Source organism: Colletes latitarsis, unplaced genomic scaffold (genome assembly GCF_051014445.1).
Source record: "Colletes latitarsis isolate SP2378_abdomen unplaced genomic scaffold, iyColLati1 scaffold0006, whole genome shotgun sequence".
NCBI classification, from domain to species: Eukaryota; Metazoa; Arthropoda; class Insecta; order Hymenoptera; family Colletidae; genus Colletes; species Colletes latitarsis.
Window position 1 is genome coordinate 19,204,564 of NW_027488366.1, and position 72,089 is coordinate 19,276,652.

Below are 72,089 nucleotides of genomic sequence, written 5' to 3' on the forward strand. Positions count from 1 at the left end.
CAGGTGTAATCGACTGTTTCAGTGTGGTGTCACACTACTACGTGACCCAAACCAGAAAAAACCCATGATCTGTTCAACAAGTATGTGAAAAACGCGAAAGTATGAGCCTGATGAGGGCAAATCCCAGACCTATCCCAGACCTAACTTGCGTTATCCTCTAAAATATTGATCGAAACCAGGTTTAATTGACCGTTTCAGTGTGGTACCACATTACTACGTGATCCAAACCAGTAAAAACCCAGGATCAGTTCAACAAGTATGTGAAGAATGCGAAAGTATGAGACTGATGAGTGAAAATCCCAGGACTTACCTAGACCTAACTTGCGTTGTCCTCTATAATATTGATGGAAATCAGGTTTCATTGACTGTTTCAGTGTGGTACTACATTACTACGTGATGCAATCCAGAAAAAGCCCAGGATCTAGCCATCAAGTATGAGAAATATGCGAAAGAATGAGCCTGATGAGAGCAAATCCCAGACCTAACCTAGACCTAACTTGCGTTATCCTCTAAAATATTGATGGAAACCAGGTTTGATTGACTGTTTCAGCGTGGTACCACATTACTACGTGATACAATCCAGAAACAGCCCAGGATCTAGCCATGAAGTATGAGAAATATGCGAAAGTATGAGACTGATGAGTGAAAATCCCAGGCCTTACCTAGACCTAACTTGCGTTGTCCTCTATAATATTGATGGAAACCAGGTTTCATTGACTGTTTCAGTGTGGTACTACATTACTACGTGATGCAATCCAGAAAAAGGCCAGGATCTAGCCATCAAGTATGTGAAAAACGCGAAACTGTGAGCCTGATGAGGGCAAATCTTAGACCTAACCCAGACCTAAGATGCGTTATCCACTAAAATATTTATCCAGACCAGGTATCATTGAATGTTTCAGTGTGGTACCACTTTACTACGTGATCCACTCCAGAACTAGCCCAGGATCTAGCCATGAAGTATGAGAAATATGCGAAAGTAAGAGCCTGATGAGGGCAAATCCTAGACCTATCCCAGACCTAACTTGCGTTATCCTCTAAAATATTGATGGAAACCAGGTTTGATTGACTGTTTCAGCGTGGTACCACATTACTACGTGATACAATCCAGAAACAGCCCAGGATCTAGCCATGAAGTATGAGAAATATGCGAAAGTATGAGCCTGATGAGGGCAAATCCTAGACCTAACCCAGACCTAACATGCGTTATCCTCTAAAATATTTATCAAGACCAGGTTTAATTGATTGTTTCAGTGTGGTCCCACATTACTACGTGATCCAAACCAGAAAAAACCCAGGATCTGTTCAACATGTATGAGAAATATGCGAAAGAATGAGCCTGATGAGAGCAAATCCCAGACCTAACCTAGACCTAACATGAATTATTCTCTAAAATATTGATCGAAACCAGGTTTCATTGACTGTTTCACTGTGGTACTACATTACAACGTGATGCAATCCAGAAAGAGCCCAGGATCTGGCCATCAAGTATGAGAAATATGCGAAAGAATCAGCCTGATGAGAGCGAATCCCAGACCTAACCTAGACCTAACATGCGTTATCCTCTAAAATATTGAGCGAAACCTGGTTCAATCGACTGTTTCATTGTGGTACCACATTACTACGTGTTCCAAACCAGAAAAAACCCAGGATCTGTTCAACGAGTATGTGAGGTGTACGAAAGGATGAGTCTGATGAGTGCAAATCCCAGACCTATCCTTTTCCTAACATGCGTTATCCTCTATAATATTTATCAAGACCAGGTTTAATTGATTGTTTCAGTGTGGACCCACATTACTACGTGATCCAAACCAGAAAAAACTCAGGATCCGTTCAACAAGTATGTGAAGAATGCGAAAGTATGTGTCTGATGAGTGAAAATTCCAGACCTAACCTAGACCTAACATGCGTTATCCTCTAAAACATTGATCTAAACCAGGTTTAATGGAATGTTTCAGTGTGGTACGACACTACTACGTGATCCAAACCAGAAAAAACCCAGCATCTGTTCAACAAGTATGTGAAAAACGCGAAAGTATGAGCCTGATCAGGGCAAGTCCCAGACCTATCCCAGACCTAACTTGCGTTGTCCTCTAAGATATTGATGGAAACCAGGTTTAATTGACTGTTTCAGTGTTGTACTTCATTACTACGTGATGCAATCCTGAAAAAGCCCAGGATCTAGCCATCAAGTATGAGAAATATGCGAAAGAATGAGCCTGATGAGAGCAAACCTAGACCTAACCCAAACCTAACATGCGTTATCCTCTAAAATATTGATCCAAACCAGGTTTAATGGACAGCTCCAGTGTGATACCACTTTACTACGTGATCCAAAGCAGAAAAACCCTCGATCAGGTCAACATGTATGTTAAAACTGCGAAAGTATGAGTCTGATGAGAGAAAATCCCAGACCTAACCTAGACCTAACATGCGTTGTCCTCTAAAATATTGATGGAAAGCAGGATTAATTGACTGTTTCAGTGTTGTACTTCATTACTACGTGATGGAATCCAGAAAAAGCCCAGGATCTAGCCATCAAGTATGAGAAATATGCGAAAGAATGAGCCTGATGAGAGCAAATCCCAGACCTAACCTAGACCTAACATGAATTATTCTCTAAAATATTGATCGAAACCAGGTTTAATTGACTGTTTCAGTGTGATCCCACATTACTACGTGATCCAAACCAGAAAAAACCCATGATCCGTTCAACAAGTATGTGAAGAATGCGAAAGTATGAGTCTGATGAGTGAAAATCCCAGACCTATCCCAGACCTAACTTGCGTTATCCTCTAAAATTTTGATCGAAACCAGGTTTAATCGACTGTTTCAGTGTGGTACCACATTACTACGTGATCCAAACCAGAAAAAACCCAGGATCCGTTCAACAAGTATGTGAAGAATGCGAAAGTATGAGTCTGATGAGTGAAAATCCCAGACCTAACCTAGACCTAACATGCGTTATCCCCTAAAATATTGATCCAAACCAGGTTTAATGGACTGTTTCAGTGTGGTACCACACTACTACGTGATCCAAACCAGAAAAAACCCAGGATCTGTTTAACAAGTATGTGAAAAACGCGAAAGTATGAGCCTGATGAGGGCAAATCCCAGACATATCCCAGACCTAACTTGCGTTGTCCTCTAAGATATTGATGGAAACCAGGTTTAATTGACTGTTTCAGTGTTGTACTTCATTACTACGTGATGGAATCCAGAAAAAGCCCAGGATCTAGCCATCAAGTATGAGAAATATGCGAAAGAATGAGCCTGATGAGAGCAAATCCCAGACCTAACCTAGACCTAACATGAATTATTCTCTAAAATATTGATCGAAACCAGGTTTAATTGACTGTTTCAGTGTGATCCCACATTACTACGTGATCCAAACCAGAAAAAACCCATGATCCGTTCAACAAGTATGTGAAGAATGCGAAAGTATGAGTCTGATGAGTGAAAATCCCAGACCTAACCTAGACCTAGCATGCGTTATCCTCAAAAATATTGATCGAAACCTGGTTTAATCGACTGTTTCAGTGTGGTACCACATTACTATGTGATCCAAACCAGAAAATAACCCAGGATCTAGCCATTAAGTCTGAGAAATATGCGAAAGAATGAGCCTGATGAGAGCAAATCCCAGACCTAACCTAGACCTAACATGAATTATTCTCTAAAATATTGATCGAGACCAGGTTTAATCGACTGTTTCAGTGTGGTACCACATTACTACGTGATCCAAACCAGAAAAAACCGAGGATCAGTTCAACAAGTATGTGAAAAACGCGAAACTGTGAGCCTGATGAGGGCAAATCTTAGACCTAACCCAGACCTAAGATGCGTTATTCTCTAAAATATTTATCCAGACCAGGTTTCATTGAATGTTTCAGTGTGGTACCACTTTACTACGTGATCCAATCCAGAAATAGCCCAGGATCTAGCCATGAAGTACGAGAAATATGCGAAAGAATGAGCCTGATGAGAGCAAATCCCAGACCTAACCTAGACCTACCATGAATTATTCTCTAAAATATTGATCGAGACCAGGTTTAGTCGACTGTTTCAGTGTGGCACCACATTACTCCGTGATCCAAACCAGAAAAAACCCAGGATCCGTTGAACAAGTATGTGAAGCATGCGAAAGTATGAGTCTGATCAGTGAAAATCACAGGCCTTACCTAGACCTAGCTTGCGTTGTCCTCTAAAATATTGATGGAAACCAGGTTTCATTGACTGTTTCAGTGTGGTACTACATTACTACGTGATGCAATCCAGAAAAAGCCCAGGATCTAGCCATCAAGTATGAGAAATATGCGAAAGAATGAGCCTAATGAGAGCAAATCCCAGACCTAACCTAGACCTAACATGAATTATTCACTAAAATATTGATCGAGACTAGGTTTAATCGACTGTTTCAGTGTGGTACCACATTACTACGTGATCCAAACCAGTAAAAACCCAGGATCAGTTCAACAAGTATGTGAAGAATGCGAAAGTATGAGACTGATGAGTGAAAATCCCAGGGCTAACCTAGACCTAACATGCGTTATCCTCTAAAATATTGATCGGAACCAGGTTTAATCGACTGTTTCAGTGTGGTACCACATTACTACGTGATCCAAACCAGAAAAAAACCCAGGATCAGTTCAACAAGTATGTGAAGAATGCGAAAGTATGAGTCTGATGAGTGAAAATCCCAGGGCTATCCTAGACCTAACATGCGTTATCCTCTAAAATATTGATCGAAACCAGGTGTAATCGACTGTTTCAGTGTGGTGTCACACTACTACGTGACCCAAACCAGAAAAAACCCATGATCTGTTCAACAAGTATCTGAAAAACGCGAAAGTATGAGCCTGATGAGGGCAAATCCCAGACCTATCCCAGACCTAACTTGCGTTATCCTCTAAAATATTGATCGAAACCAGGTTTAATTGACCGTTTCAGTGTGGTACCACATTACTACGTGATCCAAACCAGTAAAAACCCAGGATCAGTTCAACAAGTATGTGATGAATGCGAAAGTATGAGACTGATGAGTGAAAATCCCAGGACTTACCTAGACCTAACTTGCGTTCTCCTCTATAATATTGATGGAAATCAGGTTTCATTGACTGTTTCAGTGTGGTACTACATTACTACGTGATGCAATCCAGAAAAAGCCCAGGATCTAGCCATCAAGTATGAGAAATATGCGAAAGAATGAGCCTGATGAGAGCAAATCCCAGACCTAACCTAGACCTAACTTGCGTTATCCTCTAAAATATTGATGGAAACCAGGTTTGATTGACTGTTTCAGCGTGGTACCACATTACTACGTGATACAATCCAGAAACAGCCCAGGATCTAGCCATGAAATATGAGAAATATGCGAAAGTATGAGACTGATGAGTGAAAATCCCAGGCCTTACCTAGACCTAACTTGCGTTGTCCTCTATAATATTGATGGAAACCAGGTTTCATTGACTGTTTCAGTGTGGTACTACATTACTACGTGATGCAATCCAGAAAAAGGCCAGGATCTAGCCATCAAGTATGTGAAAAACGCGAAACTGTGAGCCTGATGAGGGCAAATCTTAGACCTAACCCAGACCTAAGATGCGTTATCCACTAAAATATTTATCCAGACCAGGTATCATTGAATGTTTCAGTGTGGTACCACTTTACTACGTGATCCACTCCAGAACTAGCCCAGGATCTAGCCATGAAGTATGAGAAATATGCGAAAGTAAGAGCCTGATGAGGGCAAATCCTAGACCTATCCCAGACCTAACTTGCGTTATCCTCTAAAATATTGATGGAAACCAGGTTTGATTGACTGTTTCAGCGTGGTACCACATTACTACGTGATACAATCCAGAAACAGCCCAGGATCTAGCCATGAAGTATGAGAAATATGCGAAAGTATGAGCCTGATGAGGGCAAATCCTAGACCTAACCCAGACCTAACATGCGTTATCCTCTAAAATATTTATCAAGACCAGGTTTAATTGATTGTTTCAGTGTGGTCCCACATTACTACGTGATCCAAACCAGAAAAAACCCAGGATCTGTTCAACATGTATGAGAAATATGCGAAAGAATGAGCCTGATGAGAGCAAATCCCAGACCTAACCTAGACCTAACATGAATTATTCTCTAAAATATTGATCGAAACCAGGTTTCATTGACTGTTTCACTGTGGTACTACATTACAACGTGATGCAATCCAGAAAGAGCCCAGGATCTGGCCATCAAGTATGAGAAATATGCGAAAGAATCAGCCTGATGAGAGCGAATCCCAGACCTAACCTAGACCTAACATGCGTTATCCTCTAAAATATTGAGCGAAACCTGGTTCAATCGACTGTTTCATTGTGGTACCACATTACTACGTGTTCCAAACCAGAAAAAACCCAGGATCTGTTCAACGAGTATGTGAGGTGTGCGAAAGGATGAGTCTGATGAGTGCAAATCCCAGACCTATCCTTTTCCTAACATGCGTTATCCTCTATAATATTTATGAAGACCAGGTTTAATTGATTGTTTCAGTGTGGACCCACATTACTACGTGATCCAAACCAGAAAAAACTCAGGATCCGTTCAACAAGTATGTGAAGAATGCGAAAGTATGTGTCTGATGAGTGAAAATTCCAGACCTAACCTAGACCTAACATGCGTTATCCTCTAAAACATTGATCTAAACCAGGTTTAATGGAATGTTTCAGTGTGGTACGACACTACTACGTGATCCAAACCAGAAAAAACCCAGCATCTGTTCAACAAGTATGTGAAAAACGCGAAAGTATGAGCCTGATCAGGGCAAGTCCCAGACCTATCCCAGACCTAACTTGCGTTGTCCTCTAAGATATTGATGGAAACCAGGTTTAATTGACTGTTTCAGTGTTGTACTTCATTACTACGTGATGCAATCCTGAAAAAGCCCAGGATCTAGCCATCAAGTATGAGAAATATGCGAAAGAATGAGCCTGATGAGAGCAAACCTAGACCTAACCCAAACCTAACATGCGTTATCCTCTCAAATATTGATCCAAACCAGGTTTAATGGACAGCTCCAGTGTGATACCACTTTACTACGTGATCCAAAGCAGAAAAACCCTCGATCAGGTCAACATGTATGTTAAAACTGCGAAAGTATGAGTCTGATGAGAGAAAATCCCAGACCTAACCTAGACCTAACATGCGTTGTCCTCTAAAATATTGATGGAAAGCAGGATTAATTGACTGTTTCAGTGTTGTACTTCATTACTACGTGATGGAATCCAGAAAAAGCCCAGGATCTAGCCATCAAGTATGAGAAATATGCGAAAGAATGAGCCTGATGAGAGCAAATCCCAGACCTAACCTAGACCTAACATGAATTATTCTCTAAAATATTGATCGAAACCAGGTTTAATTGACTGTTTCAGTGTGATCCCACATTACTACGTGATCCAAACCAGAAAAAACCCATGATCCGTTCAACAAGTATGTGAAGAATGCGAAAGTATGAGTCTGATGAGTGAAAATCCCAGACCTATCCCAGACCTAACTTGCGTTATCCTCTAAAATTTTGATCGAAACCAGGTTTAATCGACTGTTTCAGTGTGGTACCACATTACTACGTGATCCAAACCAGAAAAAACCCAGGATCCGTTCAACAAGTATGTGAAGAATGCGAAAGTATGAGTCTGATGAGTGAAAATCCCAGACCTAACCTAGACCTAACATGCGTTATCCCCTAAAATATTGATCCAAACCAGGTTTAATGGACTGTTTCAGTGTGGTACCACACTACTACGTGATCCAAACCAGAAAAAACCCAGGATCTGTTTAACAAGTATGTGAAAAACGCGAAAGTATGAGCCTGATGAGGGCAAATCCCAGACATATCCCAGACCTAACTTGCGTTGTCCTCTAAGATATTGATGGAAACCAGGTTTAATTGACTGTTTCAGTGTTGTACTTCATTACTACGTGACGCAATCCAGAAAAAGCCCAGGATCTAGCCATCAAGTATGAGAAATATGCGAAAGAATGAGCCTGATGAGAGCAAATCCCAGACCTATCCCAGACCTAACTTGCGTTATCCTCTAAAATATTGATCGAAACCAGGTTTAATTGACCGTTTCAGTTTGGTACCACATTACTACGTGATCCAAACCAGAAAAAACCCAGGATCCGTTCAACAGGTATGTGAAGGATGCGAAAGTATGAGTCTGATGAGTGAAAATCCCAGGGCTAACCTAGACCTAACATGCGTTATCCTCTAAAATATTGATCGGAACCAGGTTTAATCGACTGTTTCAGTGTGGTACCACATTACTACGTGATCCAAACCAGTAAAAACCCAGGATCAGTTCAACAAGTATGTGAAGAATGCGAAAGTATGAGACTGATGAGTGAAAATCCCAGGCCTTACCTAGACCTAACTTGCGTTGTCCTCTATAATATTGATGGAAACCAGGTTTCATTGACTGTTTCAGTGTGGTACTACATTACTACGTGATGCAATCCAGAAAAATCCCAGGATCTAGCCATCAAGTATGAGAAATATGCGAAAGAATGAGCCTGATGAGAGCAAATCCCAGACCTAACCTAGACCTAACATGCGTTATCCTCTAAAATATTCAGCGAAACCAGGTTTAATGGACTGTTTCAGTGTGGTACCACACTACTTCGTGATCCAAACCAGAAAAAACCCAGGATCTGTTCAACAAGTATGTGAAAAACGCGAAACTGTGAGTCTGATGAGGGCAATCTTAGACCTAACCCAGACCTAAGATGCGTTATCCACTAAAATATTTATCCAGACCAGGTATCATTGAATGTTTCAGTGTGGTACCACTTTACTACGTGATCCACTCCAGAACTAGCCCAGGATCTAGCCATGAAGTATGAGAAATATGCGAAAGTAAGAGCCTGATGAGGGCAAATCCTAGACCTATCCCAGACCTAACTTGCGTTATCCTCTAAAATATTGATGGAAACCAGGTTTGATTGACTGTTTCAGCGTGGTACCACATTACTACGTGATACAATCCAGGAACAGCCCAGGATCTAGCCATCAAGTATGAGAAATATGCGAAAGAATCAGCCTGATGAGAGCGAATCCCAGACCTAACCTAGACCTAATATGCGTTATCCTCTAAAATATTGAGCGAAACCTGGTTTAATCGACTGTTTCATTGTGGTACCACATTACTACGTGTTCCAAACCAGAAAAAACCCTGGATCTGTTCAACGAGTATGTGAGGTGTGCGAAAGTATGAGTCTGATGAGTGCAAATCCCAGACCTATCCCAGAACTAACATGCGTTATCCTCTATAATATTTATCAAGACCAGGTTTAATTGATTGTTTCAGTGTGGACCCACATTACTACGTGATCCAAACCAGAAAAAACTCAGGATCCGTTCAACAAGTATGTGAAGAATGCGAAAGTATGAGTCTGATGCGTGAAAATCCCAGACCTAACCTAGACCTAACATGCGTTATCCTCTAAAATATTGATCCAAACCAGGTTTAATGGAATGTTTCAGTGTGGTACGACACTACTACGTGATCCAAACCAGAAAAAACCCAGGATCTGTTCAACAAGTATGTGAAAAACGCGAAAGTATGAGCCTGATGAGGGCAAGTCCCAGACCTATCCCAGACCTAACTTGCGTTGTCCTCTAAGATATTGATGGAAACCAGGTTTAATTGACTGTTTCAGTGTTGTACTTCATTACTACGTGATGCAATCCAGAAAAAGCCCAGGATCTAGCCATCAAGTATGAGAAATATGCGAAAGAATGAGCCTGATGAGAGCAAATCCCAGACCTAACCTAGACCTAACATGAATTATTCTCTAAAATATTAATCGAAACCAGGTTTAATGGACTGTTTCATTGTGGTACCACACTACTACGTGATCCAAACCAGAAAAAACCGAGGATCTGTTCAACAAGTATGTGAAAAACGCGAAAGTATGAGTCTGGTGAGGTCAAATACCAGACCTATCCCAGACTTAACTTGCGTTATCCTCTAAAATATTGATCGAAACCAGGTTTAATCGACTGTTTCAGTGTGGTACCACCTTACTACGTGAACCGAAACCAGAAAAAACCCAGGATCAGTTCAACAAGTATGTGAAAAACGCGAAAGTATGAGCCTGATGAGGGCGAATCCCAGGCCTGTCCCAGACCTAACTTGCGTTATCCTCTAAAATATTGATCGAAACCAGGTTTAATTGACTGTTTCAGCGTGGTACCACGGTACTACGTGATACAATCCTGAAACAGCCCAGGATCTAGCCATGAAGTATGAGAAATATGCGAAAGTATGAGCCTGACGAGGGCAAACCTAGACCTAACCCAAACCTAACATGCGTTATCCTCTAAAATATTGATCCAAACCAGGTTTAATGGACAGCTCCAGTGTGATACCACTTTACTACGTGATCCAAAGCAGAAAAACCCTCGATCAGGTCAACATGTATGTTAAAACTGCGAAAGTATGAGTCTGATGAGAGAAAATCCCAGACCTAACCTAGACCTAACATGCGTTGTCCTCTAAAATATTGATGGAAACCAGGATTAATTGACTGTTTCAGTGTTGTACTTCATTACTACGTGATGGAATCCAGAAAAAGCCCAGGATCTAGCCATCAAGTATGAGAAATATGCGAAAGAATGAGCCTGATGAGAGCAAATCCCAGACCTAACCTAGACCTAACATGAATTATTCTCTAAAATATTGATCGAAACCAGGTTTAATTGACTGTTTCAGTGTGATCCCACATTACTACGTGATCCAAACCAGTAAAAACCCAGGATCAGTTCAACAAGTATGTGAAGAATGCGAAAGTATGAGACTGATGAGTGAAAATCCCAGGCCTTACCTAGACCTAACTTGCGTTGTCCTCTATAATATTGATGGAAACCAGGTTTCATTGACTGTTTCAGTGTGGTACTACATTACTACGTGATGCAATCCAGAAAAATCCCAGGATCTAGCCATCAAGTATGAGAAATATGCGAAAGAATGAGCCTGATGAGAGCAAATCCCAGACCTAACCTAGACCTAACATGCGTTATCCTCTAAAATATTCAGCGAAACCAGGTTTAATGGACTGTTTCAGTGTGGTACCACACTACTTCGTGATCCAAACCAGAAAAAACCCAGGATCTGTTCAACAAGTATGTGAAAAACGCGAAAGTATGAGTCTGGTGAGGTCAAATACCAGACCTATCCCAGACTTAACTTGCGTTATCCTCTAAAATATTGATCGAAACCAGGTTTAATCGACTGTTTCAGTGTGGTACCACCTTACTACGTGAACCGAAACCAGAAAAAACCCAGGATCAGTTCAACAAGTATGTGAAAAACGCGAAAGTATGAGCCTGATGAGGGCGAATCCCAGGCCTGTCCCAGACCTAACTTGCGTTATCCTCTAAAATATTGATCGAAACCAGGTTTAATTGACTGTTTCAGCGTGGTACCACGGTACTACGTGATACAATCCTGAAACAGCCCAGGATCTAGCCATGAAGTATGAGAAATATGCGAAAGTATGAGCCTGACGAGGGCAAACCTAGACCTAACCCAAACCTAACATGCGTTATCCTCTAAAATATTGATCCAAACCAGGTTTAATGGACAGCTCCAGTGTGATACCACTTTACTACGTGATCCAAAGCAGAAAAACCCTCGATCAGGTCAACATGTATGTTAAAACTGCGAAAGTATGAGTCTGATGAGAGAAAATCCCAGACCTAACCTAGACCTAACATGCGTTGTCCTCTAAAATATTGATGGAAACCAGGATTAATTGACTGTTTCAGTGTTGTACTTCATTACTACGTGATGGAATCCAGAAAAAGCCCAGGATCTAGCCATCAAGTATGAGAAATATGCGAAAGAATGAGCCTGATGAGAGCAAATCCCAGACCTAACCTAGACCTAACATGCGTTATCCTCTAAAATATTGATCGGAACCAGGTTTAATCGACTGTTTCAGTGTGGTACCACATTACTACGTGATCCAAACCAGTAAAAACCCAGGATCAGTTCAACAAGTATGTGAAGAATGCGAAAGTATGAGACTGATGAGTGAAAATCCCAGGCCTTACCTAGACCTAACTTGCGTTGTCCTCTATAATATTGATGGAAACCAGGTTTCATTGACTGTTTCAGTGTGGTACTACATTACTACGTGATGCAATCCAGAAAAATCCCAGGATCTAGCCATCAAGTATGAGAAATATGCGAAAGAATGAGCCTGATGAGAGCAAATCCCAGACCTAACCTAGACCTAACATGCGTTATCCTCTAAAATATTCAGCGAAACCAGGTTTAATGGACTGTTTCAGTGTGGTACCACACTACTTCGTGATCCAAACCAGAAAAAACCCAGGATCTGTTCAACAAGTATGTGAAAAACGCGAAACTGTGAGTCTGATGAGGGCAATCTTAGACCTAACCCAGACCTAAGATGCGTTATCCACTAAAATATTTATCCAGACCAGGTATCATTGAATGTTTCAGTGTGGTACCACTTTACTACGTGATCCACTCCAGAACTAGCCCAGGATCTAGCCATGAAGTATGAGAAATATGCGAAAGTAAGAGCCTGATGAGGGCAAATCCTAGACCTATCCCAGACCTAACTTGCGTTATCCTCTAAAATATTGATGGAAACCAGGTTTGATTGACTGTTTCAGCGTGGTACCACATTACTACGTGATACAATCCAGGAACAGCCCAGGATCTAGCCATCAAGTATGAGAAATATGCGAAAGAATCAGCCTGATGAGAGCGAATCCCAGACCTAACCTAGACCTAATATGCGTTATCCTCTAAAATATTGAGCGAAACCTGGTTTAATCGACTGTTTCATTGTGGTACCACATTACTACGTGTTCCAAACCAGAAAAAACCCTGGATCTGTTCAACGAGTATGTGAGGTGTGCGAAAGTATGAGTCTGATGAGTGCAAATCCCAGACCTATCCCAGAACTAACATGCGTTATCCTCTATAATATTTATCAAGACCAGGTTTAATTGATTGTTTCAGTGTGGACCCACATTACTACGTGATCCAAACCAGAAAAAACTCAGGATCCGTTCAACAAGTATGTGAAGAATGCGAAAGTATGAGTCTGATGCGTGAAAATCCCAGACCTAACCTAGACCTAACATGCGTTATCCTCTAAAATATTGATCCAAACCAGGTTTAATGGAATGTTTCAGTGTGGTACGACACTACTACGTGATCCAAACCAGAAAAAACCCAGGATCTGTTCAACAAGTATGTGAAAAACGCGAAAGTATGAGCCTGATGAGGGCAAGTCCCAGACCTATCCCAGACCTAACTTGCGTTGTCCTCTAAGATATTGATGGAAACCAGGTTTAATTGACTGTTTCAGTGTTGTACTTCATTACTACGTGATGCAATCCAGAAAAAGCCCAGGATCTAGCCATCAAGTATGAGAAATATGCGAAAGAATGAGCCTGATGAGAGCAAATCCCAGACCTAACCTAGACCTAACATGAATTATTCTCTAAAATATTAATCGAAACCAGGTTTAATGGACTGTTTCATTGTGGTACCACACTACTACGTGATCCAAACCAGAAAAAACCGAGGATCTGTTCAACAAGTATGTGAAAAACGCGAAAGTATGAGTCTGGTGAGGTCAAATACCAGACCTATCCCAGACTTAACTTGCGTTATCCTCTAAAATATTGATCGAAACCAGGTTTAATCGACTGTTTCAGTGTGGTACCACCTTACTACGTGAACCGAAACCAGAAAAAACCCAGGATCAGTTCAACAAGTATGTGAAAAACGCGAAAGTATGAGCCTGATGAGGGCGAATCCCAGGCCTGTCCCAGACCTAACTTGCGTTATCCTCTAAAATATTGATCGAAACCAGGTTTAATTGACTGTTTCAGCGTGGTACCACGGTACTACGTGATACAATCCTGAAACAGCCCAGGATCTAGCCATGAAGTATGAGAAATATGCGAAAGTATGAGCCTGACGAGGGCAAACCTAGACCTAACCCAAACCTAACATGCGTTATCCTCTAAAATATTGATCCAAACCAGGTTTAATGGACAGCTCCAGTGTGATACCACTTTACTACGTGATCCAAAGCAGAAAAACCCTCGATCAGGTCAACATGTATGTTAAAACTGCGAAAGTATGAGTCTGATGAGAGAAAATCCCAGACCTAACCTAGACCTAACATGCGTTGTCCTCTAAAATATTGATGGAAACCAGGATTAATTGACTGTTTCAGTGTTGTACTTCATTACTACGTGATGGAATCCAGAAAAAGCCCAGGATCTAGCCATCAAGTATGAGAAATATGCGAAAGAATGAGCCTGATGAGAGCAAATCCCAGACCTAACCTAGACCTAACATGAATTATTCTCTAAAATATTGATCGAAACCAGGTTTAATTGACTGTTTCAGTGTGATCCCACATTACTACGTGATCCAAACCAGAAAAAACCCATGATCCGTTCAACAAGTATGTGAAGAATGCGAAAGTATGAGTCTGATGAGTGAAAATCCCAGACCTAACCTAGACCTAGCATGCGTTATCCTCAAAAATATTGATCGAAACCTGGTTTAATCGACTGTTTCAGTGTGGTACCACATTACTATGTGATCCAAACCAGAAAATAACCCAGGATCTAGCCATTAAGTCTGAGAAATATGCGAAAGAATGAGCCTGATGAGAGCAAATCCCAGACCTAACCTAGACCTAACATGAATTATTCTCTAAAATATTGATCGAGACCAGGTTTAATCGACTGTTTCAGTGTGGTACCACATTACTACGTGATCCAAACCAGAAAAAACCGAGGATCAGTTCAACAAGTATGTGAAAAACGCGAAACTGTGAGCCTGATGAGGGCAAATCTTAGACCTAACCCAGACCTAAGATGCGTTATTCTCTAAAATATTTATCCAGACCAGGTTTCATTGAATGTTTCAGTGTGGTACCACTTTACTACGTGATCCAATCCAGAAATAGCCCAGGATCTAGCCATGAAGTACGAGAAATATGCGAAAGAATGAGCCTGATGAGAGCAAATCCCAGACCTAACCTAGACCTACCATGAATTATTCTCTAAAATATTGATCGAGACCAGGTTTAGTCGACTGTTTCAGTGTGGCACCACATTACTCCGTGATCCAAACCAGAAAAAACCCAGGATCCGTTGAACAAGTATGTGAAGCATGCGAAAGTATGAGTCTGATCAGTGAAAATCACAGGCCTTACCTAGACCTAGCTTGCGTTGTCCTCTAAAATATTGATGGAAACCAGGTTTCATTGACTGTTTCAGTGTGGTACTACATTACTACGTGATGCAATCCAGAAAAAGCCCAGGATCTAGCCATCAAGTATGAGAAATATGCGAAAGAATGAGCCTAATGAGAGCAAATCCCAGACCTAACCTAGACCTAACATGAATTATTCACTAAAATATTGATCGAGACTAGGTTTAATCGACTGTTTCAGTGTGGTACCACATTACTACGTGATCCAAACCAGTAAAAACCCAGGATCAGTTCAACAAGTATGTGAAGAATGCGAAAGTATGAGACTGATGAGTGAAAATCCCAGGGCTAACCTAGACCTAACATGCGTTATCCTCTAAAATATTGATCGGAACCAGGTTTAATCGACTGTTTCAGTGTGGTACCACATTACTACGTGATCCAAACCAGAAAAAAACCCAGGATCAGTTCAACAAGTATGTGAAGAATGCGAAAGTATGAGTCTGATGAGTGAAAATCCCAGGGCTATCCTAGACCTAACATGCGTTATCCTCTAAAATATTGATCGAAACCAGGTGTAATCGACTGTTTCAGTGTGGTGTCACACTACTACGTGACCCAAACCAGAAAAAACCCATGATCTGTTCAACAAGTATCTGAAAAACGCGAAAGTATGAGCCTGATGAGGGCAAATCCCAGACCTATCCCAGACCTAACTTGCGTTATCCTCTAAAATATTGATCGAAACCAGGTTTAATTGACCGTTTCAGTGTGGTACCACATTACTACGTGATCCAAACCAGTAAAAACCCAGGATCAGTTCAACAAGTATGTGATGAATGCGAAAGTATGAGACTGATGAGTGAAAATCCCAGGACTTACCTAGACCTAACTTGCGTTCTCCTCTATAATATTGATGGAAATCAGGTTTCATTGACTGTTTCAGTGTGGTACTACATTACTACGTGATGCAATCCAGAAAAAGCCCAGGATCTAGCCATCAAGTATGAGAAATATGCGAAAGAATGAGCCTGATGAGAGCAAATCCCAGACCTAACCTAGACCTAACTTGCGTTATCCTCTAAAATATTGATGGAAACCAGGTTTGATTGACTGTTTCAGCGTGGTACCACATTACTACGTGATACAATCCAGAAACAGCCCAGGATCTAGCCATGAAATATGAGAAATATGCGAAAGTATGAGACTGATGAGTGAAAATCCCAGGCCTTACCTAGACCTAACTTGCGTTGTCCTCTATAATATTGATGGAAACCAGGTTTCATTGACTGTTTCAGTGTGGTACTACATTACTACGTGATGCAATCCAGAAAAAGGCCAGGATCTAGCCATCAAGTATGTGAAAAACGCGAAACTGTGAGCCTGATGAGGGCAAATCTTAGACCTAACCCAGACCTAAGATGCGTTATCCACTAAAATATTTATCCAGACCAGGTATCATTGAATGTTTCAGTGTGGTACCACTTTACTACGTGATCCACTCCAGAACTAGCCCAGGATCTAGCCATGAAGTATGAGAAATATGCGAAAGTAAGAGCCTGATGAGGGCAAATCCTAGACCTATCCCAGACCTAACTTGCGTTATCCTCTAAAATATTGATGGAAACCAGGTTTGATTGACTGTTTCAGCGTGGTACCACATTACTACGTGATACAATCCAGAAACAGCCCAGGATCTGTTCAACATGTATGAGAAATATGCGAAAGAATGAGCCTGATGAGAGCAAATCCCAGACCTAACCTAGACCTAACATGAATTATTCTCTAAAATATTGATCGAAACCAGGTTTCATTGACTGTTTCACTGTGGTACTACATTACAACGTGATGCAATCCAGAAAGAGCCCAGTATCTAGCCATCAAGTATGAGAAATATGCGAAAGAATGAGCCTGATGAGAGCAAACCTAGACCTAACCCAAACCTAACATGCGTTATCCTCTAAAATATTGATCCAAACCAGGTTTAATGGACAGCTCCAGTGTGATACCACTTTACTACGTGATCCAAAGCAGAAAAACCCTCGATCAGGTCAACATGTATGTTAAAACTGCGAAAGTATGAGTCTGATGAGAGAAAATCCCAGACCTAACCTAGACCTAACATGCGTTGTCCTCTAAAATATTGATGGAAACCAGGATTAATTGACTGTTTCAGTGTTGTACTTCATTACTACGTGATGGAATCCAGAAAAAGCCCAGGATCTAGCCATCAAGTATGAGAAATATGCGAAAGAATGAGCCTGATGAGAGCAAATCCCAGACCTAACCTAGACCTAACATGAATTATTCTCTAAAATATTGATCGAAACCAGGTTTAATTGACTGTTTCAGTGTGATCCCACATTACTACGTGATCCAAACCAGAAAAAACCCATGATCCGTTCAACAAGTATGTGAAGAATGCGAAAGTATGAGTCTGATGAGTGAAAATCCCAGACCTATCCCAGACCTAACTTGCGTTATCCTCTAAAATTTTGATCGAAACCAGGTTTAATCGACTGTTTCAGTGTGGTACCACATTACTACGTGATCCAAACCAGAAAAAACCCAGGATCCGTTCAACAAGTATGTGAAGAATGCGAAAGTATGAGTCTGATGAGTGAAAATCCCAGACCTAACCTAGACCTAACATGCGTTATCCCCTAAAATATTGATCCAAACCAGGTTTAATGGACTGTTTCAGTGTGGTACCACACTACTACGTGATCCAAACCAGAAAAAACCCAGGATCTGTTTAACAAGTATGTGAAAAACGCGAAAGTATGAGCCTGATGAGGGCAAATCCCAGACATATCCCAGACCTAACTTGCGTTGTCCTCTAAGATATTGATGGAAACCAGGTTTAATTGACTGCTTCAGTGTTGTACTTCATTACTACGTGATGCAATCCAGAAAAAGCCCAGGATCTAGCCATCAAGTATGAGAAATATGCGAAAGAATGAGCCTGATGAGAGCAAATCCCAGACCTATCCCAGACCTAACTTGCGTTATCCTCTAAAATATTGATCGAAACCAGGTTTAATTGACCGTTTCAGTTTGGTACCACATTACTACGTGATCCAAACCAGAAAAAACCCAGGATCCGTTCAACAGGTATGTGAAGGATGCGAAAGTATGAGTCTGATGAGTGAAAATCCCAGGGCTAACCTAGACCTAACATGCGTTATCCTCTAAAATATTGATCGGAACCAGGTTTAATCGACTGTTTTAGTGTGGTACCACTTTACTACGTGATCCAAACCAGAAAAAATCCAGGATCAGTTCAACAAGTATGTGTGTTAGAAACTAAGGGTTCTAACCGGGGTCCGGACGAGGGAAATACTAGGGAGAGTGATTGATAAGTTTTTTATTTTGTAATTTTCGCTTGGCGCTTTGCGACAAGCCTTTTATTTAATTTTAACAAAAAAAAATGAAAAAAATAAAAAAAATATAAATTACATAAAAACGAGAATTATTTTATAATCCAGCCGGGGGTGGAGATTCACCGGCGTTGCCCCGGTTGGGATGAACCTTGGTTGCTGTAACAAAGGTTTGTTCAGATTAAATACGTGCGTACACGTATCGTAAACACGCTCGTCAGCTGTTCGCCTCGCTCTCCTAGCGGCTAGCTGTGCGCTGGGAGGGGGGAATCGGCTGTCGTTCAACGTGAATCAGTGGACTGTAAATTTGTACTTGTACGCTGATAATTATTTATGGAAACTATCAGCGATACGTTTGCCCTGAAGAGAAGAGAATTCACTCGTATCTGTCGGGGGCGACTTAGCCACGGACGGGTCACCAAATGGAGGTCGTAAAGCTCCAAATGGGTGGATCCCGTGAGCACGCTCTCCGTGCGGGTGACGTAGGAACGTCGTGCGAGGTGATTTCCTGCGACACTGTAAAATTACTGCACGGCGATCGTTTCTACCGGGGACCGTGACAGTAAAGTGTCCTTTGCAAAAAATCCCTCGCGGGTCCAACCGCACTATAAAGCCTACCCAGCGACCGTGTTGCACGGGGACCGTATTTGGTAGGCGGCGTGACGGAAGGTGAGGCGACCTTGAACCCGAACTCCTCCGTAGGGTGTACGGTCGACTCGTACACCGACGGGTTTTTGGAGAGGGTTTTTTGGCGACCTTTGCACGAAGAGCACTCCACGAGGCGGTACCGATTCAACGGTATGACCTTTGGGAGGCTCCAAAGCCGTATAGCTTTAAAGGGATTCTGGGTGGGTGCACCCTGAGTCCCTTACGTCGCGGTCGCGGCAACGACTGCAACGTACAATCCTTCCTAGCGAAGGCGGTCGCGCCACGCGCTGCGTGTATTACGACCTCCCTTTTGTCGCAGGTAGATTGTTCTGGGAAACTCTAACCGCAGCATCGGAGAGAATTCTTTTTTATACAAGTCCGAATATTATGTGCGAGTCCGTACTTGAGGAGCGAGATCTTCTGGGATCCGCTCCCGTTGGCAGTCGGCTCGTGAATAATTACGAATATTGTCGCGGATCGACAGACGAAGACTCGGTCGCGCCTTGTCGTCGCGATGCGGCGCTGCCGAATTCAGCTGTCGATCTCTTTTCAATATATTATACGGTTCTCTCTCTCGACGCTGACGTCACGATACCGTTTAAACCGGTGCGAAGCGAATCTTCGCGTGAGGTCGGCGTACAAAAACACGTAAACGGCTGCGGTTTTAAATCGTCCGAACGTTCAACGAACCTGACGAACGCTTAACCTTCCGCAGTGTCACGTACACAAACGGATACGGGAATCGCAGCCGAGAATTTAATGTTTTCAGACTAACGCGATTTTAAATAGTTTTTTAACATATTTAAACATACCGCCCCCCCTTGCACGAATTGTGCAATACCCGGAGAACGCGGTAGTCCCGTACGGTCACTTTTTTACGCGGAGAGAGAGAACTCGCGCACTTTTAATTGTAAAAAATCAAAAGTACTTACTATTGACCAGCTGCAGCCTGTTGAAGGAATCTCATGGACGTGGTCAGCATCTGGTCCGCCATGGCGAAAGCCATGGCGATCTGACCGAACGCCGGCTGCCAGGTCCTTCTTTTTTTCTTTGCCGGGGCCGCTGGGGTCTGCGGCTGCAGGCCGCTGGTGGACGGTCCAGGGGTGGCCGGGGCGAGTTTCGCCTGTTTCCTCCGTTTCCGCTTTTGTTGCGGAGCTCGGTCGGTGGGGGCAGCCAAAGTCGACCCTGGCACTGCTGGTGGTGGCGGCGGGGTCGATTCCTCCGGTTTGTCGGCCCGCCACGCACAGGACCGCATGTGTCCGTCCTTGTCCCATCGGAGGACGTATTGGCCTCCGGGGGCCCGGTAGTGGTATTTTTGGGTTGTCGTTATAACCCTGGCCGGAATCCTGAATGAGTCGACCCCGAAATTGAGGGTCACCTCCGGTTCTCCTGGCGCCTGTACGGTGGTAGGCTCCTCTTTATTGCCTCTCGGGGATATGGGCCTTTCCCCGAGCTGCAAAATGCGCCCGAATCGCTCATCGATTTCCGGGTCCCCGGAAAAGGATACCGCACTACTCTCGCAAGATATGTTGGACGCGGTGTCACTCATGATGCTGTCGTTTAGGAACTGAGCGGTTTTCGATTCCGCGAATTCCGTTACGATTCGGGGGCGCTCGGATTATTCGTTACGCCCTACCAATAATCCAACTCAGATTGGTGGATTCGTAACCCCCACTAATCCGTTTGAACTTTCAGTGACAACGGTCAGGTGAGAATCAACACCGTTTATTTCTAGAAACGGTCGTTTCTCACCTTTCGATCACTTTCGGCCGTTGGATGTTATGGTTTTTATGTGACCTCGTCGGCGTCGCTAACCGTTGCCGACTCGGTTTCTTCCACAGGCAGCTTACACAACCGCGTAATAGGTCGCGTAAAAATGGATTTTTCCGTGCGTATTTTAACAACACGTGCATTTCCATCCCTGCCGGTGAATACCTCCTCTACTCGTCCCATTTCCCATTGATTCGGGGGGAGGAGAGGATTTTGCACTAAAACTAAGTCGTTTAGTTTTAATGTTTTTTGGGCTGTACGCCACTTATAACGATTCTGGAGGTGCGTGAGATAATCACGTGTCCAATGCCTCCAGATTTGTTCGTGGAATTTTTGAATCGCCCTCCATCGTGTCAAACGGGAGAGTTTTTCAGTTTCCACTGATTGTGTCGGAAGCGCGTTCAGCGGACTTCCGACTAAGAAATGCCCCGGTGTGAGCGGCGCGTAATCGTCCGGGCTATCACTCAAAGCGGCAATCGGTCGCGAGTTTAAACTCGCTTCGATTTAACAAAGCAATGTTTGTAACTCTTCGCTTGTGGGAGTGAATTCGCCCAGAGTCCGCTTCAGGTGAAATTTCACCGATTTCACACCGGCCTCTTGCATGCCACCGAAGTGCGGTGCACTCGGTGGGTTAAACTTCCATCTAATTCCTTTTTGACTGCATTTATTACGCATTTCTTGCGTGTTGTACACTGCTTCGAAATTTTCGCGTAATTCTCGATCTGCCCCGACAAAGTTCGTTCCATTGTCACTGAAAATGCAGGACGGAACTCCCCTTCGTGCAATGAATCGATCTAATGCTGCCAAAAAGGCACTCGTCGTATAATCGTGGACGAGTTCGATGTGGATGGCCCGTGTCGCGTAACAGACAAAAACTGCTATGTACGCTTTGTGGGCGGTTTTTCCTCGACCGGCGGAGTCGCGGACAAGAAAAGGTCCCGCATAATCCACTCCGCAGTTCGAAAATGCTCTCGCCTCGCGGCAACGCTCAGGTATTAAATCCTGCATGATTTACGTGGAGGTTTTTACCCTCCATCTAACGCATCGCATGCATCCATGGATTACCGTTCGCGCTGCATTTCGACAGCCGAGAATCCAAAATCTTTGTCTTACTGTGTACATGGTCAACTGCAATCCCCCGTGCAACGTGTCAATGTGGCACTGCCGAATTATCATCGTAGAAACGTGATGTTTCGGCAAAATTATGGGGTGCTTGGTTTCCCATGACAGTGTTGTATTTTCCAGTCTGCCTCCGACTCTCAAGACATCTTTGTCATCGAGAAAAGGGTTCAGACTTTTTAATGTTGATTTTGCTGGGATTTTTCGGTGGTTTTTCAAACACCGGTACTCCTTTGCAAAATGCGTGCGCTGGATGTAGCGGACAATTCTCTCGCTTGCGAGCTGCATCTCAGACGCGTCAACGATCTTCGCATCATACGACCTTCGCTCACCTTGCATCGGTCCCCTCAGTCGGAGACAGTATGCGGTTACGCGAAGTAGCTTATTCCAGGTCGAGAATCGAAATACAAATTCCCATTCTTTCTCCGGAATTGCTACGTGGGCGTGCACTTTGCGCTTCCCTTCTTCGGTCTCGATGGACGAAGGCGTTTTCGGCCAACAATCTTTCGATTCCGTTAGCCAACTTGGTCCTGAAATCCACAGCTTAGATTGAAGGAGTTCCGCAGCTTCCACTCCGCGCGAATTCAGATCCGCGGGATTGAAGCGGGTGGGAACGTGCCTCCATTCAGCATTCGGAAGTAACGTTTGGACCTTTGACACACGGTTGGCGATTAAAACCTTCCATGTGGAGGCGTGCTTTCTCAACCATGCCAATGCGATCGTGGAATCTGTCCAGCAGATTATTCTGTCGACCTTCAATGAAAGTGACTTCTCCACGTGCACAATAAGCTCGGCGAGCAGCACGGCGCCGTTCAATTCCAGTACAGGAATTGACTGCGTTTTAATTGGAGCCACTCGCGTTTTTGCCATTATCAATGTCGAGGAGGTGACATTGCTCATTGTGGTCACTCGTAAGTAAGTGACCGCTAAGTAGGCTGCGAGCGAAGCGTCACAAAATCCATGAATTTCCACGGAAATTGTGTCGGCTCCATAATTAATCCATCTGGGGATTTTTAGCTTATTTAAGCTGCTCCAATCCACGCAAAACGTATTCCACGTATTGAGCGTATTCGCTGAGATTTGATCATCCCACTGGATTTTTTCCAGCCATTGGGATTGCATCAGAATCTTTGCGCGAATCACGACTGGTGATAACCAGCCGAGCAGATCGAACAACTTAGCAATCTCCGAAAACAAATTCCGTTTTGTCATCGGCAAGGCAGACGGCTGAAACCGTTGCAGATTGAAATAAAAATAATCGCCGGACGGTATCCAGCGTAAACCTAATACCTTTAATTCGCTGTCATCGAACAAGGTAAGGTCGACGGCGTGGGAGTGAGCGCTTTGGGGGATATTTCGCAATAACAATGGCGAATTTCCTGCCCATTTTCGCAGCTTAAACCCACCTCTTTGTAGGAGCTCGCAAACTTGGTTGCGAATTTTCTCCAACAAAGACGTATCGGGTGCTCCCATAAAAACGTCGTCTACATAAATGTCCTGCTCGAGAATCGGGGCGGCAAGGGGGTACCTGTGCCCGTCCTGATTTTTTAACTCAAGGAGGGTTCGCATCGACAGGTATGGTGCACACGCCGTACCGTACGTTACGGTATTTAATTCGAACGCATTGAGCTGTTCGTTTTCGGGTGTGCGCCATAGGATGCATTGAAAACGACGATCCTGCGGGGCGACGAGAATCTGTCGGAACATTTTCTCAATGTCAGCCACCAACACGTATTCATACAGACGCCATCGGGTCAAGACTGACGTGATGTCGTTCTGCAATTTTGGACCTACGTGTAGGATGTCATTTAATGAACGACCGCCGGTAGTTCGGCTTGTCGCGTTAAATACGACTCTTAATTTAGTCGTTGCACTCTCGGTGCGTATGACCGCTCGATGCGGAATATAGAGTCTGGTCTCGTCAATAGGCTCTATGCGAGTCATATGACCCAGCTCCTCATATTCCTCGAGAAACGTCGTATATTCTCTTACGAGGGTCTGGTCGGTGTCCAATTTTTTCCTCAACCTCCCAAGGGCGGAGAGAGCGATTCGATAGGAGTTTCCTAACGCTTCGTCCGGTCTCGGGTAAGAAAAAGGCAATCGGACGACAAACCGTCCTGTCGCATCTCGAGCGACGGTTTTTTGGAAGTGCATTTCACACTCCTCCTCCGCCTTGGTGTGTACCGAGGTCGAAGGGAGTTCTTCGACTTCCCAAAACTTGCGAATCGCCGTGTCCAGCGATTCGAGGACGTTACAGTGCAACGTCCGCAAAGTTTTGTTTTTACTGCCCTTAGCATTTATTGGGCCGGAAAGAATCCAGCCAAATGCAGTTTCTTGGGCGATTGGACCTGTACTGCTTATTCGACGGAAACCCGGTCGAATAATTTGCGCGTACAGGTCCGCACCGGTCAACACTTCAATCGGTTGACCGGAAGCTGGATTTGGATCTGCAAGCGGCAGATCCCGCAGCGCGTCGCATTTGAGTGCACCGGCCAAGGGCGAGGCGTAGCTCGTAATTTTGTGTACGATGTACGCTCTCGTCTCGACTAACGGCGCGGTATCTTGTACCGTTCCCAAATGCATCTGCACGCTGTATTTAATTTGTTGGGTTCGGCCGCCCCCCAAGCCCGTCACTGTGGCTGGGGATTTCCTCCGCGAGAATTTGAGGTCATTTGTCAAATTCGCGGAGATGAAAGACGACTCGGAACCCTGATCGATCAGTGCGCGCGCGATTCGCGACGCACCGTTCTCTCCGTACACACGCACGCTCGCCGTGGCTAACAGCACAGCCTTCGGTACGTCTGCACCGAGCGCGATACAATGTGACGTACCGGGCTGTGACGTCGTTGCCTGTGACGTCGTGGTACGAGCTGCTCGTTCGGCAGGTTGCGGCCGGCTCGATGGAGCCGTATACCGCTTTTTCGGGCGTTTGTCCGACGAAACCGTTGTCGCAGGTTTACGACTTTCGGTTTCGCTACGAAAGGTCTCAAAATGCAGCAGAGCATGATGTCTGCCCTTGCACTTCGGGCACCCCTCCTCGGATGGACAACGCGCGTTTCCATGCTGAGGTGACAAGCAGAGAATGCACCGCTGGCTATCTTTTATAAACTGATAGCGGCGGTTCGGGGTCAAGTTTCTGAATGCACCACATTTGGTCATTCTGTGCTCAAGGCCGCAAAATCCGCAGGTCACAGTTTTCTCAGCTGGACTTTCTAGAACGGAGTTGTGACTCCGTACTTTATGTTTCGGTGGGTGTTCGGTCGTAGGCTTGCTCGGACCTTCATCTAACATAGTTAGAGCCCTTGCATGCCCCTCCAGGAACTCTATCAGCTCGACATGCGAGGGATAGTCCGGGGTGAGACGTTGCGACCGTTCCCACTCAGCTTTCAGAGGCCCTTCTAAATGGCTTCGAATAGTATGGGCAAGCAGCCAGTTTCGCTGCTGTAAAATCGTGCCCGTTTTTCGAATGCCGCAAGGGCCTGTTTGAAAACGACGACGACCTGATTTAGGCTATCGAGATCATCTCTTTTAATCGTTTTCAGTTTGGTCAGTTGATTAAGCAATTTGGCGGTCACGATACGTGGTAACCCGAATTGTTCTTTCAGGGTTTTCCACGCCACTTCGAAATTCTCATCGGTAACTTCGAGGTGCGCGATCGCTGCCAACGCTTTATCCTCCAGACAGGCGTTCAGATATTGCAATCGATGCACATCTGCAAGCCTCGGATTATTTATTATGCCGGAGGTGAACAGATCCGCGAAATGTCTCCATTTACGTGGGTCACCTCCGAACTTGGGGAGCCGTTGTTTTGGAAGTTCGATAGCGACGTCATGGGGGCTGACCGACGTGGGTGCCGCTTTTGATTCAGCGGCCAGTCTGGTCAGCTCCGTGGTAACGTACGCCTGGAATTCCATATATTCCGTCTCCTTATTCTCTACGCCACCTTTTGCGAGGAAGTCGCACGTGTTGCGTTTCGCAGGGGCATATTTTCTCCGAATCGACAAGTACTGCTCAATAGCTTCCTTGTATTGTTCGGATACGGTGGCGAGCTTTGTCCTGAGGAGCTCCTCAGTGAACTGAGCTCGGCCACGTTTCTTTAAGTAAGAGATCGACCTTGACATCATGTCGAACCGGGTGATCAGGTCGTCGAGATCGCCTTCGAACTCGCTTCGACCTTCATCCTTGGCGACAGACATGGTGATCTCTAATTCGAGGATTTTACAATCTACTCGAAATTAAGTGGTTCCGTAAGCAGCGACTTACGTGAACGTACTGCAACTCTTTCCTGTTCTTTCAACCTCAATCCGGCTCGAAGGACCGTTTGTTAGAAACTAAGGGTTCTAACCGGGGTCCGGACGAGGGAAATACTAGGGAGAGTGATTGATAAGTTTTTTATTTTGTAATTTTCGCTTGTCGCTTTGCGACAAGCCTTTTATTTAATTTTAACAAAAAAAAATGAAAAAAATAAAAAAAATATAAATTACAAAAAAACGAGAATTATTTTATAATCCAGCCGGGGGTGGAGATTCACCGGCGTTGCCCCGGTTGGGATGAACCTTGGTTGCTGTAACAAAGGTTTGTTCAGATTAAATACGTGCGTACACGTATCGTAAACACGCTCGTCAGCTGTTCGCCTCGCTCTCCTAGCGGCTAGCTGTGCGCTGGGAGGGGGGAATCGGCTGTCGTTCAACGTGAATCAGTGGACTGTAAATTTGTACTTGTACGCTGATAATTATTTATTGAAACTATCAGCGATACGTTTGCCCTGAACAGAAGAGAATTCACTCGTATCTGTCGGGGGCGACTTAGCCACGGACGGGTCACCAAATGGAGGTCGTAAAGCTCCAAATGGGTGGATCCCGTGAGCACGCTCTCCGTGCGGGTGACGTAGGAACGTCGTGCGAGGTGATTTCCTGCGACACTGTAAAATTACTGCACGGCGACCGTTTCTACCGGGGACCGTGACAGTAAAGTGTCCTTTGCAAAAAATCCCTCGCGGGTCCAACCGCACTATAAAGCCTACCCGGCGACCGTGTTGCACGGGGACCGTATTTGGTAGGCGGCGTGACGGAAGGTGAGGCGACCTTGAACCCGAACTCCTCCGTAGGGTGTACGGTCGACTCGTACACCGACGGGTTTTTGGAGAGGGTTTTTTGGCGACCTTTGCACGAAGAGCACTCCACGAGGCGGTACCGATTCAACGGTATGACCTTTGGGAGGCTCCAAAGCCGTATAGCTTTAAAGGGATTCTGGGTGGGTGCACCCTGAGTCCCTTACGTCGCGGTCGCGGCAACGACTGCAACGTACAATCCTTCCTAGCGAAGGCGGTCGCGCCACGCGTTGCGTGTATTACGACCTCCCTCTTGTCGCAGGTAGATTGTTCTGGGAAACTCTAACCGCAGCATCGGAGAGAATTCTTTTTTATACAAGTCCGAATATTATGTGCGAGTCCGTACTTGAGGAGCGAGATCTTCTGGGATCCGCTCCCGTTGGCAGTCGGCTCGTGAATAATTACGAATATTGTCGCGGATCGACAGACGAAGACTCGGTCGCGCCTTGTCGTCGCGATGCGGCGCTGCCGAATTCAGCTGTCGATCTCTTTTCAATATATTATACGGTTCTCTCTCTCGACGCTGACGTCACGATACCGTTTAAACCGGTGCGAAGCGAATCTTCGCGTGAGGTCGGCGTACAAAAACACGTAAACGGCTGCGGTTTTAAATCGTCCGAACGTTCAACGAACCTGACGAACGCTTAACCTTCCGCAGTGTCACGTACACAAACGGATACGGGAATCGCAGCCGAGAATTTAATGTTTTCAGACTAACGCGATTTTAAATAGTTTTTTAACATATTTAAACATACCGCCCCCCCTTGCACGAATTGTGCAATACCCGGAGAACGCGGTAGTCCCGTACGGTCACTTTTTTACGCGGAGAGAGAGAACTCGCGCACTTTTAATTGTAAAAAATCAAAAGTACTTACTATTGACCAGCTGCAGCCTGTTGAAGGAATCTCATGGACGTGGTCAGCATCTGGTCCGCCATGGCGAAAGCCATGGCGATCTGACCGAACGCCGGCTGCCAGGTCCTTCTTTTTTTCTTTGCCGGGGCCGCTGGGGTCTGCGGCTGCAGGCCGCTGGTGGACGGTCCAGGGGTGGCCGGGGCGAGTTTCGCCTGTTTCCTCCGTTTCCGCTTTTGTTGCGGAGCTCGGTCGGTGGGGGCAGCCAAAGTCGACCCTGGCACTGCTGGTGGTGGCGGCGGGGTCGATTCCTCCGGTTTGTCGGCCCGCCACGCACAGGACCGCATGTGTCCGTCCTTGTCCCATCGGAGGACGTATTGGCCTCCGGGGGCCCGGTAGTGGTATTTTTGGGTTGTCGTTATAACCCTGGCCGGAATCCTGAATGAGTCGACCCCGAAATTGAGGGTCACCTCCGGTTCTCCTGGCGCCTGTACGGTGGTAGGCTCCTCTTTATTGCCTCTCGGGGATATGGGCCTTTCCCCGAGCTGCAAAATGCGCCCGAATCGCTCATCGATTTCCGGGTCCCCGGAAAAGGATACCGCACTACTCTCGCAAGATATGTTGGACGCGGTGTCACTCATGATGCTGTCGTTTAGGAACTGAGCGGTTTTCGATTCCGCGAATTCCGTTACGATTCGGGGGCGCTCGGATTATTCGTTACGCCCTACCAATAATCCAACTCAGATTGGTGGATTCGTAACCCCCACTAATCCGTTTGAACTTTCAGTGACAACGGTCAGGTGAGAATCAACACCGTTTATTTCTAGAAACGGTCGTTTCTCACCTTTCGATCACTTTCGGCCGTTGGATGTTATGGTTTTTATGTGACCTCGTCGGCGTCGCTAACCGTTGCCGACTCGGTTTCTTCCACAGGCAGCTTACACAACCGCGTAATAGGTCGCGTAAAAATGGATTTTTCCGTGCGTATTTTAACAACACGTGCATTTCCATCCCTGCCGGTGAATACCTCCTCTACTCGTCCCATTTCCCATTGATTCGGGGGGAGGAGAGGATTTTGCACTAAAACTAAGTCGTTTAGTTTTAATGTTTTTTGGGCTGTACGCCACTTATAACGATTCTGGAGGTGCGTGAGATAATCACGTGTCCAATGCCTCCAGATTTGTTCGTGGAATTTTTGAATCGCCCTCCATCGTGTCAAACGGGAGAGTTTTTCAGTTTCCACTGATTGTGTCGGAAGCGCGTTCAGCGGACTTCCGACTAAGAAATGCCCCGGTGTGAGCGGCGCGTAATCGTCCGGGCTATCACTCAAAGCGGCAATCGGTCGCGAGTTTAAACTCGCTTCGATTTAACAAAGCAATGTTTGTAACTCTTCGCTTGTGGGAGTGAATTCGCCCAGAGTCCGCTTCAGGTGAAATTTCACCGATTTCACACCGGCCTCTTGCATGCCACCGAAGTGCGGTGCACTCGGTGGGTTAAACTTCCATCTAATTCCTTTTTGACTGCATTTATTACGCATTTCTTGCGTGTTGTACACTGCTTCGAAATTTTCGCGTAATTCTCGATCTGCCCCGACAAAGTTCGTTCCATTGTCACTGAAAATGCAGGACGGAACTCCCCTTCGTGCAATGAATCGATCTAATGCTGCCAAAAAGGCACTCGTCGTATAATCGTGGACGAGTTCGATGTGGATGGCCCGTGTCGCGTAACAGACAAAAACTGCTATGTACGCTTTGTGGGCGGTTTTTCCTCGACCGGCGGAGTCGCGGACAAGAAAAGGTCCCGCATAATCCACTCCGCAGTTCGAAAATGCTCTCGCCTCGCGGCAACGCTCAGGTATTAAATCCTGCATGATTTACGTGGAGGTTTTTACCCTCCATCTAACGCATCGCATGCATCCATGGATTACCGTTCGCGCTGCATTTCGACAGCCGAGAATCCAAAATCTTTGTCTTACTGTGTACATGGTCAACTGCAATCCCCCGTGCAACGTGTCAATGTGGCACTGCCGAATTATCATCGTAGAAACGTGATGTTTCGGCAAAATTATGGGGTGCTTGGTTTCCCATGACAGTGTTGTATTTTCCAGTCTGCCTCCGACTCTCAAGACATCTTTGTCATCGAGAAAAGGGTTCAGACTTTTTAATGTTGATTTTGCTGGGATTTTTCGGTGGTTTTTCAAACACCGGTACTCCTTTGCAAAATGCGTGCGCTGGATGTAGCGGACAATTCTCTCGCTTGCGAGCTGCATCTCAGACGCGTCAACGATCTTCGCATCATACGACCTTCGCTCACCTTGCATCGGTCCCCTCAGTCGGAGACAGTATGCGGTTACGCGAAGTAGCTTATTCCAGGTCGAGAATCGAAATACAAATTCCCATTCTTTCTCCGGAATTGCTACGTGGGCGTGCACTTTGCGCTTCCCTTCTTCGGTCTCGATGGACGAAGGCGTTTTCGGCCAACAATCTTTCGATTCCGTTAGCCAACTTGGTCCTGAAATCCACAGCTTAGATTGAAGGAGTTCCGCAGCTTCCACTCCGCGCGAATTCAGATCCGCGGGATTGAAGCGGGTGGGAACGTGCCTCCATTCAGCATTCGGAAGTAACGTTTGGACCTTTGACACACGGTTGGCGATTAAAACCTTCCATGTGGAGGCGTGCTTTCTCAACCATGCCAATGCGATCGTGGAATCTGTCCAGCAGATTATTCTGTCGACCTTCAATGAAAGTGACTTCTCCACGTGCACAATAAGCTCGGCGAGCAGCACGGCGCCGTTCAATTCCAGTACAGGAATTGACTGCGTTTTAATTGGAGCCACTCGCGTTTTTGCCATTATCAATGTCGAGGAGGTGACATTGCTCATTGTGGTCACTCGTAAGTAAGTGACCGCTAAGTAGGCTGCGAGCGAAGCGTCACAAAATCCATGAATTTCCACGGAAATTGTGTCGGCTCCATAATTAATCCATCTGGGGATTTTTAGCTTATTTAAGCTGCTCCAATCCACGCAAAACGTATTCCACGTATTGAGCGTATTCGCTGAGATTTGATCATCCCACTGGATTTTTTCCAGCCATTGGGATTGCATCAGAATCTTTGCGCGAATCACGACTGGTGATAACCAGCCGAGCAGATCGAACAACTTAGCAATCTCCGAAAACAAATTCCGTTTTGTCATCGGCAAGGCAGACGGCTGAAACCGTTGCAGATTGAAATAAAAATAATCGCCGGACGGTATCCAGCGTAAACCTAATACCTTTAATTCGCTGTCATCGAACAAGGTAAGGTCGACGGCGTGGGAGTGAGCGCTTTGGGGGATATTTCGCAATAACAATGGCGAATTTCCTGCCCATTTTCGCAGCTTAAACCCACCTCTTTGTAGGAGCTCGCAAACTTGGTTGCGAATTTTCTCCAACAAAGACGTATCGGGTGCTCCCATAAAAACGTCGTCTACATAAATGTCCTGCTCGAGAATCGGGGCGGCAAGGGGGTACCTGTGCCCGTCCTGATTTTTTAACTCAAGGAGGGTTCGCATCGACAGGTATGGTGCACACGCCGTACCGTACGTTACGGTATTTAATTCGAACGCATTGAGCTGTTCGTTTTCGGGTGTGCGCCATAGGATGCATTGAAAACGACGATCCTGCGGGGCGACGAGAATCTGTCGGAACATTTTCTCAATGTCAGCCACCAACACGTATTCATACAGACGCCATCGGGTCAAGACTGACGTGATGTCGTTCTGCAATTTTGGACCTACGTGTAGGATGTCATTTAATGAACGACCGCCGGTAGTTCGGCTTGTCGCGTTAAATACGACTCTTAATTTAGTCGTTGCACTCTCGGTGCGTATGACCGCTCGATGCGGAATATAGAGTCTGGTCTCGTCAATAGGCTCTATGCGAGTCATATGACCCAGCTCCTCATATTCCTCGAGAAACGTCGTATATTCTCTTACGAGGGTCTGGTCGGTGTCCAATTTTTTCCTCAACCTCCCAAGGGCGGAGAGAGCGATTCGATAGGAGTTTCCTAACGCTTCGTCCGGTCTCGGGTAAGAAAAAGGCAATCGGACGACAAACCGTCCTGTCGCATCTCGAGCGACGGTTTTTTGGAAGTGCATTTCACACTCCTCCTCCGCCTTGGTGTGTACCGAGGTCGAAGGGAGTTCTTCGACTTCCCAAAACTTGCGAATCGCCGTGTCCAGCGATTCGAGGACGTTACAGTGCAACGTCCGCAAAGTTTTGTTTTTACTGCCCTTAGCATTTATTGGGCCGGAAAGAATCCAGCCAAATGCAGTTTCTTGGGCGATTGGACCTGTACTGCTTATTCGACGGAAACCCGGTCGAATAATTTGCGCGTACAGGTCCGCACCGGTCAACACTTCAATCGGTTGACCGGAAGCTGGATTTGGATCTGCAAGCGGCAGATCCCGCAGCGCGTCGCATTTGAGTGCACCGGCCAAGGGCGAGGCGTAGCTCGTAATTTTGTGTACGATGTACGCTCTCGTCTCGACTAACGGCGCGGTATCTTGTACCGTTCCCAAATGCATCTGCACGCTGTATTTAATTTGTTGGGTTCGGCCGCCCCCCAAGCCCGTCACTGTGGCTGGGGATTTCCTCCGCGAGAATTTGAGGTCATTTGTCAAATTCGCGGAGATGAAAGACGACTCGGAACCCTGATCGATCAGTGCGCGCGCGATTCGCGACGCACCGTTCTCTCCGTACACACGCACGCTCGCCGTGGCTAACAGCACAGCCTTCGGTACGTCTGCACCGAGCGCGATACAATGTGACGTACCGGGCTGTGACGTCGTTGCCTGTGACGTCGTGGTACGAGCTGCTCGTTCGGCAGGTTGCGGCCGGCTCGATGGAGCCGTATACCGCTTTTTCGGGCGTTTGTCCGACGAAACCGTTGTCGCAGGTTTACGACTTTCGGTTTCGCTACGAAAGGTCTCAAAATGCAGCAGAGCATGATGTCTGCCCTTGCACTTCGGGCACCCCTCCTCGGATGGACAACGCGCGTTTCCATGCTGAGGTGACAAGCAGAGAATGCACCGCTGGCTATCTTTTATAAACTGATAGCGGCGGTTCGGGGTCAAGTTTCTGAATGCACCACATTTGGTCATTCTGTGCTCAAGGCCGCAAAATCCGCAGGTCACAGTTTTCTCAGCTGGACTTTCTAGAACGGAGTTGTGACTCCGTACTTTATGTTTCGGTGGGTGTTCGGTCGTAGGCTTGCTCGGACCTTCATCTAACATAGTTAGAGCCCTTGCATGCCCCTCCAGGAACTCTATCAGCTCGACATGCGAGGGATAGTCCGGGGTGAGACGTTGCGACCGTTCCCACTCAGCTTTCAGAGGCCCTTCTAAATGGCTTCGAATAGTATGGGCAAGCAGCCAGTTTCGCTGCTGTAAAATCGTGCCCGTTTTTCGAATGCCGCAAGGGCCTGTTTGAAAACGACGACGACCTGATTTAGGCTATCGAGATCATCTCTTTTAATCGTTTTCAGTTTGGTCAGTTGATTAAGCAATTTGGCGGTCACGATACGTGGTAACCCGAATTGTTCTTTCAGGGTTTTCCACGCCACTTCGAAATTCTCATCGGTAACTTCGAGGTGCGCGATCGCTGCCAACGCTTTATCCTCCAGACAGGCGTTCAGATATTGCAATCGATGCACATCTGCAAGCCTCGGATTATTTATTATGCCGGAGGTGAACAGATCCGCGAAATGTCTCCATTTACGTGGGTCACCTCCGAACTTGGGGAGCCGTTGTTTTGGAAGTTCGATAGCGACGTCATGGGGGCTGACCGACGTGGGTGCCGCTTTTGATTCAGCGGCCAGTCTGGTCAGCTCCGTGGTAACGTACGCCTGGAATTCCATATATTCCGTCTCCTTATTCTCTACGCCACCTTTTGCGAGGAAGTCGCACGTGTTGCGTTTCGCAGGGGCATATTTTCTCCGAATCGACAAGTACTGCTCAATAGCTTCCTTGTATTGTTCGGATACGGTGGCGAGCTTTGTCCTGAGGAGCTCCTCAGTGAACTGAGCTCGGCCACGTTTCTTTAAGTAAGAGATCGACCTTGACATCATGTCGAACCGGGTGATCAGGTCGTCGAGATCGCCTTCGAACTCGCTTCGACCTTCATCCTTGGCGACAGACATGGTGATCTCTAATTCGAGGATTTTACAATCTACTCGAAATTAAGTGGTTCCGTAAGCAGCGACTTACGTGAACGTACTGCAACTCTTTCCTGTTCTTTCAACCTCAATCCGGCTCGAAGGACCGTTTGTTAGAAACTAAGGGTTCTAACCGGGGTCCGGACGAGGGAAATACTAGGGAGAGTGATTGATAAGTTTTTTATTTTGTAATTTTCGCTTGTCGCTTTGCGACAAGCCTTTTATTTAATTTTAACAAAAAAAAATGAAAAAAATAAAAAAAATATAAATTACAAAAAAACGAGAATTATTTTATAATCCAGCCGGGGGTGGAGATTCACCGGCGTTGCCCCGGTTGGGATGAACCTTGGTTGCTGTAACAAAGGTTTGTTCAGATTAAATACGTGCGTACACGTATCGTAAACACGCTCGTCAGCTGTTCGCCTCGCTCTCCTAGCGGCTAGCTGTGCGCTGGGAGGGGGGAATCGGCTGTCGTTCAACGTGAATCAGTGGACTGTAAATTTGTACTTGTACGCTGATAATTATTTATTGAAACTATCAGCGATACGTTTGCCCTGAACAGAAGAGAATTCACTCGTATCTGTCGGGGGCGACTTAGCCACGGACGGGTCACCAAATGGAGGTCGTAAAGCTCCAAATGGGTGGATCCCGTGAGCACGCTCTCCGTGCGGGTGACGTAGGAACGTCGTGCGAGGTGATTTCCTGCGACACTGTAAAATTACTGCACGGCGACCGTTTCTACCGGGGACCGTGACAGTAAAGTGTCCTTTGCAAAAAATCCCTCGCGGGTCCAACCGCACTATAAAGCCTACCCGGCGACCGTGTTGCACGGGGACCGTATTTGGTAGGCGGCGTGACGGAAGGTGAGGCGACCTTGAACCCGAACTCCTCCGTAGGGTGTACGGTCGACTCGTACACCGACGGGTTTTTGGAGAGGGTTTTTTGGCGACCTTTGCACGAAGAGCACTCCACGAGGCGGTACCGATTCAACGGTATGACCTTTGGGAGGCTCCAAAGCCGTATAGCTTTAAAGGGATTCTGGGTGGGTGCACCCTGAGTCCCTTACGTCGCGGTCGCGGCAACGACTGCAACGTACAATCCTTCCTAGCGAAGGCGGTCGCGCCACGCGTTGCGTGTATTACGACCTCCCTTTTGTCGCAGGTAGATTGTTCTGGGAAACTCTAACCGCAGCATCGGAGAGAATTCTTTTTTATACAAGTCCGAATATTATGTGCGAGTCCGTACTTGAGGAGCGAGATCTTCTGGGATCCGCTCCCGTTGGCAGTCGGCTCGTGAATAATTACGAATATTGTCGCGGATCGACAGACGAAGACTCGGTCGCGCCTTGTCGTCGCGATGCGGCGCTGCCGAATTCAGCTGTCGATCTCTTTTCAATATATTATACGGTTCTCTCTCTCGACGCTGACGTCACGATACCGTTTAAACCGGTGCGAAGCGAATCTTCGCGTGAGGTCGGCGTACAAAAACACGTAAACGGCTGCGGTTTTAAATCGTCCGAACGTTCAACGAACCTGACGAACGCTTAACCTTCCGCAGTGTCACGTACACAAACGGATACGGGAATCGCAGCCGAGAATTTAATGTTTTCAGACTAACGCGATTTTAAATAGTTTTTTAACATATTTAAACAATGTGAAAAACGCGAAAGTATAAGCCTGATGAGGGCGAATCCCAGACCTATCCCAGACCTAACTTGCGTTATCCTCTAAAATATTGATCGAAACTAGTTTTAATTGACTGTTTCGGCGTGGTACCACATTACTACGTGATACAATCCAGAAACAGCCCAGGATCTAGCCATGAAGTATGAGAAATATGCGAAAGTATGAGCCTGATGAGGGCAAATCCTAGACCTAACCCAAACCTAACATGCGTTATCCTCTAAAATATTTATCAAGACCAGGTTTAGTTGAATGTTTCAGTGTGGTACCACATTACTACGTGAACCAAACCAGAGAAAACCCAGGATCCGGTCAACAAGTATGTGAAGAATGCGAAAGTATGAGTCTGATGAGTGAAAATCCCAGGGCAAACCTAGACCTAACATGCGTTATCTTCTGAAATATTGATCCAAACCAGGTTTAATGGACTGTTTCAGTGTGGAACCACTTTACTACGTGATACAAAGCAGAAAAAACCCTCGATCAGGTCAACATGTATGTTAAAACTGCGGAAGTATGACCCTGATGAGGGCAAATCCCAGGCCTAACCTAGACCTAACATGCGTTGTCCTCTAAAATATTGATGGAAACCTGGTTTAATTGACTGTTTCAGTGTTGTACTTCATTACTACGTGATGCAATCCAGAAAAAGCCCAGGATCTAGCCATCAAGTATGAGAAATATGCGAAAGAATGAGCCTGATGAGAGCAAATCCCAGACCTAACCTAGACATAACATGAATTATTCTCTAAAATATTGATCATGACCAGGTTTAATTGATTGTTTCAGTGTGGTCCCACATTACTACGTGATCCAAACCAGAAAAAACCCAGGATCCGTTCAACAAGTATGTGAAGAATGCGAAAGTATGAGCCTGATGAGGGCAAATCCCAGACCTATCCCAGACCAAACTTGCGTTATCCTCTAAAACATTGATCGAAACCAGGTTTAATCGACTGCTTCAGTGTGGTACCACATTGCTACGTGATACAAAGCAGAAAAAACCCTCGAACAGGTCAACATGTATGTTAAAACTGCGGAAGTATGACCCTGATGAGGGCAAATCCCAGGCCTAACCTAGACCTAACATGCGTTGTCCTCTAAAATATTGATGGAAACCAGGTTTAATTGACTGTTTCAGTGTTGTACTTCATTACTACGTGATGCAATCCAGAAAAAGCCCAGGATCTAGCCATCAAGTATGAGAAATATGCGAAAGAATGAGCCTGATGAGAGCAAATCCCAGACCTAACCTAGACATAACATGAATTATTCTCTAAAATATTGATCATGACCAGGTTTAATTGATTGTTTCGGTGTGGTCCCACATTACAACGTGATCCAAACCAGAAAAAACCCAGGATCCGTTCAACAAGTATGTGAAGAATGCGAAAGTATGAGCCTGATGAGGGCAAATCCCAGACCTATCCCAGACCAAACTTGCGTTATCCTCTAAAATATTGATCGAAACCAGGTTTAATCGACTGCTTCAGTGTGGTACCACATTGCTACGTGATCCAAACCAGAAAAAACCGAGGACCAGTTCAACAAGTATGTCAAAAACGCGGAAGTATGACCCTGATGAGGGCAAATCCCAGGCCTAACCTAGACCTAACATGCGTTTTCCTCTAAACTATTGATGGAAACCAGGTTTAATTGATTGTTTCAGTGTGGTCCCACATTACTACGTGATCCAAACCAGAAAAAACCCAGGATCCGTTCAACAAGTATGTGAAGAATGCGAAAGTATGAGTCTGATGAGTGAAAATCCCTGGGCTAACCTAGACCTAACACGCGTTATCCTCAAAACTATTGATCGAAACCAGGTTTAATTGACTGTTTCAGCGTGGTACGACATTACTACGTAATACAATCCAGAAACAGCCCAGGATCTAGCCATGAAGTATGAGAAATATGCGAAAGTATGAGCCTGATGAGGGCATATCCTAGACCTAACCCAAACCTAACATGCGTTATCCTCTAAAATATTTATCAAGACCAGGTTTAATTGAATGTTCCAGTGTGGTACCACACTACTACGTGATCCAAACCAGAAAAAACCCAGGATCCGTTCAACAAGTATGTGAAGAATGCGAAAGTATGAGTGTGAAGAGTGAAAATCCCAGGCCTAACCTAGACCTGACATGCGTTATCCTCAAAAATATTGATCGAAACCTGGTTTAATCTACTGTTTCAGTGTGGTACCACATTACTATGTGATCCAAACCAGAAAATAACCCAGGATCTGTTCAACGAGTATGTGAGGCGTGCTAAAGTATGAGTCTGATGAATGCAAATCCCAGACCTATCCCAGACCTAACATGCGTTATCCTCTAAAATATTTATCAAGACCAGGTTTAATTGAATGTTTCAGTGTGGTACCACATTACTACGTGATCCAAACCAGTAAAAACCCAGGATCCGTTCAACAAGTATGTGAAGAATGCGAAAGTATGAGTCTGATGAGTGAAAATCCCCGGCCTAACCTAGACCTAACATGCGTTATCCTCTAAAATATTGATCGAAACCAGGTTTAATCGACTGCTTCAGTGTGGTACCACATTGCTACGTGATCCAAACCAGAAAAAACCGAGGACCAGTTCAACAAGTATGTCAAAAACGCGGAAGTATGACCCTGATGAGGGCAAATCCCAGGCCTAACCTAGACCTAACATGCGTTTTCCTCTAAACTATTGATGGAAACCAGGTTTAATTGATTGTTTCAGTGTGGTCCCACATTACTACGTGATCCAAACCAGAAAAAACCCAGGATCCGTTCAACAAGTATGTGAAGAATGCGAAAGTATGAGTCTGATGAGTGAAAATCCCTGGGCTAACCTAGACCTAACACGCGTTATCCTCAAAACTATTGATCGAAACCAGGTTTAATTGACTGTTTCAGCGTGGTACGACATTACTACGTAATACAATCCAGAAACAGCCCAGGATCTAGCCATGAAGTATGAGAAATATGCGAAAGTATGAGCCTGATGAGGGCATATCCTAGACCTAACCCAAACCTAACATGCGTTATCCTCTAAAATATTTATCAAGACCAGGTTTAATTGAATGTTCCAGTGTGGTACCACACTACTACGTGATCCAAACCAGAAAAAACCCAGGATCCGTTCAACAAGTATGTGAAGAATGCGAAAGTATGAGTGTGAAGAGTGAAAATCCCAGGCCTAACCTAGACCTGACATGCGTTATCCTCAAAAATATTGATCGAAACCTGGTTTAATCTACTGTTTCAGTGTGGTACCACATTACTATGTGATCCAAACCAGAAAATAACCCAGGATCTGTTCAACGAGTATGTGAGGCGTGCTAAAGTATGAGTCTGATGAATGCAAATCCCAGACCTATCCCAGACCTAACATGCGTTATCCTCTAAAATATTTATCAAGACCAGGTTTAATTGAATGTTTCAGTGTGGTACCACATTACTACGTGATCCAAACCAGTAAAAACCCAGGATCCGTTCAACAAGTATGTGAAGAATGCGAAAGTATGAGTCTGATGAGTGAAAATCCCCGGCCTAACCTAGACCTAACATGCGTTATCCTAAAAAATATTGTTCGAAACCAGGTTTAATCGACTGTTTCAGTGTGGTACCACACTACCACGTGACCCAAACCGGAAGAAACCCAGGATCTAGGCATCAAGTATGAGAAATATGCGAAAGTATGAGCCTGATGAGGGCGAATCCCAGACCTATCCCAGACCTAACTTGCGTTATCCTCTAAAATATTGATCGAAATCAGGTTTAATTGACTGTTTCAGCGTGGTACCACATTACTACGTGGTACAATCCAGAAACAGCCCAGGGTCTAGCAATGAAGTATGAGAGATATGCGAAAGTATGAGCCTGATGAGGGCAAATCCAAGACCTAAGCCAAACCTAACATGCGTTATCCTCTAAAATATTTATCAAGACCAGGTTTAATTGAATGTTTCAGTGTGGTACCACATTACTGCGTGAACCAAACCAGAAAAAACCCAGTATCTGTCCAACAAGTATGTGAAGAATGCGAAAGTATGAGTCTGATGAGTGAAAATCCCAGGGCAAACCTAGACCTAACATGCGTTATCTTCTAAAATATTGATCCAAACCAGGTTTAATGGACTGTTTCAGTGTGGAACCACTTTACTACGTGATACAAAGCAGAAAAAACCCTCGATCAGGTCAACATGTATGTTAAAACTGCGGAAGTATGACCCTGATGAGGGCAAATCCCAGGCCTAACCTAGACCTAACATGCGTTGTCCTCTAAAATATTGATGGAAACCTGGTTTAATTGACTGTTTCAGTGTTGTACTTCATTACTACGTGATGCAATCCAGAAAAAGCCCAGGATCTAGCCATCAAGTATGAGAAATATGCGAAAGAATGAGCCTGATGAGAGCAAATCCCAGACCTAACCTAGACATAACATGAATTATTCTCTAAAATATTGATCATGACCAGGTTTAATTGATTGTTTCAGTGTGGTCCCACATTACTACGTGATCCAAACCAGAAAAAACCCAGGATCCGTTCAACAAGTATGTGAAGAATGCGAAAGTATGAGCCTGATGAGGGCAAATCCCAGACCTATCCCAGACCAAACTTGCGTTATCCTCTAAAACATTGATCGAAACCAGGTTTAATCGACTGCTTCAGTGTGGTACCACATTGCTACGTGATACAAAGCAGAAAAAACCCTCGAACAGGTCAACATGTATGTTAAAACTGCGGAAGTATGACCCTGATTAGGGCAAATCCCAGGCCTAACCTAGACCTAACATGCGTTGTCCTCTAAAATATTGATGGAAACCAGGTTTAATTGACTGTTTCAGTGTTGTACTTCATTACTACGTGATGCAATCCAGAAAAAGCCCAGGATCTAGCCATCAAGTATGAGAAATATGCGAAAGAATGAGCCTGATGAGAGCAAATCCCAGACCTAACCTAGACATAACATGAATTATTCTCTAAGATATTGATCATGACCAGGTTTAATTGATTGTTTCGGTGTGGTCCCACATTACAACGTGATCCAAACCAGAAAAAACCCAGGATCCGTTCAACAAGTATGTGAAGAATGCGAAAGTATGAGCCTGATGAGGGCAAATCCCAGACCTATCCCAGACCAAACTTGCGTTATCCTCTAAAATATTGATCGAAACCAGGTTTAATCGACTGCTTCAGTGTGGTACCACATTGCTACGTGATCCAAACCAGAAAAAACCGAGGACCAGTTCAACAAGTATGTCAAAAACGCGGAAGTATGACCCTGATGAGGGCAAATCCCAGGCCTAACCTAGACCTAACATGCGTTTTCCTCTAAACTATTGATGGAAACCAGGTTTAATTGATTGTTTCAGTGTGGTCCCACATTACTACGTGATCCAAACCAGAAAAAACCCAGGATCCGTTCAACAAGTATGTGAAGAATGCGAAAGTATGAGTCTGATGAGTGAAAATCCCTGGGCTAACCTAGACCTAACACGCGTTATCCTCAAAACTATTGATCGAAACCAGGTTTAATTGACTGTTTCAGCGTGGTACGACATTACTACGTAATACAATCCAGAAACAGCCCAGGATCTAGCCATGAAGTATGAGAAATATGCGAAAGTATGAGCCTGATGAGGGCATATCCTAGACCTAACCCAAACCTAACATGCGTTATCCTCTAAAATATTTATCAAGACCAGGTTTAATTGAATGTTCCAGTGTGGTACCACACTACTACGTGATCCAAACCAGAAAAAACCCAGGATCCGTTCAACAAGTATGTGAAGAATGCGAAAGTATGAGTGTGAAGAGTGAAAATCCCAGGCCTAACCTAGACCTGACATGCGTTATCCTCAAAAATATTGATCGAAACCTGGTTTAATCTACTGTTTCAGTGTGGTACCACATTACTATGTGATCCAAACCAGAAAATAACCCAGGATCTGTTCAACGAGTATGTGAGGCGTGCTAAAGTATGAGTCTGATGAATGCAAATCCCAGACCTATCCCAGACCTAACATGCGTTATCCTCTAAAATATTTATCAAGACCAGGTTTAATTGAATGTTTCAGTGTGGTACCACATTACTACGTGATCCAAACCAGTAAAAACCCAGGATCCGTTCAACAAGTATGTGAAGAATGCGAAAGTATGAGTCTGATGAGTGAAAATCCCCGGCCTAACCTAGACCTAACATGCGTTATCCTAAAAAATATTGTTCGAAACCAGGTTTAATCGACTGTTTCAGTGTGGTACCACACTACCACGTGACCCAAACCGGAAGAAACCCAGGATCTAGGCATCAAGTATGAGAAATATGCGAAAGTATGAGCCTGATGAGGGCGAATCCCAGACCTATCCCAGACCTAACTTGCGTTATCCTCTAAAATATTGATCGAAATCAGGTTTAATTGACTGTTTCAGCGTGGTACCACATTACTACGTGGTACAATCCAGAAACAGCCCAGGGTCTAGCAATGAAGTATGAGAGATATGCGAAAGTATGAGCCTGATGAGGGCAAATCCAAGACCTAAGCCAAACCTAACATGCGTTATCCTCTAAAATATTTATCAAGACCAGGTTTAATTGAATGTTTCAGTGTGGTACCACATTACTGCGTGAACCAAACCAGAAAAAACCCAGTATCTGTCCAACAAGTATGTGAAGAATGCGAATGTATGAGCCTGATGAGTGAAAATCCCAGGCCTAACCTAGACCTAACATGCGTTATCCTCTAAAATATTGATCCAAACCAGGTTTAATGGACTGTTTCAGTGTGGTACCACTTTACTGCGTGATCCAAAGCAGAAAAAACCCTCGATCAGGTCAACATGTATGTTAAAACTGCGAAAGTATGACCCTGATGTGGGCACATCCCAGGCCTAACCTAGACCTAACATGCGTTGTCCTCTAAACTATTGATGGAAACCAGGTTTAATTGACTGTTTCAGTTTGGTACCACATTACTATGTGATCCAAACCAGAAAATAACCCAGGATCTGTTCACCGAGTATGTGAAGTGTGCGTAGGTATGAGTCTGATGAGGGCAAATCCCAGACCTATCCCAGACCTCACTTGCGTTATCCACTAAAATATTGATCGAAACCAGGTTTAACCGATAGTTTCAGTGTGGTACCACATTACTACGTGATCCAAACCAGAAAAAAACCCAGGATCTTGTCAACGAGTATGTGAAGTGTGCGAAAGTATGAGTCTCATGAGGGATAATCCCAGGCCTAACCTAGACCTAACATGCGTTGTCCTCTAAACTATTGATGGAAACCAGGTTTAATTGACTGTTTCAGTTTGGTACCACATTACTATGTGATCCAAACCAGAAAATAACCCAGGATCTGTTCACCGAGTATGTGAAGTGTGCGTAGGTATGAGCCTGATGAGGGCAAAACCCAGACCTATCCCAGACCTAACTTGCATTGTCTTCTAAAATAGTGTTCGAAACCAGGTTTAATCGACAGTTTCAGTGTGGTACCACATTACTACGTGATCCAAACCAGAAAAAAACCCAGGATCTTGTCAACGAGTATGTGAAGTGTGCGAAAGTATGAGTCTGATGAGGGATAATCCCAGACCTATCCCAGACCTAACTTGCGTTATCCTCTAAAATAGTGATCGAAACCAGGCTTAATTGACTGTTTTAGTTGTGGTACCACTTTACTACGTGATCCAATCCAGAAATATCCCAGGATCTATTCATGAAGTATGAGAAATATGCGAAAGTATGAGCCTGATGAGAGCAAATCCTAGACCTAACCCAGACCTAACATGGGTTGTCCTCTAAAATATTTATCAAGACCAGGTTTAATTGATTGTTTCAGTGTGGCCCCACATTACTACGTGATCCAAACCAGTAAAAACCCAGGATCCGTTCAACAAGTATGTGAAGAATGCGAAAGTATGAGTCTGATGAGGGCTAATCCCAGACCTAACCTAGACCTAACATGAATTATTCTCTAAAATATTGATCGAAGCCAGGTTTAATTGACTGTTTTAGTTGTGGTACCACTTTACTACGTGATCCAAAGCAGAAAAAACCCTCGATCACGTCAACATGTATGTTAAAACTGCGAAAGTATGACCCTGATGAGGGCAAATCCCAGGCCTAACCTAGACCTAACATGCGTTGTCCTCTAAAATATTGATGGAAACCAGGTTTAATTGACTGTTTCAGTGTTGTACTTCATTACTACGTGATGCAATCCAGAAAAAGCCCAGGATCTACTCATCAAGTATGAGAAATATGCGAAAGTATGAGTCTGATGAGGGCTAATCGCAGACCTATCCCAGACCTAACTTGCGTTATCCTCTAAAATAGTGATCGAAACCAGGTTTAATCGACTGTTTCAGTGTGGTACCACATTGCTACGTGATCCAAACCAGAAAAAACCCAGGATCAGTTCAACAAGAATGTGAAAAACGCGAAAGTATGAGCCTGATGAGGGCAAATCCCAGACCTATCCCAGACCAAACTTGCGTTACCCTCTAAAATATTGATCGAAACCAGGTTTAATCGACTGCTTCAGTGTGGTACCACATTGCTACGTGATCCAAAGCAGAAAAAACCCTCGATCAGATCAACATGTATGTTAAAACTGCGGAAGTATGACCCTGATGAGGGCAAATCCCAGGCCTAACCTAGACCTAACATGCGTTGTCCTCTAAAATATTGATGGAAACCAGGTTTAATTGACTGTTTCAGTGTTGTACTTCATTACTACGTGATGCAATCCAGAAAAAGCCCAGGATCTAGCCATCAAGTATGAGAAATATGCGAAAGTATGAGTCTGATGAGGGCTAATCCCAGACCTATCCCAGACCTAACTTGCGTTATCCTCTAAAATAGTGATCGAAACCAGGTTTAATCGACTGTTTCAGTGTGGTACCACATTGCTACGTGATCCAAAACAGAAAAAACCCAGGATCAGTTCAACAAGTATGTGAAAAACGCGAAAGTATGAACCTGATGAGGACGAATTCCAGACCTGTCCCAGACCTAACTTGCGTGATCCTCTAAAATATTGATCGAAACCAGTTTTAATTGACTGTTTCGGCGTGGTACCACATTACTACGTAATCCAATCCAGAAACAGCCCAGGATCTAGCCATGAAGTATGAGAAATATGCGAAAGTATGAGCCTGACGAGGGCAAATCCTAGAACAAACCCAGACCTAACATGCGTTATCCTCTAAAATATTTATCAAGACCAGGTTTAATTGATTGTTTCAATGTGGTCCCACATTACTACGTGATCCAAACCAGAAAAAACCCAGGATCCGTTCAACAAGTATGTGAAGAATGCGAAAGTATGAGTCTGAAGAGTGAAAATCCCAGGCCTAACCTAGACCTGACATGCGTTATCCTCCAAAATATTGATCGAAACCTGGTTTAATCGACTGTTTCAGTGTGGTACCACATTACTATGTGATCCAAACCAGCAAAAATAACCCAGGATCTGTTCAACGAGTATGTGAGGCGTCCGAAAGTATGAGTCTGATGAATGCAAATCCCAGACCTATCCCAGACCTAACATGCGTTATCCTCTAAAATATTTATCAAGACCAGGTTTAATTGAATGTTTCAGTGTGGTACCACATTACTACGTGATCCAAACCAGTAAAAACCCAGGATCCGTTCAACAAGTATGTGAAGAATGCGAAAGTATGAGTCTGATGAGTGAAAATCCACGGCCTAACCTAGACCTAACATGCGTTATCCTAAAAAATATTGTTCGAAACCAGGTTTAATCGACTGTTTCAGTGTGGTACCACACTACCACGTGACCCAAACCGGAAGAAACCCAGGATCTAGCCATCAAGTATGAGAAATATGCGAAAGTATGAGCCTGATGAGGGCGAATCCCAGACCTATCCCAGACCTAACTTGCGTTATCCTCTAAAATATTGATCGAAATCAGGTTTAATTGACTGTTTCAGCGTGGTACCACATTACTTCGTGATACAATCCAGAAACAGCCCAGGGTCTAGCCATGAAGTATGAGAGATATGCGAAAGTATGAGCCTGATGAGGGCAAATCCAAGACCTAACCCAAACCTAACATGCGTTATCCTCTAAAATATTTATCAAGACCAGGTTTAATTGAATGTTTCAGTGTGGTACCACATTACTGCGTGAACCAAACCAGAAAAAACCCTGTATCTGTCCAACAAGTATGTGAAGAATGCGAAAGTATGAGCCTGATGAGTGAAAATCCCAGGCCTAACCTAGACCTAACATGCGTTATCCTCAAAAATATTGATCCAAACCAGGTTTAATGGACTGTTTCAGTGTGGTACCACTTTACTGCGTGATCCAAAGCAGAAAAAACCCTCGATCAGGTCAACATGTATGTTAAAACTGCGAAAGTATGACCCTGATGTGGGCAAATCCCAGGCCTAACCTAGACCTAACATGCGTTGTCCTCTAAACTATTGATGGAAACCAGGTTTAATTGACTGTTTCAGATTGGTACCACATTACTATGTGATCCAAACCAGAAAATAACCCAGGATCTGTTCACCGAGTATGTGAAGTGTGCGTAGGTATGAGTCTGATGAGGGCAAATCCCAGACCTATCCCAGACCTAACTTGCGTTATCCTGTAAAATAGTGATCGAAACCAGGTTTAATTGACTGTTTCAGTGTGGTACCACACTACTACATGATCCAAACCAGAAAAAAACCAGGATCTGTTCAACAAGTATGTGAAAAACGCGAAAGTATGAGCCTGATGAGGGCAAAACCCAGACCTATCCCAGACCTAACTTGCATTGTCTTCTAAAATAGTGTTCGAAACCAGGTTTAATCGACAGTTTCAGTGTGGTACCACATTACTACGTGATCCAAACCAGAAAAAAACCCAGGATCTTGTCAACGAGTATGTGAAGTGTGCGAAAGTATGAGTCTGATGAGGGATAATCCCAGACCTAACTTGCGTTATCCTCTAAAATAGTGACCGAAACCAGGTTTAATTGACTGTTTTAGTTGTGGTACCACTTTACTACGTGATCCAATCCAGAAATATCCCAGGATCTAGCCATGAAGTATGAGAAATATGCGAAAGTATGAGCCTGATGAGAGCAAATCCTAGACCTAACCCAGACCTAACATGGGTTGTCCTCTAAAATATTTATCAAGACCAGGTTTAATTGATTGTTTCAGTGTGGCCCCACATTACTACGTGATCCAAACCAGAAAAAAAACCAGGATCCGTTCAACGAGTACGTGAAGTGTGCGAAAGTATGAGTCTGATGAGGGATAATCCCAGAACTATCCCAGACCTAACTTGCGTTATCCTCTAAAATAGTGATCGAAACCAGGTTTAATTGATTGTTTCAGTGTGGCCCCACATTACTACGTGATACAATCCAGAAATAGCCCAGGATCTAGCCATGAAGTATGAGAAAAATGCGAAAGTATGAGCCTGATGAGTGAAAATCCCAGACCTAACCTAGACCTAACATGCGTTATCCTCAAAAATATTGTTCGAAACCAGGTTTAATCGACTGTTTCAGTGTGGTACCACACTACTACGTGACCCAAACAGGAAAAAACCCAGGATCTGTTCAACAAGTATGTGAAAAACGCGAAAGTATGAGCCTGTTGAGGGCAAATCCCAGACCTATCCCAGACCTAACTTGCGTTATCCTCTAAAATAGTGATCGAAACCAGGTTTAATCGACTGTTTCAGTGTGGTACCACATTGCTACGTGATCCAAACCAGAAAAAACCCAGGATCAGTTCAACAAGTATGTGAAAAACGCGAAAGTATGAGCCTGATGAGGGCGAATCCCAGACCTATCCCAGACCTAACTTGCGTGATCCTCTAAAATATTGATCGAAACCAGTTTTAATTGACTGTTTCGGCGTGGTACCACATTACTACGTGATACAATCCAGAAACAGCCCAGGATCTAGCCATGAAGTATGAGAAATATGCGAAAGTATGAGCCTGATGAGGGCAAATCCTAGACCAAACCCAAACCTAACATGCGTTATCCTCTAAAATATTTATCAAGACCAGGTTTAATTGAATGTTTCACTGTGGTACCACATTACTACGTGAACCAAACCAGAAAAAACCCAGGATCCGGTCAACAAGTATGTGAAGAATGCGAAAGTATGGGTCTGATGAGTGAAAATCCCAGGGCAAACCTAGACCTACCATGCGTTATCCTCTAAAATATTGATCCAAACCAGGTTTAATGGACTGTTTCAGTGTGGTACCACACTACCACGTGACCCAAACCGGAAGAAACCCAGGATCTAGCCATCAAGTATGAGAAATATGCGAAAGTATGAGCCTGATGAGGGCGAATCCCAGACCTATCCCAGACCTAACTTGCGTTATCCTCTAAAATATTGATCGAAATCAGGTTTAATTGACTGTTTCGGCGTGGTACCACATTACTTCGTGATACAATCCAGAAACAGCCCAGGGTCTAGCCATGAAGTATGAGAGATATGCGAAAGTATGAGCCTGATGAGGGCAAATCCAAGACCTAACCCAAACCTAAGATGCGTTATCCTCTAAAATATTTATCAAGACCAGGTTTAATTGAATGTTTCAGTGTGGTACCACATTACTGCGTGAACCAAACCAGAAAAAACCCAGTATCTGTCCAACAAGTATGTGAAGAATGCGAAAGTATGAGCCTGATGAGTGAAAATCCCAGGCCTAACCTAGACCTAACATGCGTTATCCTCAAAAATATTGATCCAAACCAGGTTTAATGGACTGTTTCAGTGTGGCACCACTTTACTGCGTGATCCAAAGCTGAAAAAACCCTCGATCAGGTCAACATGTATGTTAAAACTGCGAAAGTATGACCCTGATGTGGGCAAATCCCAGGCCTAACCTAGACCTAACATGCGTTGTCCTCTAAACTATTGATGGAAACCAGGTTTAATTGACTGTTTCAGTTTGGTACCACATTACTATGTGATCCAAACCAGAAAATAACCCAGGATCTGTTCACCGAGTATGTGAAGTGTGCGTAGGTATGAGTCTGATGAGGGCAAATCCTAGACCTATCCCAGACCTAACTTGCGTTATCCACTAAAATATTGATCGAAACCAGGTTTAACCGACAGTTTCAGTGTGGTACCACATTACTACGTGATCCAAACTAGAAAAAAACCCAGGATCTTGTCAACGAGTATGTGAAGTGTGCGAAAGTATGAGTCTGATGAGGGATAATCCCGGACCTATCCCAGACCTAACTTGCGTTATCCTCTAAAATAGTGATCGAAACCAGGTTTAATTGACTGTTTCAGTGTGGTACCACACTACTACGTGATCCAAACCAGAAAAAAACCGGGATCTGTTCAACAAGTATGTGAAAAACGCGAAAGTATGAGCCTGATGAGGGCAAAACCCAGACCTATCCCAGACCTAACTTGCATTGTCTTCTAAAATAGTGTTCGAAACCAGGTTTAATCGACAGTTTCAGTTTGGTACCACATTATACGTGATCCAAACCAGAAAAAAAACCAGGATCTTGTCAACGAGTACGTGAAGTGTGCGAAAGTATGAGTCTGATGAGGGATAATCCCAGACCTATCCCAGACCTAACTTGCGTTATCCTCTAAAATAGGGATCGAAACCAGGTTTAATTGATTGTTTCAGTGTGGCCCCACATTACTACGTGATACAATCCAGAAATAGCCCAGGATCTAGCCATGAAGTATGAGAAAAATGCGAAAGTATGAGCCTGATGAGTGAAAATCCCAGACCTAACCTAGACCTAACATGCGTTATCCTCAAAAATATTGTTCGAAACCAGGTTTAATCGACTGTTTCAGTGTGGTACCACACTACTACGTGACCCAAACAGGAAAAAACCCAGGATCTGTTCAACAAGTATGTGAAAAACGCGAAAGTATGAGCCTGTTGAGGGCAAATCCCAGACCTATCCCAGACCTAACTTGCGTTATCCTCAAAAATATTGATAGAAACCTGGTTTAATCGACTGTTTCAGTGTGGCACCACATTACTACGTAATCCAATCCAGAAATAGCCCAGGATCTAGCCATGAAGTATGAGAAATATGCGAAAGTATGAGCCTGACGAGGGCAAATCCTAGACCAAACCCAGACCTAACATGCGTTATCCTCTAAAATATTTATCAAGACCAGGTTTAATTGATTGTTTCAGTGTGGTCCCACATTACTACGTGATCCAAACCAGAAAAAACCCAGGATCCGTTCAACAAGTATGTGAAGAATGCGAAAGTATGGGTCTGATGAGTGAAAATCCCAGGGCAATCCTAGACCTACCATGCGTTATCCTCTAAAATATTGATCCAAACCAGGTTTAATGGACTGTTTCAGTGTGGTACCACACTACCACGTGACCCAAACCGGAAGAAACCCAGGATCTAGCCATCAAGTATGAGAAATATGCGAAAGTATGAGCCTGATGAGGGCGAATCCCAGACCTATCCCAGACCTAACTTGCGTTATCCTCTAAAATATTGATCGAAATCAGGTTTAATTGACTGTTTCGGCGTGGTACCACATTACTTCGTGATACAATCCAGAAACAGCGCAGGGTCTAGCCATGAAGTATGAGAGATATGCGAAAGTATGAGCCTGATGAGGGCAAATCCAAGACCTAACCCAAACCTAAGATGCGTTATCCTCTAAAATATTTATCAAGACCAGGTTTAATTGAATGTTTCAGTGTGGTACCACATTACTGCGTGAACCAAACCAGAAAAAACCCAGTATCTGTCCAACAAGTATGTGAAGAATGCGAAAGTATGAGCCTGATGAGTGAAAATCCCAGGCCTAACCTAGACCTAACATGCGTTATCCTCAAAAATATTGATCCAAACCAGGTTTAATGGACTGTTTCAGTGTGGTACCACTTTACTGCGTGATCCAAAGCTGAAAAAACCCTCGATCAGGTCAACATGTATGTTAAAACTGCGAAAGTATGACCCTGATGTGGGCAAATCCCAGGCCTAACCTAGACCTAACATGCGTTGTCCTCTAAACTATTGATGGAAACCAGGTTTAATTGACTGTTTCAGTTTGGTACCACATTACTATGTGATCCAAACCAGAAAATAACCCAGGATCTGTTCACCGAGTATGTGAAGTGTGCGTAGGTATGAGTCTGATGAGGGCAAATCCTAGACCTATCTCAGACCTAACTTGCGTTATCCACTAAAATATTGATCGAAACCAGGTTTAACCGACAGTTTCAGTGTGGTACCACATTACTACGTGATCCAAACTAGAAAAAAACCCAGGATCTTGTCAACGAGTATGTGAAGTGTGCGAAAGTATGAGTCTGATGAGGGATAATCCCGGACCTATCCCAGACCTAACTTGCGTTATCCTCTAAAATAGTGATCGAAACCAGGTTTAATTGACTGTTTCAGTGTGGTACCACACTACTACGTGATCCAAACCAGAAAAAAACCGGGATCTGTTCAACAAGTATGTGAAAAACGCGAAAGTATGAGCCTGATGAGGGCAAAACCCAGACCTATCCCAGACCTAACTTGCATTGTCTTCTAAAATAGTGTTCGAAACCAGGTTTAATCGACAGTTTCAGTTTGGTACCACATTACTACGTGATCCAAACCAGAAAAAAAACCAGGATCTTGTCAACGAGTACGTGAAGTGTGCGAAAGTATGAGTCTGATGAGGGATAATCCCAGAACTATCCCAGACCTAACTTGCGTTATCCTCTAAAATAGTGATCGAAACCAGGTTTAATTGATTGTTTCAGTGTGGCCCCACATTACTACGTGATACAATCCAGAAATAGCCCAGGATCTAGCCATGAAGTATGAGAAAAATGCGAAAGTATGAGCCTGATGAGTGAAAATCCCAGACCTAACCTAGACCTAACATGCGTTATCCTCAAAAATATTGTTCGAAACCAGGTTTAATCGACTGTTTCAGTGTGGTACCACACTACTACGTGACCCAAACAGGAAAAAACCCAGGATCTGTTCAACAAGTATGTGAAAAACGCGAAAGTATGAGCCTGTTGAGGGCAAATCCCAGACCTATCCCAGACCTAACTTGCGTTATCCTCAAAAATATTGATAGAAACCTGGTTTAATCGACTGTTTCAGTGTGGCACCACATTACTACGTAATCCAATCCAGAAATAGCCCAGGATCTAGCCATGAAGTATGAGAAATATGCGAAAGTATGAGCCTGACGAGGGCAAATCCTAGACCAAACCCAGACCTAACATGCGTTATCCTCTAAAATATTTATCAAGACCAGGTTTAATTGATTGTTTCAGTGTGGTCCCACATTACTACGTGATCCAAACCAGAAAAAACCCAGGATCCGTTCAACAAGTATGTGAAGAATGCGAAAGTATGAGTCTGATGAGTGAAAATCCCAGGCCTAACCTAGACCTAACATGCGTTATCCTCAAAAATATTGATCCAAACAAGGTTTAATGGACTGTTTCAATGTGGTACCACTTTACTACGTGATCCAAAGCAGAAAAAACCCTCGATCACGTCAACATGTATGTTAAAACTGCGAAAGTATGACCCTGATGAGGGCAAATCCCAGGCCTAACCTAGACCTAACATGCGTTGTCCTCTAAAATATTGATGGAAACCAGGTTTAATTGACTGTTTCAGTGTTGTACTTCATTACTACGTGATGCAATCCAGAAAAAGCCCAGGATCTAGTCATCAAGTATGAGAAATATGCGAAAGTATGAGTCTGATGAGGGCTAATCCCAGACCTATCCCAGACCTAACTTGCGTTATCCTCTAAAATAGTGATCGAAACCAGGTTTAATCGACTGTTTCAGTGTGGTACCACATTGCTACGTGATCCAAACCAGAAAAAACCCAGGATCAGTTCAACAAGTATGTGAAAAACGCGAAAGTATGAGCCTGATGAGGGCGAATCCCAGACCTATCCCAGACCTAACTTGCGTGATCCTCTAAAATATTGATCGAAACCAGTTTTAATTGACTGTTTCGGCGTGGTACCACATTACTACGTGATACAATCCAGAAACAGCCCAGGATCTAGCCATGAAGTATGAGAAATATGCGAAAGTATGAGCCTGATGAGGGCAAATCCTAGACCTAACCCAAACCTAACATGCGCTATCCTCTAAAATATTTATCAAGAACAGGTTTAATTGAATGTTTCAGTGTGGTACCACATTACTACGTGAACCAAACCAGAAAAAACCCAGGATCCGGTCAACAAGTATGTGAAGAATGCGAAAGTATGGGTCTGATGAGTGAAAATCCCAGGGCAAACCTAGACCTACCATGCGTTATCCTCTAAAATATTGATCCAAACCAGGTTTAATGGACTGTTTCAGTGTGGTACCACACTACCACGTGACCCAAACCGGAAGAAACCCAGGATCTAGCCATCAAGTATGAGAAATATGCGAAAGTATGAGCCTGATGAGGGCGAATCCCAGACCTATCCCAGACCTAACTTGCGTTATCCTCTAAAATATTGATCGAAATCAGGTTTAATTGACTGTTTCGGCGTGGTACCACATTACTTCGTGATACAATCCAGAAACAGCCCAGGGTCTAGCCATGAAGTATGAGAGATATGCGAAAGTATGAGCCTGATGAGGGCAAATCCAAGACCTAACCCAAACCTAACATGCGTTATCCTCTAAAATATTTATCAAGACCAGGTTTAATTGAATGTTTCAGTGTGGTACCACATTACTGCGTGAACCAAACCAGAAAAAACCCAGTATCTGTCCAACAAGTATGTGAAGAATGCGAAAGTATGAGCCTGATGAGTGAAAATCCCAGGCCTAGCCTAGACCTAGCATGCGTTATCCTCAAAAATATTGATCCAAACCAGGTTTAATGGACTGTTTCAGTGTGGTACCACTTTACTGCGTGATCCAAAGCAGAAAAAACCCTCGATCAGGTCAACATGTATGTTAAAACTGCGAAAGTATGACCCTGATGTGGGCAAATCCCAGGCCTAACCTAGACCTAACATGCGTTGTCCTGTAAACTATTGATGGAAACCAGGTTTAATTGACTGCTTCAGTGTGGTACCACATTACTATGTGATCCAAACCAGAAAATAACCCAGGATCTGTTCACCGAGTACGTGAAGTGTGCGTAGGTATGAGCCTGATGAGGGCAAAACCCAGACCTATCCCAGACCTAACTTGCATTGTCTTCTAAAATAGTGTTCGAAACCAGGTTTAATCGACAGTTTCAGTGTGGTACCACATTACTACGTGATCCAAACCAGAAAAAAACCCAGGATCTTGTCAACGAGTATGTGAAGTGTGCGAAAGTATGAGTCTGATGAGGGATAATCCCAGACCTATCCCAGACCTAACTTGCGTTATCCTCTAAAATAGTGATCGAAACCAGGCTTAATTGACTGTTTTAGTTGTGGTACCACTTTACTACGTGATCCAATCCAGAAATATCCCAGGATCTATTCATGAAGTATGAGAAATATGCGAAAGTATGAGCCTGATGAGAGCAAATCCTAGACCTAACCCAGACCTAACATGGGTTGTCCTCTAAAATATTTATCAAGACCAGGTTTAATTTATTGTTTCAGTGAGGCCCCACATTACTACGTGATCCAAACCAGAAAAAACCCAGGATCCGTTCAACAAGTATGTGAAGAATGCGAAAGTATGAGTCTGATGAGTGAAAATCCCTGGGCTAACCTAGACCTAACACGCGTTATCCTCAAAACTATTGATCGAAACCAGGTTTAATTGACTGTTTCAGCGTGGTACCACATTACTACGTAATACAATCCAGAAACAGCCCAGGATCTAGCCATGAAGTATGAGAAATATGCGAAAGTATGAGCCTGATGAGGGCAAATCCTAGACCTAACCCAAACCTAACATGCGTTATCCTCTAAAATATTTATCCAGAACAGGTTTCATTGAATGTTCCAGTGTGGTACCACTTTACTACGTGATCCAATCCAGAAATAGCCCAGGATCTAGCCACGAAGTATGAGAAATATGCGATAGTAAGAGCCTGATGAGGGCAAATCCTAGACCTATCCCAGACCTAACTTGCGTTATCCTCTAAAATATTTATCAAGACCAGGTTTAATTGAATGTTTCAGTGAGGTACCACATTACTACGTGATCCAAACCAGAAAAAACCCAGGATCCGTTCAACAAGTATGTGAAGAATGCGAAAGTATGAGCAAGATGATTGCAAATACCAGAACTAACCCAGACATAGCCAGCGTTATCCTCTAAAACACTAATCGGAACCAGCTATTATTGACTGCTTCAGTGAGGTACCTCATTACTACGTGGTCCAAACTAGAAAAAACCCAGCATCTGGCCAACAAGTATGCGAAAAAAGCGAAAGTATGTGCAAGATGATTGCAAATACCAGAACTAACCCAGACATAGCCAGCGTTATCCTCTAAAATACCATTCGGAACCAGCTTCTATTGACTGTTTCAGTGTAGTACCACATTACTACGTGATACAAACCAGAAAAAGGCCAGGATCTGGCCAACAAGTATGCGAGAAATGCGAAGGTACGAGCCAGATGAGGGCAAATCCCAGACCTAACCGAGATATAACGGGCAATATCCTCTAAAGTATTAATCGAAACTAGGTTTAATTGACTGGTTCGGTGTGGAACGTCATTATTACGTGATCCAAACCAGAAAAAACCCAGCATCTGGCCAACAAGTATGCGAAAAAAGCGAAAGTATGAGCAGGATGATTGCAAATACCAGAACTAACCCAGACATAGCCAGCGTTATCCTCTAAAACACTAATCGGAACCAGCTTTTATTGACTGTTTCAGTGAGGTACCTCATTACTACGTGGTACAAACTAGAAAAAACCCAGCATCTGGCCAACAAGTATGCGAAAAAAGCGAAAGTATGAGCAAGATGATTGCAAATACCAGAACTAACCCAGACATAGCCAGCGTTATCCACTAAAATACTATTCGGAACCAGCTTCTATTGACTGTTTCAGTGTAGTACCACATTACTACGTGATACAAACCAGAAAAAGGCCAGGATCTGGCCAACAAGTATGCGAGAAATGCGAAGGTACGAGCCAGATGAGGGCAAATCCCAGACCTAACCGAGATATAACCGGCAATATCCTCTAAAATATTAATCGAAACTAGGTTTAATTGACTGTTTCGGTGTGGAACGTCATTATTACGTGATCCAAACCAGAAAAAACCCAGCATCTGGCCAACTAGTATGCGAAAAAAACGAAAGTATGAGCAAGATGATTGCAAATACCAGAACTAACCCAGACATAGCCAGCGTTATCCTCTAAAATACTATTCGGAACCAGCTTCTATTGACTGTTTCAGTGTAGTACCACATTACTACGTGATACAAACCAGAAAATGGACAGGATCTGGCCAACAAGTATGCGAGAAATGCGAAAGTACGAACCAGATGAGGGCAAATCCCAGACCTAACCGAGACAAAACCGGCGTTATCCTCTAAAATATTAATCGCAACCAGGTTTAATTGACTGTCCAGGTGTGGAACCTCATTACTACGGGATCCAAACCAGAAAAAACCCAGCATCTGGCAAACAAGTATGCGAAAAATGCGAAAGTATGAGCCAGATGATTGCGAATACCAGAACTAACCCAGACATAACCAGCGTTATCCTCTAAAACACTAATCGGAACCGGCTTTTATTGACTGTTTCAGTGTGGTACCACATTACTACGTGATCCAAACCAGAAAAAGCCCAGGATCTGGCCAACAAGTATGCGAAAAATGCGAAAGTACGGGCCAGATGAGGGCAAATCCCAGACCTAACCGAGACATAACCAGCGTTGTCCTCTAAAATACTATTCGGAACTAGCTTCTATTGACTGTTTCAGTGTGGTACCACATTACTACGTGATACAATCCAGAAAAAGCCCAGGATCTGGCCAACAAGTATGCGAAAAATACGAAAGTACGAGCCAGATGAGGGCAAATCCCAGACCTAACCAAGACAAAACCGGCGTTATCCTCTAAAATATTAATCGCAACCAGGTTTAATTGACTGTATCGGTGTGGAACCTCATTACTACGGGATCCAAACCAGAAAAAACCCAGGATGTTGCCAACAAGTATGCGAAAAATGCGCAGGTACGAGCCAGATGAGGGCAAATCCCGGATCTAACCGAGATATAACCGGCGTTATCCTCTAACATATTAATCGAAACCAGGTTTAATTGGCTGTTTCGGTGTGGAACGTTATTATTACGGGATCCAAACCAGAAAAAACCCAGCATCTGGCCAACAAATATGCGAAAAACGCGAAAGTATGGGCCAGATGATTGCAAATACCAGAACTAACCCAGACATAGCCAGCGTTATCCTCTAAAATACTATTCGGAACCAGCTTCTATTGACTGTTTCAGTGTAGTACCACATTACTACGTGATACAAACCAGAAAAAGGCCAGGATCTGGCCAACAAGTATGCGAGAAATGCGAAAGTACGAACCAGATGAGGGCAAATCCCAGAACTAACCCAGACATAGCCAGCGTTATCCTCTAAAATACTATTCGGAACCAGCTTCTATTGACTGTTTCAGTGTAGTACCACATTACTACGTGATACAAACCAGAAAAAGGCCAGGATCTGGCCAACAAGTATGCGAGAAATGCGAAAGTACGAACCAGATGAGGGCAAATCCCAGACCTAACCGAGACAAAACCGGCGTTATCCTCTAAAATATTAATCGCAACCAGGTTTAATTGACTGTTCAGGTGTGGAACCTCATTACTACGGGATCCAAACCAGAAAAAACCCAGCATCTGGCAAACAAGTATGCGAAAAAAGCGAAAGTATGAGCCAGATGATTGCGAATACCAGAACTAACCCAGACATAACCAGCGTTATCCTCTAAAATACTATTCGGAACTAGCTTCTATTGACTGTTTCAGTGTGGTACCACATTACTACGTGATCCAAACCAGAAAAAGCCCAGGATCTGGCCAACAAGTATGCGAAAAATGCGAAAGTACGGGCCAGATGAGGGCCAATCCCAGACCTAACCGAGACATAACCAGCGTTGTCCTCTAAAATACTATTCGGAACTAGCTTCTATTGACTGCTTCAGTGTGGTACCACATTACTACGTGATACAAACCAGAAAAAGCCCAGGATCTGGCCAACAAGTATGCGAAAAATGCGAAAGTACGAGCCAGATGAGGGCAAATCCCAGACCTAACCAAGACATAACCGGCGTTATCCTCTAAAATATTAATCGCAACCAGGTTTAATTGACTGTTTCGGTGTGGAACCTAATTACTACGGGATCCAAACCAGAAAAAACCCAGGATCTTCCCAACAAATATGAGAAAAACGCGAAAGTATGAGCCAGATGATTGCAAATACCAGAACTAACCCAGACATAGCCAGCGTTATCCTCTAAAATACTATTCGGAACCAGCTTCTATTGACTGTTTCAGTGTGGTACCACATTACTACGTGATACAAACCAGAATAAGGCCAGGATATGGCCAACAAGTATGCGAAAAATGCGCAGGTACGAGCCAGATGAGGGCAAATCCCGGATCTAACCGAAATATAACCGGCGTTATCCTCTAACATATTAATCGAAACCAGGTTTAATTGGCTGTTTCGGTGTGGAACGTCATTATTACGGGATCCAAACCAGAAAAAACCCAGCATCTGGCCAACAAATATGCGAAAAACGCGAAAGTATGGGCCAGATGATTGCAAATACCAGAACTAACCCAGACATAGCCAGCGTTATCCTCTAAAATACTATTCGGAACCAGCTTCTATTGACTGTTTCAGTGTGGTACCACATAACTACGTGATCCAAATCAGCAAAAAGCCTAGGATCTGGCCAACAAGAATGCAAAAATGCGAAAGTACGGGCCAGATGAGGGCAAATCCCAGACCTAACCGAGATATAACCGGTGTTATCCTCTAAAATATTAATCGCAACCAGGTTTAATTGACTGTTTCGGTGTGGAACTTCATTACTACGGGATCCTAACCAGAAAAAACCCAGGATCTGGCCAATAAATATGCGAAAAACGCGAAAGTATGGGCCAGATGATTGCAAATACCAGAACTAACCCAGACATAGCCAGCGTAATCCTCTAAAATACTATTCGGAACCAGCTTCTATTGACTGTTTCAGTGTGGTTCCACATTACTACGTGATCGAAATCAGCAAAAAGCCTAGGATCTGGCCAACAAGAATGCAAAAATGCGAAACTACGGGCCAGGTGAGGGCAAATCCCAGACCTAACCGAGACATAACCAGCGTTATCCTCTAAAATATTAATCGCAACCAGGTTTAATTGACTGTTTCGGTGTAATACCGCATTACTACGGGATCCTAACCAGAAAAAACCCAGCATCTGGCAAACAAGTATGCGAAAAAAGCGAAAGTATGAGCCAGATGATTGCGAATACCAGAACTAACCCAGACATAACCAGCGTTATCCTCTAAAACACTAATCGGAACCAGCTTTTATTGACCGTTTCAGTGAGGTACCTCATTACTACGTGGTCCAAACCAGAAAAAACCCAGGATCTGGCCAACAAGTATGCGAAAAATGCGAAAGTACGGGCCAGATGAGGGCCAATCCCAGACCTAACCGAGACATAACCAGCGTTGTCCTCTAAAATACTATTCGGAACTAGCTTCCATTGACTGTTTCAGTGTGGTACCACATTACTACGTGATCCAAACCAGAAAAAGCCCAGGATCTGGCCAACAAGTATGCGAAAAATGCGAAAGTACGGGCCAGATGAGGGCCAATCCCAGACCTCACCGAGACATAACCAGCGTTGTCCTTTAAAATACTATTCGGAACTAGCTTCTATTGACTGTTTCAGTGTGGTACCACATTACTACGTGATACAAACCAGAAAAAGCCCAGGATCTGGCCAACAAGTATGCGAAAAATGCGAAAGTACGAACCAGATGAGGGCAAATCCCAGACCTAACCAAGACATAACCGGCGTTATCCTCTAAAATATTAATCGCAACCAGGTTTAATTGACTGTTTCGGTGTGGAACCTCATTACTACGGGATCCAAACCAGAAAAAACCCAGGATCTTGCCAACAAATATGCGAAAAACGCGAAAGTATGAGCCAGATGATTGCAAATACCAGAACTAAGCCAGACATTGCCAACGTTATCCTCTAAAATACTATTCGGAACCAGCTTCTATTGACTGTTTCAGTGTGGTACCACATTACTACGTGATACAAACCAGAATAAGGCCAGGATATGGCCAACAAGTATGCGAAAAATGCGCAGGTGCGAGCCAGATGAGGGAAAATCCCGGATCTAACCGAGATATAACCGGCGTTATCCTCTAACATATTAATCGAAACCAGGTTTAATTGGCTGTTTCGGTGTGGAACCTCATTACTACGGGATCCAAACCAGAAAAAACCCAGGATCTTGCCACCAAATATGCGAAAAACGCGAATGTATGGGCCAGATGATTGCAAATACCAGAACTAACCCAGACATAGCCAGCGTTATCCTCTAAAATACTATTCGGAACCAGCTTCTATTGACTGTTTCAGTGTGGTACCACATTACTACGTGATCCAAATCAGCAAAAAGCCTAGGATCTGGCCAACAAGAATGCAAAAATGCGAAACTACGGGCCAGGTGAGGGCAAATCCCAGACCTAAACGAGACATAACCAGCGTTATCCTCTAAAATATTAATCACAACCAGGTTTAATTGACTGTTTCGGTGTAGTACCGCAATACTACGGGATCCTAACCAGAAAAAACCCAGCATCTGGCCAATAAATATGCGAAACACGCGAAAGTATGGGCCAGATGATTGCAAATACCAGAACTAACCCAGACATAGCCAGCGTTATCCTCTAAAACACTAATCGGAACCAGCTTTTATTGACCGTTTCAGTGAGGTACCTCATTACTACGTGGTCCAAACCAGAAAAAACCCAGCATCTGGCCAACAAGTATGCGAAAAATGCGAAAGTACGGGCCAGATGAGGGCCAATCCCAGACCTAACCGAGACATAACCAGCGTTGTCCTCTAAAATACTATTCGGAACTAGCTTTCATTGACTGTTTCAGTGTGGTACCTCATTACTACGTGGTCCAAACCAGAAAAAACCCAGGATCTGGCCAACAAGTATGCGAAAAATGCGAAAGTACAGGCCAGATGGGGTCCAATCCCAGACCTAACCGTGACATAACCAGCGTTGTCCTCTAAAATACTATTCGGAACTAGCTTCCATTGACGGTTTCAGTGTGGTACCACATTACTACGTGATCCAAACCAGAAAAAGCCCAGGATCTGGCCAACAAGTATGCGAAAAATGCGAAAGTACGGGCTAGATGAGGGCCAATCCCAGACCCAACCGAGACATAACCAGCGTTGTCCTCTAAAATACTATTCGGAACTAGCTTCTATTGACTGTTTCAGTGTGGTACCACATTACTACGTGATACAAACCAGAAAAAGCCCAGGATCTGGCCAACAAGTATGTGAAAAATGCGAAAGTACGAACCAGATGAGGGCAAATCCCAGACCTAACCAAGACATAACCGGCGTTATCCTCTAAAATATTAATCGCAACCAGGTTTAATTGACTGTTTCGGTGTGGAACCTCATTACTACGGGATCCAAACCAGAAAAAACCCAGGATCTTGCCAACAAATATGCGAAAAACGCGAAAGTATGAGCCAGATGATTGCAAATACCAGAACTAAGCCAGACATAGCCAGCGTTATCCTCTAAAATACTATTCGGAACCAACTTCTATTGACTGTTTCAGTGTGGTACCACATTACTACGTGATACAAACCAGAATAAGGCCAGGATATGGCCAACAAGTATGCGAAAAATGCGCAGGTACGAGCCAGATGAGGGCAAATCCCGGATCTAACCGAGATATAACCGGCGTTATCCTCTAACATATTAATCGAAACCAGGTTTAATTGGCTGTTTCGGTGTGGAACCTCATTACTACGGGATCCAAACCAGAAAAAACCCAGGATCTTGCCAACAAATATGCGAAAAACGCGAAAGTATGAGCCAGTTGATTGCAAATACCAGAACTAAGCCAGACATAGCCAGCGTTATCCTCTAAAATACTATTCGGAACCAGCTTCTATTGACTGTTTCAGTGTGGTACCACATTACTACGTGATACAAACCAGAATAAGGCCAGGATATGGCCAACAAGTATGCGAAAAATGCGCAGGTACGAGCCAGATGAGGGCAAATCCCGGATCTAACCGAGATATAACCGGCGTTATCCTCTAACATATTAATCGAAACCAGGTTTAATTGGCAGTTTCGTTGTGGAACGTCATTATTACGGGATCCAAACCAGAAAAAACCCAGCATCTGGCCAACAAATATGCGAAAAATGCGAAGGTACGAGCCAGATGATTGCAAATACCAGAACTAACCGAGACATAACCTGCGTTATCCTCTAAAATTTTAATCGCAACCAGGTTTAATTGACTGTTTCAGTGTAGTACCACATTACTACGTGATCCTAACAATAGAAAAACACAGGATCTGGCCATTCAAGTATGCGAAAAATGCGAAAGTACGAGCCAGATGAGGGCAAATCCCAGAACTAACCGAGACATAACCAGCGTTATCCTCTAAAATATTAATCGCAACCAGGTTTAATTGACTGTTTCAGTGTGGTCCCACATTACTACTTGGTCCAAGCCAGAACAAGGCCAGGATCTGGCCAACAAGTATGCGAGAAATGCGAAGGTACGAGCCAGATGAGGGCAAATCCCAGACCTAACCGAGATATAACCGGCAATATCCTCTAAAATATTAATCGAAACTAGGTTTAATTGACTGTTTCGGTGTGGAACGTCATTATTACGTGATCCAAACCAGAAAAAACCCAGCATCTGGCCAACAAGTATGCGAGAAATGCGAAAGTACGAGCCAGATGATTGCAAATACCAGAACTAACCCAGACATAACAAGCGTTATCCTCTAAAACACTAATCGGAACCAGCTTCTATTGACTGTTTCAGTGTAGTACCACATTAGTACGTGATACAAACCAGAAAAAGGCGAGGATCTGGCCAACAAGTATGCGAGAAATGCGAAGGTACGAGCCAGATGAGGGCAAGTCCCAGACCTAACCGAGATATAACCGGCAATATCCTCTAAAATATTAATCGAAACTAGGTTTAATTGACTGTTTCGGTGTGGAACGTCATTATTACGTGATCCAAACCAGAAAAAACCCAGCATCTGGCCAACAAGTATGCGAGAAATGCGAAAGTACGAGCCAGATGATTGCAAATACCAGAACTAACCCAGACATAACCAGCGTTATCCTCTAAAACACTAATCGGAACCAGCTTCTATTGACTGTTTCAGTGTAGTACCACATTACTACGTGATACAAACCAGAAAAAGGCCAGGATCTGGCCAACAAGTATGCGAGAAATGCGAAAGTACGAACCAGATGAGGGCAAATCCCAGACCTAACCGAGACAAAGCCGGCGTTATCCTCTAAAATATTAATCGCAACCAGGTTTAATTGACTGTTCAGGTGTGGAACCTCATTACTACGGGATCCAAACCAGAAAAAACCCAGCATCTGGCAAACAAGTATGCGAAAAAAGCGAAAGTATGAGCCAGATGATTGCGAATACCAGAACTAACCCAGACATAACCAGCGTTATCCTCTAAAACACTAATCGGAACCAGCTTTTATTGACCGTTTCAGTGAGGTACCTCATTACTACGTGGTCCAAACCAGAAAAGACCCAGGATCTGGCCAACAAGTATGCGAAAAATGCGAAAGTACGGGCCAGATGAGGGCCAATCCCAGACCTAACCGAGACATAACCAGCGTTGTCCTCTAAAATACTATTCGGAACTAGCTTCTATTGACTGTTTCAGTGTGGTACCACATTACTACGTGATCCAAACCAGAAAAAGCCCAGGATCTGGCCAACAAGTATGCGAAAAATGCGAAAGTACGGGCCAGATGAGGGCCAATCTCAGACCTAACCGAGACATAACCAGCGTTGTCCTCTAAAATACTATTCGGAACTAGATCCTATTGACTGTTTCAGTGTGGTACCACATTACTACGTGATACAAACCAGAAAAAGCCCAGGATCTGGCCAACAAGTATGCGAAAAATGCGAAAGTACGAGCCAGATGAGGGCAAATCCCAGACCTAACCAAGACATAACCGGCGTTATCCTCTAAAATATTAATCGCAACCAGGTTTAATTGACTGTTTCGGTGTGGAACCTCATTACTACGGGATCCAAACCAGAAAAAACCCAGGATCTTCCCAACAAATATGCGAAAAACGCGAAAGTATGAGCCAGATGATTGCAAATACCAGAACTAACCCAGACATAGCCAGCGTTATCCTCTAAAATACTATTCGGAACCAGCTTCTATTGACTGTTTCAGTGTGGTACCACATTACTACGTGATACAAACCAGAATAAGGCCAGGATATGGCCAACAAGTATGCGAAAAATGCGCAGGTACGAGCCAGATGAGGGCAAATCCCGGATCTAACCGAGATATAACCGGCGTTATCCTCTAACATATTAATCGAAACCAGGTTTAATTGGCTGTTTCGGTGTGGAACGTCATTATTACGGGATCCAAACCAGAAAAAACCCAGCATCTGGCCAACAAATATGCGAAAACCGCGAAAGTATGGGCCAGATGATTGCAAATACCAGAACTAACTCAGACATAGCCAGCGTTATCCTCTAAAATACTATTCGGAACCAGATTCTATTGACTGTTTCAGTGTGGTACCACATTACTACGCGATCCAAATCAGCAAAAAGCCTAGGATCTGGCCAACAAGAATGCAAAAATGCGAAACTACGGGCCAGGTGAGGGCAAATCCCAGACCTAACCGAGACATAACCAGCGTTATCCTCTAAAATATTAATCGCAACCTGGTTTAATTGACTGTTTCGGTGTAGTACCGCATTACTACGTGATACAAACCAGAAAAAGGCCAGGATCTGGCCAACAAGTATGCGAGAAATGCGAAAGTACGAACCAGATGAGGGCAAATCCCAGACCTAACCGAGACAAAACCGGCGTTATCCTCTAAAATATTAATCGCAACCAGGTTTAATTGACTGTTCAGGTGTGGAACCTCATTACTACGGGATCCAAACCAGAAAAAACCCAGCATCTGGCAAACAAGTATGCGAAAAAAGCGAAAGTATGAGCCAAATGATTGCGAATACCAGAACTAACCCAGACATAACCAGCGTTATCCTCTAAAACACTAATCGGAACCAGCTTTTATTGACCGTTTCAGTGAGGTACCTCATTACTACGTGGTCCAAACCAGAAAAAACCCAGGATCTGGCCAACAAGTATGCGAAAAATGCGAAAGTACGGGCCAGATGAGGGCAAATCCCAGACCTAACCAAGACATAACCGGCGTTATCCTCTAAAATATTAATCGCAACCAGGTTTAATTGACTGTTTCGGTGTGGAACCTCATTACTACGGGATCCTAACCAGAAAAAACCCAGGATCTGGCCAATAAATATGCGAAAAACGCGAAAGTATGGGCCAGATGATTGCAAATACCAGAACTAACCCAGACATAGCCAGCGTTATCCTCTAAAATACTATTCGGAACCTGATTCTATTGACTGTTTCAGTGTGGTACCACATTACTACGCGATCCAAATCAGCAAAAAGCCTAGGATCTGGCCAACAAGAATGCAAAAATGCGAAAGTACGGGCCAGATGAGGGCAAATCCCAGACCTAACCGAGACATAACCGGCGTTATCCTCTAAAATATTAATCGCAACCAGGTTTAATTGACTGTTTCGGTGTGGAACCTCATTACTACGGGATCCTAACCAGAAAAAACCCAGGATCTGGCCAATAAATATGCGAAAAACGCGAAAGTATGGGCCAGATGATTGCAAATACCAGAACTAACCCAGACATAGCCAGCGTTATCCTCTAAAATACTATTCGGAACTAGCTTCTATTGACTGTTTCAGTGTGGTACCACATTACTACGTGATACAAACCAGAAAAAGCCCAGGATCTGGCCAACAAGTATGCGAAAAATGCGAAAGTACGAGCCAGATGAGGGCAAATCCCGGATCTAACCGAGATATAACCGGCGTTATCCTCTAACATATTAATCGAAACCAGGTTTAATTGGCTGTTTCGGTGTGGAACGTCATTATTACGGGATCCAAACCAGAGAAAACCCAGCATCTAGTCAACAAATATGCGAAAAACGCGAAAGTATGGGCCAGATGATTGCAAATACCAGAACTAACCCAGACATAGCCAGCGTTATCCTCTAAAATACTATTCGGAACCAGCTTCTATTGACTGTTTCAGTGTGGTACCACATAACTACGTGATCCAAATCAGCAAAAAGCCTAGGATCTGGCCAACAAGAATGCAAAAATGCGAAAGTACGGGCCAGATGAGGGCAAATCCCAGACCTAACCGAGATATAACCGGCGTTATCCTCTAAAATATTAATCGCAACCAGGTTTAATTGACTGTTTCGGTGTGGAACCTCATTACTACGGGATCCTAACCAGAAAAAACCCAGGATCTGGACAATCAATATGCGAAAAACGCGAAAGTATGGGCCAGATGATTGCAAATACCAGAACTAACCCAGACATAACCAGCGTTATCCTCTAAAACACTAATCGGAACCAGCTTTTATTGACCATCTCAGTGAGGTACCTCATTACTACGTGGTCCAAACCAGAAAAAACCCAGGATCTGGCCAACAAGTATGCGAAAAATGCGAAAGTACGGGCCAGATGAGGGCCAATCCCAGACCTAACCGAGACATAACCAGCGTTGTCCTCTAAAATACTATTCGGAACTAGCTTCTATTGACTGTTTCAGTGTGGTACCACATTACTACGTGATCCAAATCAGCAAGGAGCCTAGGATCTGGCCAACAAGAATGCAAAAATGCGAAACTACGGGCCAGGTGAGGGCAAATCCCAGACCTAACCGAGACATAACCAGCGTTATCCTCTAAAATATTAATCGCAACCAGGTTTAATTGACTGTTTCGGTGTAGTACCGCATTACTACGGGATCCTAACCAGAAAAAACCCAGCATCTGGCAAACAAGTATGCGAAAAAAGCGAAATTATGAGCCAGATGATTGCGAATACCAGAACTAACCCAGACATAACCAGCGTTATCCTCTAAAACACTAATCGGAACCAGCTTTTATTGACCGTTTCAGTGAGGTACCTCATTACTACGTGGTCCAAACCAGAAAAAACCCAGGATCTGGCCAACAAGTATGCGAAAAATGCGAAAGTACGGGCCAGATGAGGGCCAATCCCAGACCTAACCGAGACATAACCAGCGTTGTCCTCTAAAATACTATTCGGAACTAGCTTCTATTGACTGTTTCAGTGTGGTACCACATTACTACGTGATCCAAACCAGAAAAAGCCCAGGATCTGGCCAACAAGTATGCGAAAAATGCGAAAGTACGGGCCAGATGAGGGCCAATCTCAGACCTAACCGAGACATAACCAGCGTTGTCCTCTAAAATACTATTCGGAACTAGATCCTATTGACTGTTTCAGTGTGGTACCACATTACTACGTGATACAAACCAGAAAAAGCCCAGGATCTGGCCAACAAGTATGCGAAAAATGCGAAAGTACGAGCCAGATGAGGGCAAATCCCAGACCTAACCAAGACATAACCGGCGTTATCCTCTAAAATATTAATCGCAACCAGGTTTAATTGACTGTTTCGGTGTGGAACCTCATTACTACGGGATCCAAACCAGAAAAAACCCAGGATCTTCCCAACAAATATGCGAAAAACGCGAAAGTATGAGCCAGATGATTGCAAATACCAGAACTAACCCAGACATAGCCAGCGTTATCCTCTAAAATACTATTCGGAACCAGCTTCTATTGACTGTTTCAGTGTGGTACCACATTACTACGTGATACAAACCAGAATAAGGCCAGGATATGGCCAACAAGTATGCGAAAAATGCGCAGGTACGAGCCAGATGAGGGCAAATCCCGGATCTAACCGAGATATAACCGGCGTTATCCTCTAACATATTAATCGAAACCAGGTTTAATTGGCTGTTTCGGTGTGGAACGTCATTATTACGGGATCCAAACCAGAAAAAACCCAGCATCTGGCCAACAAATATGCGAAAAACGCGAAAGTATGGGCCAGATGATTGCAAATACCAGAACTAACCCAGGCATAGCCAGCGTTATCCTCTAAAATACTATTCGGAACCAGCTTCTATTGACTGTTTCAGTGTGGTACCACATAACTACGTGATCCAAATCAGCAAAATCCTAGGATCTGGCCAACAAGAATGCAAAAATGCGAAACTACGGGCCAGGTGAAGGCAAATCCCAGACCTAACCGAGACATAACCAGCGTTATCCTCTAAAATATTAATCGCAACCTGGTTTAATTGACTGTTTCGGTGTAGTACCGCATTACTACGTGATACAAACCAGAAAAAGGCCAGGATCTGGCCAACAAGTATGCGAGAAATGCGAAAGTACGAACCAGATGAGGGCAAATCCCAGACCTAACCGAGACAAAACCGGCGTTATCCTCTAAAATATTAATCGCAACCAGGTTTAATTGACTGTTCAGGTGTGGAACCTCATTACTACGGGATCCAAACCAGAAAAAACCCAGCATCTGGCAAACAAGTATGCGAAAAAAGCGAAAGTATGAGCCAAATGATTGCGAATACCAGAACTAACCCAGACATAACCAGCGTTATCCTCTAAAACACTAATCGGAACCAGCTTTTATTGACCGTTTCAGTGAGGTACCTCATTACTACGTGGTCCAAACCAGAAAAAACCCAGGATCTGGCCAACAAGTATGCGAAAAATGCGAAAGTACGAGCCAGATGAGGGCAAATCCCGGATCTAACCGAGACATAACCGGCGTTATCCTCTAAAATATTAATCGCAACCAGGTTTAATTGACTGTTTCGGTGTGGAACCTCATTACTACGGGATCCTAACCAGAAAAAACCCAGGATCTGGCCAATAAATATGCGAAAAACGCGAAAGTATGGGCCAGATGATTGCAAATACCAGAACTAACCCAGACATAGCCAGCGTTATCCTCTAAAATACTATTCGGAACCAGATTCTATTGACTGTTTCAGTGTGGTACCACATTACTACGTGATACAAACCAGAAAAAGCCCAGGATCTGGCCAACAAGTATGCGAAAAATGCGAAAGTACGAGCCAGATGAGGGCAAATCCCGGATCTAACCGAGATATAACCGGCGTTGTCCTCTAAAATACTATTCGGAACTAGCTTCTATTGACTGTTTCAGTGTGGTACCACATTACTACGTGATCCAAATCAGCAAGAAGCCTAGGATCTGGCCAACAAGAATGCAAAAATGCGAAACTACGGGCCAGGTGAGGGCAAATCCCAGACCTAACCGAGACATAACCAGCGTTATCCTCTAAAATATTAATCGCAACCAGGTTTAATTGACTGTTTCGGTGTAGTACCGCATTACTACGGGATCCTAACCAGAAAAAACCCAGCATCTGGCAAACAAGTATGCGAAAAAAGCGAAATTATGAGCCAGATGATTGCGAATACCAGAACTAACCCAGACATAACCAGCGTTATCCTCTAAAACACTAATCGGAACCAGCTTTTATTGACCGTTTCAGTGAGGTACCTCATTACTACGTGGTCCAAACCAGAAAAAACCCAGGATCTGGCCAACAAGTATGCGAAAAATGCGAAAGTACGGGCCAGATGAGGGCCAATCCCAGACCTAACCGAGACATAACCAGCGTTGTCCTCTAAAATACTATTCGGAACTAGCTTCTATTGACTGTTTCAGTGTGGTACCACATTACTACGTGATCCAAACCAGAAAAAGCCCAGGATCTGGCCAACAAGTATGCGAAAAATGCGAAAGTACGGGCCAGATGAGGGCCAATCTCAGACCTAACCGAGACATAACCAGCGTTGTCCTCTAAAATACTATTCGGAACTAGATCCTATTGACTGTTTCAGTGTGGTACCACATTACTACGTGATACAAACCAGAAAAAGCCCAGGATCTGGCCAACAAGTATGCGAAAAATGCGAAAGTACGAGCCAGATGAGGGCAAATCCCAGACCTAACCAAGACATAACCGGCGTTATCCTCTAAAATATTAATCGCAACCAGGTTTAATTGACTGTTTCGGTGTGGAACCTCATTACTACGGGATCCAAACCAGAAAAAACCCAGGATCTTCCCAACAAATATGCGAAAAACGCGAAAGTATGAGCCAGATGATTGCAAATACCAGAACTAACCCAGACATAGCCAGCGTTATCCTCTAAAATACTATTCGGAACCAGCTTCTATTGACTGTTTCAGTGTGGTACCACATTACTACGTGATACAAACCAGAATAAGGCCAGGATATGGCCAACAAGTATGCGAAAAATGCGCAGGTACGAGCCAGATGAGGGCAAATCCCGGATCTAACCGAGATATAACCGGCGTTATCCTCTAACATATTAATCGAAACCAGGTTTAATTGGCTGTTTCGGTGTGGAACGTCATTATTACGGGATCCAAACCAGAAAAAACCCAGCATCTGGCCAACAAATATGCGAAAAACGCGAAAGTATGGGCCAGATGATTGCAAATACCAGTACTAACCCAGGCATAGCCAGCGTTATCCTCTAAAATACTATTCGGAACCAGCTTCTATTGACTGTTTCAGTGTGGTACCACATAACTACGTGATCCAAATCAGCAAAAAGCCTAGGATCTGGCCAACAAGAATGCAAAAATGCGAAAGTACGGGCCAGATGAGGGCCAATCCCAGACCTAACCGAGACATAACCAGCGTTGTCCTCTAAAATACTATTCGGAACTAGCTTCTATTGACTGTTTCAGTGTGGTACCACATTACTACGTGATACAAACCAGAAAAAGCCCAGGATCTTGCCAACAAGTATGCGAAAAATGCGAAAGTACGAGCCAGATGAGGGCAAATCCCAGACCTAACCAAGACATAACCGGCGTTATCCTCTAAAATATTAATCGCAACCAGGTTTAATTGACTGTTTCGGTGTGGAACCTCATTACTACGGGATCCAAACCAGAAAAAACCCAGGATCTTCCCAACAAATATGCGAAAAACGCGAAAGTATGAGCCAGATGATTGCAAATACCAGAACTAACCCAGACATAGCCAGCGTTATCCTCTAAAATACTATTCGGAACCAGCTTCTATTGACTGTTTCAGTGTGGTACCACATAACTACGTGATCCAAATCAGCAGAAAGCCTAGGATCTGGCCAACAAGAATGCAAAAATGCGAAAGTACGGGCCAGATGAGGGCAAATCCCAGACCTAACCGAGACATAACCGGCGTTATCCTCTAAAATATTAATCGCAACCAGGTTTAATTGACTGTTTCGGTGTGGAACCTCATTACTACGGGATCCTAACCAGAAAAAACCCAGGATCTGGCCAATAAATATGCGAAAAACGCGAAAGTATGGGCCAGATGATTGCAAATACCAGAACTAACCCAGACATAGCCAGCGTTATCCTCTAAAATACTATTCGGAACCAGATTCTATTGACTGTTTCAGTGTGGTACCACATTACTACGCGATCCAAATCAGCAAAAAGCCTAGGATCTGGCCAACAAGAATGCAAAAATGCGAAACTACGGGCCAGGTGAGGGCAAATCCCAGACCTAACCGAGACATAACCAGCGTTATCCTCTAAAATATTAATCGCAACCTGGTTTAATTGACTGTTTCGGTGTAGTACCGCATTACTACGTGATACCAACCAGAAAAAGGCCAGGATCTGGCCAACAAGTATGCGAGAAATGCGAAAGTACGAACCAGATGAGGGCAAATCCCAGACCTAACCGAGACAAAACCGGCGTTATCCTCTAAAATATTAATCGCAACCAGGTTTGATTGACTGTTCAGGTGTGGAACCTCATTACTACGGGATCCAAACCAGAAAAAACCCAGCATCTGGCAAACAAGTATGCGAAAAAA